The 56,928-nt window shown below is 37.4% G+C and overlaps 3 protein-coding genes, 2 long non-coding RNA genes and 1 pseudogene across 6 annotated transcripts; 3 read left to right on the forward strand and 3 right to left on the reverse strand.

The window, feature by feature from the left end:
- Positions 1-318: 318 nt before the first annotated feature.
- Positions 319-5,201, forward strand: LOC113463570 (uncharacterized). Its single transcript, XR_015975820.2, has 2 exons — positions 319-2,179; positions 4,253-5,201. It is a non-coding gene; the product is annotated as an uncharacterized LOC113463570 (long non-coding RNA).
- Positions 5,202-6,593: 1,392 nt separating this feature from the next.
- Positions 6,594-13,122, reverse strand: LOC103719723 (NADH dehydrogenase [ubiquinone] iron-sulfur protein 5-B). 2 transcript variants are annotated; one of them, XR_015975818.2, is made up of 3 exons: positions 12,939-13,073; positions 9,478-9,602; positions 6,594-6,917 (listed from the first exon to the last, which is right to left on the reverse strand). XR_015975818.2 is itself a non-coding variant. In XM_008809099.5 (2 exons), the coding sequence occupies exons 1-2, from the start codon at positions 13,086-13,088 to the stop codon at positions 6,810-6,812; spliced, it is 258 nt and encodes an 85-aa protein (XP_008807321.2). In that variant the 5' UTR covers positions 13,089-13,122; the 3' UTR covers positions 6,594-6,809. The 2 variants fall into 2 exon arrangements, 1 of the variants encoding a protein (XP_008807321.2); XM_008809099.5 differs by lacking the exon at positions 9,478-9,602 and having other exon boundaries at positions 12,939-13,122.
- LOC148714908 (uncharacterized) lies at positions 10,150-12,932 on the reverse strand. The gene is made up of 2 exons (XR_015975819.2): positions 10,450-12,932; positions 10,150-10,320 (listed from the first exon to the last, which is right to left on the reverse strand). It is a non-coding gene; the product is annotated as an uncharacterized LOC148714908 (long non-coding RNA).
- Positions 13,123-16,071: 2,949 nt separating the features above from the next.
- Positions 16,072-22,826, forward strand: LOC103719721 (uncharacterized). Its single transcript, XM_008809095.5, has 3 exons — positions 16,072-16,254; positions 16,388-16,478; positions 22,382-22,826. Exons 1-3 carry the CDS (start codon positions 16,185-16,187, stop codon positions 22,509-22,511), a joined length of 291 nt encoding a protein of 96 aa, XP_008807317.1. The 5' UTR covers positions 16,072-16,184; the 3' UTR covers positions 22,512-22,826.
- A 3,018-nt stretch (positions 22,827-25,844) lies between these two features.
- LOC103719720 (large ribosomal subunit protein eL22z-like) lies at positions 25,845-28,144 on the forward strand. The gene is made up of 2 exons (XM_008809094.5): positions 25,845-26,176; positions 27,819-28,144. Exons 1-2 carry the CDS (start codon positions 25,938-25,940, stop codon positions 27,961-27,963), a joined length of 384 nt encoding a protein of 127 aa, XP_008807316.1. The 5' UTR covers positions 25,845-25,937; the 3' UTR covers positions 27,964-28,144.
- A 10,649-nt stretch (positions 28,145-38,793) lies between these two features.
- On the reverse strand, positions 38,794-43,912 carry LOC148714909 (uncharacterized; annotated as a pseudogene).
- Positions 43,913-56,928: the final 13,016 nt, after the last annotated feature.

Below are 56,928 nucleotides of genomic sequence, written 5' to 3' on the forward strand. Positions count from 1 at the left end.
ATGCACAATACAAACACACAAGAAGTATAGTGGTTCGGTGCTCTCCTAAGCACCTACGTCCACTCCCCAAGCGACCCCTTGGGAATTCACTATAATCTCGCGGATTACAGTTGGATTGTTTTCCGGGCTCACAATCCAAAAACCTTTACACTTTGATTTTCCGGGATCACCAAGAACCTATGTTGGTTTTACGGGCTCACCAACGAACCTTCACAATTGGTTTTACGGGTTCACCAATAAACCTACACCGTTGGTTTTGCGGGCTCACCAACAAACCTTTACAAGGTGATTAATAAAAAGAAAGAAGAAAGTTGAAGCTCCTAGATGAGCAAATATAACATATAAGCTACAAAGCAGAGTTTAGAGAATAGTTATCGCTTGATGAGACTTCTCTCTTCTTTGTCAAGAATGCTTCACTCTTCAAGGGTGGATGGAGCTCTTAATATCTCTTGGAATCTGCTCAACCACTTTCTTTTGACTCTTGAATGAAGCACTTGGATGAAGAAGATTAGGGCACTTGTCTTTCTTGTGTAAGCTTTGATATTTTTGCAAAAGGATGTTTCCTCTGATAAATAGTGTCACTTTAAATAGTTTCCTTCATCCATTGGACAAGCCCCAATGGTTAGAATTCAAAAACTAACCGTTACTCACTGTTGGGAGGTCTGAAAGTACTTCTGCAGAACTAGCCGTTATGCTTCTGCCCGTGCTTGGGTCGACTCAACTTTTACTGGGGTCGACCCAACTTTCACTTGGGATGCTTGAGTCGACCCTCTCAGAAACCATAGAACCTTGTATTTCAGCCTTCCTTCACTTGGGTCGACTCAAGGTTCAATTGGGTCGACTCAACTTCCACTTGGGTCGACCCTCTCAGGGTTTCCAGAGAACCTATTTTTGAATGTCATTGCCTTTGGGTCGACTCATGTTAACTTGGGGTCGACTCAAGTTTGGGTCGACTCAAGTTTCATTTGGGTCGACCCTCTCAGGGTTTCCATAGAACTATTTTCTTGAGGCTTGAGGATTGGGTCGACTCATCCTTTGCTTGGGTCGACCCAAGTACTGTTCATCCGTGCCATTTTTGCAGAAGTGTGCCAGATGGTTTCTTGATGTGCCGGGGTCGACTCAATCAATCTTGGGGTCGACTCAATCTACACTTTGCTGCAACTTAAGGTTAGATTCATCCATATAATCAATGAAATAACCTTTAAACAATTTTGAATATATGTCATGGTAGTGCTACATACTCCAAACAATGAAAATTACTATTGTCCACTTAAGAGTATGTTTCACTTGAAACTTTGCCGAATTAGAATTTAGAATTCACTATCCCTTTCCTATCACAAATTTTATCTCATTAATAATCATTGAAATACATCTTAATCTCATTATACTAATGTATCGAGAGTGACAGACTTATTAATGATGTATCGAATTAACTTGTAACATACTCTTAATCATTGTATTAATCATCAAAATACCACTATCATCCTCAGTTAAAAATCATGTCCTTTGTAATCTAGAAGGTTTGTTGTTATGCAGGCTACTGCAGCCTACTGGAGATCGCATAAGCTTTCTAGTAACTGGGACCAAATAAGCCTTTCCTCATATTCAAGCTCCAGATGCCATTTCTTTTTCTGCTTTCCTAGTTTGTTTTGTTTGTTAAATATTATAAGTTATTCTTTTATCAACAACTTATGAATTTTAATGTCAAGGGCATTTTCTCAGAAACTTCTAGAAGTATCTGTTTTTTGACGTTCATCATGGTAATCATGTGAAAGTCTGCCCCCTCTCCTAAAACAGTGATTCTCTTATTACTACATATGGCTTCTTCTTGTTGGTTGAGTTGGAGGTGGTATGTATATCCTAATTTTCTTTTCTTGTTTCTAATCAAAAATCAGGGATGACTTACCCAGGAGGGGTTAGTCCTCTTGTGGTTCTGTTATGATCTGTGATGCGTAATCAGTTCTGTTATCATTCTTTCCCTCATATTGCAATTACTTCTCATCATCACCAAAACTTAAGCACTAAGGTTAGAGGTGTCGAGCTGGTGAGGAAGGTTCAGAGTTTGGAGAGCAGTGAGTGTTTCGAAATCCTTCTTCCCACATCAAAAAGAGTATTAGAGGATTATGTTGGATAGTGCATTGGAGTATTACAGGTGCAGATCTCTGCTTTCTTGGACAAGGTATTATCAAATTTTTTTTTTTTTTTGTTGCTATTTCCAAATTTGACAAATTTTCCTAGATTTGTATTTGAATTTCTAGTATTGGTTGAATAATGACTTATTCCAGTGGATTTTTTCCTGGTTATTTCCAAGCACTGATAAGTTTCTCTAGATATACTAATTTATTAACTAGTCTTGGCACGTATCATATTTAGTTAATTTATTTTTTATTTAGTTTGCTGAATGAATGCTTGAATCCTAATAAGCTGTAAATGCAATTGCAAAATATTCAGATCTATGACTGGACCAAGGGGGTTATATAATATATATGGATCTTATAACGCATGAACAAACATTATGTCGGTTCACTATTATACGCCATGAAATTACCTGTTTTGATATGCCATTCTGAAATTCAACTTGAATTGCAAAAGTTATTTAAGAACTGCATGAATACCATTGATATGTTTGTATATTAGGGATTAGACTTACTTTATTATGCCATTCTGGTTTCAGTTCTCATGTAGACTCTTCATAATGAAAAGCTTAGTAGCATAATTGTCATCCAGGTCTTTTACATCAAATGAGTGGTCAGATAGAGAAGAACTTTAAGTTGAAAACTTAGTACAGGAATCAGTGTTCAGCTTAGTGAAATCATTTTTCCAAAGTGTAAATTCAGGACACTTTAAATCTGATTTTCCTTTTTCTTCATGTGGAACTCAATTTGATATTCACTGCACTGCCTTGGGCTGATACCTTAAATCAAAAATTGTAAAAATTTCCTCGAAGCGGCAAAAGAAACGAGAAATCTATCTATCAATATCTATCTAATTATCTATCTATCTATATATATATAAATATAATCAACCTTTTTTTAACCTTTTGTTACTGCTTTCGTCGTCTTAGGTTAGGATTTAACCTCCTGCAACTACCTGCAGAATCACTGTTATAGACAATCCTGATTTATTGACCTTTTGTTCTTCTGATTCTTTTCTAATGTACCACGGGGAAAAAAATCTGCATAAAAATACTAAAACAAGTTATTTTGGTTATTTTGTTACAGTAAGACAATTTTATATGAATATACTAGAATGATCTATATTCTTGTATTCTTCAATATCCCTATGTTTGTATTATTACTTGAGAAAGAATAATTGAACTAACAGAGCAAAATATTAAAGAGAGCAGTGATGCATTGAGATGTAGAACAAATGAAGCTTCCTATTTTGGCAGCAAGCCTTCCAACTCTTTTCGGCAATTTTATGATCTCAAATGGTGTCTACATATTTTTTAAGATATGCCAGAAATGATGAGTAGTTTTGGATGAATCCAACAATTCTCATCTGACTTATCAATATCTCTCTGGGCAGTGTGTGAGTAGTTTGCTTATGCAATAAAATGAGGGTAAAATGAACACTGCATGGGTGTTGCTAGGACTCAATGGGGTGATTTATTTAGCAAGAGATTGGACCTTTTGGCATTCTCAGCTCTGGAATGGAGACATCCTGATCTAACAACAAACAGGGGTAGCTTTTATGTCGAACATTGTACATTCCTATGATGCGTAGCTGCACATGGTATACCTTCAAAGTTCAAAGTTGAAATACAGAGTAGGTGCTGCATGTACTCTGTATGGTTCTTTTTAATCATGGTCATATGCAAGGATACAAGATTAGCTTGCCTTGGCAAATTTTATAATTTTGCATAAACTTGGGAAATCATTTAAGATCAGAAATTTAGGGAGAGAAAAATGGGCTGTGATTATTGCTAATGGGCAACTTGAATTTATAATAAGTTTTTTTTTTTTTTTTGAGAGAGAGAGGGAAGTCATAAAAAATTAAGAATTGTATATGGAAAATCAGGAAGTATTTGTTTCTGTATTGTCTTGAAAGAAGTATATGTTTTAAGTGAAGCTGGAATTAAATAGATGGATAAATGAAAGAATCTCTAATTGAACAATGATCATGCATTTTCTAATAATATGGATAATTTTTTTATTGTGGCTGTAGTATGGTGGGGGGATTGAGGTAGGTTTTTTACTAGCTACTTTGCTGTATTTCTTTCTCCTGTATCAATGCATTGTGGTGGTCGCAGGTAAGAAATGGTTTCGGGCAGACTTAGTTATTTACGCTGAAAAAATGTAGCACAAAGCTTTGCTGGTGCCAGATAAAATGGGGGGAAGTGTTATACTTTATGCTGGCATCTTGGCAGCTGACAGGTACTCCTCCAAGGTGGTATTGGCTCCAAAATAGCATTTCAGTTTTCAAACATGCCTACCTTGTTTGTTCTATTGCTCATGCTGCACATTCTAACAACTCAGGCTTCTTACTTGAAGCAGCTCATCTCCTTCTTCTGCTTCCTACCTTTTTCCCCCTTTGTGGGCAGCTGCAGGGTCAAACCCTATTTTGAGGGGATGCTCCAGGAAACAGCAACCTGTGCTTAACTGACTTGCCGAGGCCCGATACCTCTGATTCATGGCTTATAGGGGGCATGACAGGTTTTGTGAGGCAATCCATCTTTTATCCATTGCAGGTTCGTTGGATGCCCTGTGATATAGTGGAGATCAACTTTGATGACTCACATAAGGTTGGCCAAGCTGGTATTGGTTTTACTATTAGGGATCGCCTTGAGCGTCTCATTTATGCTGGATCTAGAATTTTACATGGTACTTATTTCATTGGTTGAACTGAGGGCAGCTTGGGAAGCAATCAATGTGGCTATTTGAATAGATTATGGTTGGAGGGTGACTCCAATAGAGTGATAAAATGGATCAGTGCCCCTCATGATTGCTCAGCTTCTTGCCATCCTTTGTTGCTAGACATTATTCCTTTCAAGGATCAGCTTCTGTATTCCAAAGTATCTCACTCCCATCTGTTGTGAAGCTAATCAACCAGCAGATTGGCTAGCAGGGAGATATTCGATTTCGAGTTTCCTACTGACCTCTTACCTTCACCGCCCCCAACCTATGGCAGATTTCTCCAAATATATTTTTCGAAGATATGAATCTCTTGAGACCTTAGTTTCCCACTGAAAAAAAGAGAGAGAGGTTCATGATGAGAACATGTTCCCTTGTATTTAAACTGTTTCCTTTGCACCCTTCAGATGGCAAAGCCATGGAGGGTTACCTCAGCAAAGAAAAAGCCATGGAGGGTTTCTACCAAAGAAATTTCACTATTCCATGGAATTACCATGGTTGGTTTGTGATGTGGAAGGTGGTGAACAGAGATTTGAGGGTTAAAAGGAGTTGATGCTCTTAGTGTGACAGTTCCACCTTCTCAGTTCACGAGCGACCAATCATCAGCTCATCCATATGATGCTTGGCAGGTAATCTAGAAATGATACACTAGCAGTGAAGGCAAGCTAAGTTGTGTGTGTGTGTTCTTATATAGATTTTGGAAAAACTGAGAGGGAAATATTTGGCCGCCAAGTAACATGAAGAATATATCCACATACATCTCTCTCTGTATAATGTATATATATATACATGTATACATGTGTGTATACACACATGAATGTACTTATGTACAGTTTTCTCTATATATATAAATCTAATTTTCTGGGATATCTCAGTACCAACTGCTTTAAGGAGTTGGTTTTCTTTGACGCTGGAATCAAGTTCGATCGAACACAGTTTGCTGGACTGTCATGGCAAGCATCTAAAAGCTATGCATGGATCACAATGAGAAACCAGCTATGATCACATGATGTTGAATAAAAGAGTTCTTGTGAGAACCGCTGTTACGCTTTGTCCCACACCACAAACGGTTCACCGGTTGGGAAGCTGTCATACTTGGGAGCCAAGAGTTTAACACCAGCCATTTGGGCTTTAATTGGAGTTTGGACTGTTTTTTTGGCATTGGTACTGTGACATGCAGCCACTTATATTTTCACAGATTATCGCGATCAAGATGACACGCATACAAAGTCAAAACATTAAAGAGCTTGCAGGAGTCCATCACCCAAAAAAAGAGCTTTGCAGGAGTGTGCCAGGCGAGCTCAGGAATCATTATGTTACATGCTAACAATGACAACATAATAATATTCGGGTTGCCGTGATTAGGTTACCAAAGCCAGCACAAAATATTAATTGACCTAATGACCAAATTAACAAATGAGCAAAAACATGTTATGAAGTAATGGAAGTGATGAAAACAAATTAACAAAACATGTTTCTTTGTCCTCACAGAGAAAATCATTGAGCTTTGGGTCCACTCTTAACATAAATCAACCAATGCCCCCTTGAAAGGTTCCCTTTATCCATAAGAAGAATTCGGATCGAGCAGTGCAATAGAAAGTATTATGGATGAAAAGGCATAAAATCAAATATCCTGTTATTCATCGATATATACCTCACAAATCTAGAAACCTGGCAACACATGCAACCATTATCATTCTGATGTTCAGCATGTCAAATATGATGAACCAAAAGAAAATCAGCAATCAAACGAAATATTTTTCTTAATCCTCACTGAAAATCAGACCAAATTTTAAACAAAATGGTAACCTTGTTCAGGTTATTATGGTTCTTAGCTTGGCCTTGGAATTGGCCAAGCATATGACACGAACACTGAATTAAAAACAGTCAATGTGAAACACAAGCATCCGCTCAACAATTAGTCCTCGGCATGGTAGTAGATACTTGTGATGACTGCTAATGATGACTGTTCGTACCACCCTCTTCAGCTTCCTCCTCAGCCTTCCTTGCAGCTGCTCTGATTTGACGTTGCTCCTCTTTATAAATTCTGTTTCTTCGTTGGAACTGCAACAAATTTCACTTAGTTAAGGCAGGAATTGTATCTAGAACTTTTATTATCTTCATAATATCGTCCATAAGTAAAAGCATGCAGCTTTCATGCTTGTATTTCATCAAGGATCTTTACAGTATATCGGAGCTGATATTATTACCCCTAGAAACACAGATAGGTGCAAGCTTCTAATGTCTAAGACCCTAATCCCCTTCTGTTAGTTTTAACCATGCGGAAAATTGAAAGGTAGAGCAGTGAGTTCTAACATTACAACTGTCAGAAAATTAGCACCTGGTTTTCAGATGTGGACATGACTATTCATCGAAAATGTTATTAACAAAAAAACATTTTTTTCAATACTCGTGCAATTTTTTTAATCATGAAATGTAATTTATTTGGTAGCTCCATCATGTCAAGTTTCCCAGCATTTACCAACTGATGTCATTAAACTTGTCTTGGGTTTTAGGTACGCATATTAAATGACTCAGAGTTTCCAGTACCATATTGTTCCAAGGAAGACCATAGATAAGACATTATGGAAATAGACATGCAATCAGAATTCTCATTTCAGGCAATTATTATTTGAAAAATCAGACTCAAGGTACATAAACTATCAAACACATTCAAAGCTCTCAAAATTTCTCATCCCACTCAAAGATTTTACAGAGATGACATCTGCATGTTTTGACATCTATGCTTTCTAGTTCTTGTTTGTAATTTAAATATCAATAGTAAAAAGAAAAGATGCAGCTAAGCAAGCAGCTCATGTGAATGTTACTTTGCAGGTAGTACTGAGAGCCACAGGAAGCCTCTTTTTATGCAATTGGGATCTTGGATCCATTTGTAGCTAAGGGCTCGTTTGGTTCGCGGGAAAAAAAGGGAGGAAAGTGTGGTCAACGGGAAAGTAATGAAATGCCTCTTGTTTGGTTGGAGTTTTCAAAGGAGAGAGATGGGAAAGTTGTATTTCCATTGGAATATGATTCCCACATTTCATGGAAAAGTCTTTCCCATGAGGCAGGAATCACTTTATTTTTATTTTTTTCCAAAAAGGCCCTTCAGCATTAAAGAAGCATTAAAGAGACATTAAATACCTAATTTTTATTAAGGGCATAATAGAAATTATACATAACTTTCCCAGTCCAACCAAACATAAGCACTTTGAAAATTTGTCACTTTCTCATGGTCAACCAAATATGCCAAAAGTACTTTCCTATGCATCCTCTTCCTAGGAATTTGTTTTCCAGGAATTATATTCCTAGGAGGAAAAATACTTTCCGCGAACCAAACGAGCCCTAAATGATTTCTATGTTGTATAGAGCCACAGACATACAGTCATACAGACATAGACATATACATGTGCCTACTTTACTAATTTCAGTTCTTATACATCTCTTCGTCATACATGTTTCTCTTTATATATGAAGACATGTGCTTATTTCTTATACCTACCCGCCATGCAAGCTGATTCAGGAATTGCAGTTAAATGAAAGCCCCATAACGTAGAAGGGATTAGCATGGTTTGACAACTTTGTCAATCCATCATGAACCAACTAGTAGTTTTAATCAAATGATGCAGAACACAAAGTTTAATGTGCTAGTAAGTCTACTCAGATGACCATCGATATCCATGCATGGGGCTCTTACTAAAATGCCTATTTTCTGTACTTCCATGCCTCAATTGAAATTTCCATCATTCATTGCTTGTTCCTTATAAAAAAACATAACTTTAGGTGAGTGGAATATATTATGGCATAGTAACCTTTCAAATGAAACAATACGCTGTCATTGGATCATACACTCTCACTGGATCATGTTTTATTAACTCCTCTTCAATTAGGTGGTAGTAGTCGAAGACTGTAAATTTAAGTTGTTTGTTACCCCAGATCAAGATCTGATCTTAAGGAAGAGCTTGGAGGGGAACAGCAACATGTAGCTTTATGCTGCTACAACTGCATTGTCCTCTTCAATTGAAAAGCTAAACATTCAGAAATCTGTTGACTGATACATCAGGAGAAAAAAAGCGCATTTTGAAATCTTGCACTAATGAAGTTGTATACGAGGGTCAAAGAAAAAAATGGATAACACAAAATAATACAATCAAGATTGGAGATCATGTGTTAATGGTGAGACAAAACAGAAATTTGGGAACAAAAAGGATTACATCATTAAATCAATTTGCTGCAATTTTAATTTATTTTGCTCTCTTTTTCAGTTAGTGCAGGTCTTCAATCTGATCAAGGTAAGAAAATTGTCTCCATTTTGGTCAAGCTTGTCAAGTTTCAACTTGCATTCAGAGTTGCAGTCAAAATTAAGAAATATGATGAATTAGGTTAGAAAAAATAAGAGAAAAACAAAATAAGCGAAGGAAACATATATTAAAACATATTGTATCGTTTGCATTAATACTAATTCTTGGATACTTGATAGTCTAAATATCTATAGCGGTAAAATATACTAACATAGAACTACATATGAATATGAAACTTGATATAATCATTACCATTGTTTAAGCAGCAAGTCTCAACATAAAAATTATAGTATACTAAGTATGAAAAAGACCATGATTAGATGTACCTCATTTAAATGTCTTGAGGATTTAAGCTAAGATTAACAAATCCAAGCTCAAATATTTGCATAGACTCCTTTTCTCCTGCTTCTTTTTGAAGATACGCTTATGAATCCAAAATTATTCTCTATGTCTGGAAAAAGCAACCTTTTACTTAAACTTCTTGAAGTCAAACACTCAAATGTTTATAATCTTTAAAATCCCACAAAATATATGGTCAATATCAAGAAATTACTTATTTTAGATAGGTTAGATTTATCATTAATAAGTATTTTCCCTTTAACTAAAAACCCAAAGTTGATGCCATTAAGTCAATTTTACTTATAGAAATGGAGAAATGGCAAAAAAATGTAAAAACAATTCCAAAAATGATATTAAATACCCATATTATGAATAAAAGCAGCAATATATAATCAGTTTCAGCCTGAAAATAGCAGAAACCACCAAAAGAGGATCAAACTTGGTCAATCTTGCTGAATTAAATCTAAACCAGCTCAGTTTGCTCAGTTTTGAATTGTTTCGAGCTGAAACCGGCCTGTTTTTGGCTGAAACATATCAGTTTCAGCCAAAATTTCAATCCTCGGATCTAATTTTATGTGTCTAGGCACATCATTTACATATTTTAGGCATCTAGTTTTTTGAATAACAGAGATTATATCACACCCTAGTCATTTTTAAGCTTTTATTTGTTTTTGTTTTACCAGGCAGCACCAGCTTACCTAAGACATCAGTAAAGGGAAGCGAGGTGTATTGGGGCCCACATCCCTTTAGGAGAGATGATAGAAGAACATCTACCCATTCTCTTCTCATGTAATAAAAGGAGCATCCATTTCTCCTTGCTCCTTGGGCACCTAAACAGTAGAAGAGACTCAAAGAATTGAAGAGAATCACGTGTGCGTGCAAACAAAAAAAAAGAAAAGAAAGAAAAGTAAAGGAACAGAGGTAATTGTCCTCCCAAGCTTGTCATCCACTTGTCTCACATCAGGATATCAAAGAAGATTTAAGGCAGACAGCCCTCCCAAGTCCCAACTCCCAAGTCATCTGTCCACTCCTACCATATCCGGGTATGCAAGAAATTTTCTTATTCCTCTAAGCTCCACTGTAGGATTTTTGCAGAATCCTATTATCCTTAGGATTAGTTCTCCTCGATCCTTTTTCCTTCAACTTCTGGCTGATTATCGTCAGCCCAAGGTTTGTCCGCTGCCTTTGGAGGGCCTCCACATTCCTCACATGCAGATCTTCTTCACTTTGTCCAGAAATTTTCAGTTCTCAAGTCTAAAGTCAGGTCTCGACTCAGCCCAAGGCTTGTCCTCTGCCTTTGGAGGGTCTCCACGTTCCTCACTTGCAGAACTTCTGACTCTGTCCACAAAGTATTGGTGTTCTCAAGTCTAACATTCAAGTCTTATAAACATTGTAAATCGGCCATCAGAGAACTAGTCTAGACCACAAAAAGAAACACATATGGACAAGAATTTAAACATGGCATCCTTCATATTCTTATTAATAATTAAAAAGAAAACTGAAGGGAATGGATTATATAGCTGGAACAAATTTATCCCCTCGCCCCTTCATCTATGGATAGTTTTTGGGGATTGCCCCTTGGTCGTATGAGCTTAATATCTTTAAGCAATAAAGTAGATCTTCCTACAAGCAACTAACCATATAGGTTTCACGGCAGGCCCCCATCTTGCCTAAACCTGGTTGCTGCATCAATTTCTAGAGGGCTAACATCATGTTGACAACTGGTTCTAAAATCTTCTCAATTCTTAGTGGAGTCTTCTCAACTATGAATTCTGCTGCCATATTTTACAAGGAAAAGGGCTCAGCGATGATGATGGTTACTAGCTAGAATAAAGAAATTTCAAAGGAAAAGACATTGTAAATATGCTTTAACTTCTGTTGTTGCACACTTCTAAAGGAAAAATATACAGACAATTAGAATTTGTTTGGCCCTAGTCTACATATAATGCCCATAGCTACCATAACAACCATTGTTGATACATTTTCTTCATAATAGGTTAGAATTTCTTTTAAAAAAGGAATAGTGTAATGCAAGCAAAAAGTTTATGATTTCTAGCAAAGTGATTAAACCAAATTGGAATGAACTGAAGGAAGAAGCTGACATATCCCATAGGTAAGAGAAGCAGAATAAATAAGAGCAGCCATGTCATTTTCAAAGATTATTAACAAGATATATTCTTACTAAACCATAACCATAGCCATCTAGCCTTTTCCCACCTATCTAGGGCGAGCTTTATGGATCCTCATTTGCCAATCATTCATCAAGAAATATTCTCACTATCAACATCTAACAGCCAATATATAGAACAAACCAAGTACCCATTATCATTTTATAACAATAACATTACCAACATAGGTAACATCAGAATTGACATAATCATAACCATTCCTTATTATCCGCATAAGCTCAGAATACATATCTAAAGAAAAAAGATATAAGATTAAAATGTATCATTCATATACAACAACAGTCCATATTAATTTGCTCAAATCTCAACCACACGTCTGTCAAATCAAAAGGGAATATTCCATAGTCAACAGTTAGTCTTCCTTTTCAATTGTCATTTGTAGTTCATGTTTGCGTGCAATAAAAATCCTTCTCCTGGCAACATTCCCACAAAGGAAGTCATGTCTTCATAAGGATCCATGTCAACTTTAACCCGTCATTTTCTCTCAACCAATTCTCTCATTTTTGTTTTAATTAACAGAAAAAGAATGAAACAGTTGTCATTTTTTGTTCCCTAAGAGTATTCCCCTACCTCAAGCAATAGTGCCTGCAATCACCAATGATGTCAAGAGATAAGATATCTATGCATCCATATACACCTAGGAACATATAACTATCAACATATACATGTGGAGAGAGAGAGAGAGAGAAAGAGAGAGATGGAGCCAGTTCGAGCTCTTTAAACTAACCCTCAGTATCTACTTTAACTTCAGAAACTAAAGGGACAGCAACAAATTCTCTTTTTTATTTCTTTTTTCCTGTTGTGGAAAAATGGAGAGAGAAACTCTCTTTCTCTCTCTAGTTAGGTTTTCTCTGAATCTTTCGCTAAATAATACAGATTGATAGGAGAACTACCTTGTTCCAGTTTTTACCCACTGCAACATCTATGTTAGTCTTGACTGACCAAAATCTCATCAATTACACTACCTATCACATCTCAGGAAGCGGCTTCCAGAAATAATGTTTCAGATCCTTCTCTATTCGAAGAAATGGGGTCCCAATAGTACCTTGCATCAGATTTTCGTGAAATCAATACGAATGGAACAATTAAACAAATCTCCTAGCTAATAGCCAAAACCTTTTCAACACCAGCATCCAAAAATTAAGCCATGATTTGTCGATGGATGATATGATCAAGCGACATATGAAGAATTTGTTGAAATTAAAAGTAGATGAGGAATAAAATTTATTTATTTTTTTTGTTTTCGGATTAGAAAAGACCTCTTTGGCGTGGTGGATGCACTCGAGGTAGTCCTCGCGGAGGAGGGCGCAGTCCCTGGGCTCGCGGCAGCCGGATATGCACTCGCTGAAGTCCGCCCAGAAGTCGTAGCACCGCCCCTTGTTCCCCGTTATCCCCCACCCCGACGCCATCCCTCTCTGTCTCGTTCCGGCCCTCTACGGATCCAGTGGAGCGAGGAAGACTAAATGATGGGAAGCAAGCAATCGAAACCGTTGCTATGTGCCTGATATCTCGGCCTTTTTTTTTCTTTCTTTTTTTTCTTTTTTGCATGAGCGTACTCGCAGCTGAAAGCGTCTCACTGTATTCAACCATGAGTACGCCCAAAATAATCAAAGTATAAAATATGTTCTAGTACCACCAGCACATACTCCAAAAAACCCCATAAGACGACTCTAAAATAATATGCAGCAAAAAAAACGATCCAGTCTGCCGCACTGTTCGTCTCCATTCATTGCCATCTGATCTGGTGAACCAATATTAACTTGGCTAAGACACTATAAATTAGAATAAATTATTAAAAAATTCAAAATTTATATTTATTATACTTATACTCATAATTTATAAAATCTACGCTTACATTCAATTAAATTAACAGCAACAACGGTAATCTCATATAAAAAAACAAAATTATTTTTGAATGAGAAAGAGGATATATACATTTTCTTATAATCTTAGGTGGTTGGTATATCATGTAAGGTTATTTTGATCAATTTTAATTTTTTTACATAATATTTGAATTTTATTTAAAATTAATAGTTTGACTAACATACTACTAAGTCATACATTAAAGTATTGGATATAAATAAATCTCAAAAGAATGGATATAGATTTTTCATATTATTGAATATAAGTATAATTTATTTTTAATTTAAAAAAATATAATTTATTTTATGATTTATAGTTTATTTTTTATTTTATATACAAATTTATTTGAATTACAAAATTAATTTATAATAATGTGGTTTTGAGCTGGGTGGTGTGAAAACTACTGATGGAATGCGAAAGATCTAAGGGCTCGTTTGGTTTGCGGGAAGCTTTTCCCTTCCTAGGAATATGATATCTGGAAAACAAATTTCTAGGAAGAGGATGCCTAGGAAAGTACTTTTGGCATGTTTGGTTGACCATGGGAAAATGACAAATTTCCAAAATGCTTATGTTTGGTTGGCCATCCACTTTCCTAAGAAAGTTATGTATAATTATTATGCCCTTAATAAAAATTAGGTCTTTAATGTCTCTTTAATGCTTCTTTAATGTTGAAGGGCCTTATTGGGAAAAAATAAAAATAAAGTAATTTCCGCCTCATGGGAAAGTAACTTTCCCATGTTTCTCATGGGAAAGACTTTTTCATGAAATGTGGGAATCATATTCCCATGGGAATACAACTTTTCCATCTCTCTCCTTTAAAAACTCCAACCAAACAAGAGGCATCTCATTATTTTTCCGTTGACCACATTTTTTCTCCTTCTTTTCTCGCAAACCAAACGAGCCCTAAGTTGTTGTTCATCTGATAGGACAAGCTCCTGTAGGCATTTTATGTGGCTGGCCATTTTTTTGTGATAAATCTGATGGCCCGAGTGAGATTGCATGATTAGCCAGCTCACGTGGAGGACTAGCATGAGGCATGTGTGGGAGAAGAATTGAGAGACTGTGGACGTATGAGAGGAATTGACTACTATCTGATGATCGTGACTTCCATTCTTAATTGAGAGACTAGGTGGCTGTGTACCCCTTCTAAGGTGGGTCATGCGTGGACATCTCTGAGCAAGTTCTTTAACATGGGGACCAAGCACTGAATCATGGACTAAATTCTTGTTGGATTTTGGACTCTCTTTTTAGTGCTTTGGGCTGGCTGTGATGTTCTCGAGTATCTCCTCCTCCGTTGTAACATGAATTCACAATCCAATTGATCTGAATAGAAGGCCACTTATTGCTTTATTCATGTGTAAGCGTGGGATGGGGGTGGTATCTTTGGCATGAAAGAAGAATTTTTTTTTTCTCACGAATTTATCATTGAATCACGAAGCAGTCACTTCGATATCTACTTAGATAGATACGGAGTTTGGAGTGCTTCGAGATACGTAGCGTTCCTTTTTTTTTTTTTGCTTGTTAGGGCTATCTATGTTGTGAGCACTATCACAATGTAGCTCCATGGTTATATATATATATACTTTTCTTTTAGCGGCTAGAATATCATAAATTCTGTCCAAAATTAGGGTGAGGGAGGGATGTTGAATCAACATCTTGACACCAATGCAACCATACTAGTTTACATCTTGTATTCCGATTTCTTCCTATTAGAAACATGAAGGGGAACAAGAGATGATAACAATGACGACCTATGATGCATGTTTTGCATCGCAAAAAAGCTCTCCAACTTTTAATAGCCACCATATCATCCAATCATGAGGAAGGGCAACTGTTAAACAATCAAATATAGTAAGCCATATATTGTATATGTTGCTTCTTTTTTTTTTGCGCTGAAGCGGATGATTCATACAATTCGAGTATGGATACATCCAATAAAATCAGAAAATAACAAAACTCGGAGTGTCCTAGTCAGTTTCCCTTTTTCTGTCCATAAAATATCTCTAAAATGACTGGCCAAATAAGAGGCCACCTAATTTGCAACTTCGTTAGCTTTTCTAATAACACACCATCACTTAGCATAGTCTAAATATTTTGAAGTAGGGATGCCCTCGACGGCCGCTGCCAGAGCCACCTCCATCCAAAACTACGTGCTGGAAATAGAAAATTGAATTATCAGCAGACCGCCCCGTGCCCGTCGCAAAGGCAAGCATGCGAACGCCAGACGCGACTTCTGCGGATGGATGTTGATGGGGCCGACGGATACGCTGCATTACCAACCATACGGATTGTCCACAACTAGACCACTCACTACAGCCCACGTGTCTCTCTCTTATTTACACGGAACCGTGTCATCTAGGCACTGGAATTCTAAGTCCAAAGCCGAGCCCTTCCAATGTTCTACCCGCCCACGTTTTTCTTTTTTTTTGAAACACGCCGTCGGTCCAGGTTAACCGCATCACCACCGTCAAATCCACGCGGTTGGGAGACGCGCACGTTAGCCACCATCGCTCCAAACTATAAATAGCTCGCCGAGCTTTCTTTTCCCTTGCCGTATCTCTCTCTCTCTCTCTCTCTCTTCTTTTCGTGTTTGGGCGAAAAAACAGAAAAGAAAAGGGAAACGACGCGAACCGGAACCAGCAATGGCGGAGAGTCCGAGCACGTTGGAGTCCATGAGGAAGTGGGTCGTGGAGCACAAGCTGCGCACTGTAGGTAATTCTTCGGATCTCTCCCTTCCCCTTTTTCGGATTTCTTTTCGTTTAGTTTTTCGGAATTTGGTTGATCAGGGTTTCTGATTTGATTTCCTTTCTTTGGTGTTATGTGGGTCTTGTTTTGGGGGAAAAAGGATGCCTTTGGCTCAGCGGAATCGGGAGTTCGATCGCCTACAACTGGTCTCAACCTAACATGAAAACCAGCGTCAAGATCATCCACGCGAGGTTCGTCTTGGAAAAAAAACCCTTTTCCCCAAGGGAAACTATTTGTTATTCAATTTTTTAAAAATTTGTCCTGCTATGATCTAATGGCGATTATATTGTTGTTTTCTAGCGTGAAATATACGAAAAATTGTTGGGTTTCTGATGTCGAGGTCTGACGGGATCGCTAGATGCATTTCTGATTTGTTTTTCTAGGATTATTTTTATTAAGAAAATGGTTTTTGTTTTTTTTTTGTGTGTGTGTGTGTGTGTGGTTCGAAGGTGGAGTTTTTTTTTGGGTCAGGGGTGGGGTGACGAGATCAGATTTTTGAGTATTGATCGAATGATTAAATTTCAGAGTTATGTAGATGGTAGTTCAGCGCTTAGGTTAGTTCTTCTAAGATTAGATTATAATTTCCTTCGTGAAGCTTTCTAGTTAGAAGCAGTTTTCATACTTTGATGTTTAAGGGTTCCGGGATTAGTAACTCTTGGTTGCATCATTATAATTTAGCACAGGAAGGAGTTTTTAGTTATGGAGGATGATGTAAAATACCTGCAGTCATGTTATGATGTGATGCTTGCAGTGAACTTGCAAGAAAAATAAGAAATTGATCACTACAAATAGAATTCTGTGCTTCAATTGACATTCTTAATTATAAAGGAAAAGAATTGATTCTAGGAGAACCGATGCTCTTTGGTTGTTACTTTTTTTAATAACATTTTTATGTTCTTCTCCAGTGCACTAACATTTGTTAGTGATAGTATTTGTAACTTTGGTCCATTTAGTCTTACAAGTCATTTGAACAATAGGGGTATCTTGGAGATACAAATAGCCCAATTATTATTCAGTTTCATTACTGTGTTGCATGCTGCGTGTGTCTGTCCATCTTTTTAGTTGGTACCTTCATCCTTTGCACTGTGGGAAATCATCTGAACGATGGGGCATAACTCATGTTTGTCTTCCTACTTCTTTTCTGTGTTAATTACCACTTTAATAAGCAACAATATTAATTTTATCATTCCTTACTTTTTTGCATGTGTCCTCTATCATTCCTTACTATGGTGCACGTGTCCTCTATCATTCCTTACTTTTTTTTTGCATTGGTGCCTCTCCTTTAAATATTGGTATAGGTTATAGCATTATGTTTCTAATTTGAACCTAAAAGCAACTAAATGCTAGATCAAAAGGATGCTATTATGGATGTAGCATCATTTACCACCAATGGATCTGCTAAACTTTTCTAAACCATGCCTTTGGTAATCTGAGCTATATCATAGCAATGCAAATGAGGAAGTTATCACTTGTTTTAACACTTCTAATATGATGGTAAAACCTTCCTTTCCTGTTGTGCATGAGTCCAATCAATGTTTTAGGATTAATAATGCCCATGCTGTATGCCAAAGTATGAAGATTTAGGAATGCAAATGTTAAATGGTCATATGAAATTAAAGCACTGGGTATCGAGTGCAAAGTCTTGCATATGTGGAAAAGTAGTGAAATCCTACAATCATTTGTCACGAGATATCCCCTATTATGATTGAATATGCTTTTACTATAGGATCATGTATGTGACAAAATGATTTGGCCAAAAAGAATCTGTGAGGATATTACTGCATATTGTGAGATGAAAACAGAGTTAGAGGTTTTTTTCATAGGGTTCATGAGCAACCACTTCGCCTCGGTTTGCAAGTGTATCTGAAAAGAGTAGACTATGTAGGTGTACATGAAATAATGCTATAGTGATTATTTAAGTTGTCTAAAAACAGTCCATTTTGAGTGGAATGGATCAAAATTAACCAGTATCTAATATTGACCACAGTTTCAAAGTTTCTTCATTTTCAGCTAATATTTGCCATTTTGGGTGAAATGGAACAACTTTATCCCAAAAGCAATTCAAACTGTCCATAGTTCAGGAATTTCATCAGTTGTTTTGAACCATGTTTCTGATGTTAAAATCATATTCTAATATATCTAAAAGCACTTTAATGTTGGGATTCCAGGCATTTAAGAAACACATAGATCTATGGAGAAATTGCTATCAGTATTGCAACTGTATGGAAGCTAAGAAAGATGTTGTAGACCTTAGAATTTGTGCAAGATCCCTTCAATATGTAAGGAATATATTTTGTAACAAGTAGGATGCTTTTGCTATTATTTGTTAAGATTCTCATCAAAGAATGATCATCTTTATTTTTTCTGTTTTTCTAATCATTTTGCATTTTTATTTTTGAAACCATTTTGATAAGTTGACTGGTAATGACCACCAAAATTATGTGACACACCCAAAAGTTCCATGCAATTCTATGTATTCTAAAATAATGTTATATATGTTTTCTCTTGAATTATTCTTTTTTTTTAATGAAACTATTGAGACTAGAATTGAAAATGCTGTAGTTAAATGTCTGAGATGAAACCTCATGCAGACGTTTGGAACTTTGCATATGAGTTGTGAGGTTAGACTGCTGGAGTTTTACCAAATGTTTGCACCAAGATAATAAATTAGAGAACAATCCTGTACCAAAATCAACAAGGAAAGGCCCAGTCATGCACTTTTAATCTGTGTATGTACCATGAAAGCGCAAGCACAGCTAAAGTTTTGTTGCAGATATTCCTTAGTCCTTACTACAAGTGCTGATTTTTCAATTTTTACCTGTTTCATAGCAAGCAAAGATGCTTAAAGGGAGGAAGATAAATTAAAGCTAACTTGTTTTGATGTGAGGAATTCGTGTTATTATATGGCTGATTAGGGCTATAGATGAGATCATTGAGGAAGAGAACAACTAAGAAGTCCAAGAAATAAAACATGGATGGAAGGAATTATTAGATGCAGAAGCATTATTCATTTGACTTGTTATGAAAGGAGAGCAAGCACAGTAGAGGCTGGGAGTGTAATTTGAACTAGGTTTTATTGAGTGGCAGACTTTACGCATTGGTGATATAATGTAGTATTGAAAACCTTGTCCCTGTGGAGCTGGTTGAGAAGGCAAATTGAACATGATGAAAAGAGAGCATTTTGTGTTCTAAAGGATTTTCATTTTCAGTTTGCTGCTTGTTTTCAAGAAGATGTGTCAGTTTTTACGTTTATGCTTTACAGTGGATTCATAACAATGGGTACAGCTATATTGTTTCTTTGTATTGCCTAGTTTCATAATTTGGTACTAGAAAAGAAAAAGATCTTTCATTGTAGGTTTTCTACTAAATTTAATCTTCCATTCATGGCCATGTGTTTTTGCTTTGAAGCTAAAGTCTGCACTTGTGCCTGCCTGCCCTTCAGACTAAGCAGGTTGAGCAAAGTTGGCTGTGCAAGCATGTTAGATCTAGGTCTAAGCTAGGCCTACCATCGGACTATCTGTTTTCTTCTTTACCTTTCCATCCTATGGTATGAAATGTATCGCTCACACAGATTTGCTTCTCATTGGAAGCTAGATAGGAACCTTATGGCCTTTTGTATTAGTTGGTGTGTCTATGCACCTTTCTGTCTTCTAGAAAAAAATCCATTTAGGGGAACTATTTCTCGAAATCACCTATCTATACATCCAAGAGCACCCAAGAAGCCCATAATCATGCAACTAATTTCCTATTTAGTTTTTTAAATTTTTATTGAAAAACACAAAACAATCTTAACACTTTGTCTTTTATTTTTTCCTATTAATCCTTATAGGGCTACAAAGATGACCATTATTTTCGGCCTTTATACCATTTACCATTGCATCATTGATCTCATGCTGAAATGGGCCAGGGTTGGCTTGGCTTTGGTCAAACCTTGGGCCGGTTTCAAGACTATTCTGGTCGGGCTTGAGCCTAAAAATAGCCCTTGGATAAATTTTGAGCCGGGCTCAGGTTAATGCTTGGCCCAACCTGAGTACGGAACTGGGCCGAGCCTGACCCAAATTCATTATTAGGATCTTTTTCCAATAGTCAGTTGGGTCAGGCCTAGGCATGTTGGACTAATCAAGCCAAAAATTTCGGGTCAATTAGGCTAATTCGGATTGGGCCTAGCCTTTCGGCCCAAATAGACCTATTTGAGCTGAGCCTGACTGGGCTTCATGTTGGGTTTGCTCTTGGGCCGGTATTTAAAAAAAAAATTAGGACTAAGCCCAGCACGGAGCTTGAAAAATTTTTCAGGGCAGCTCAGGCAGGTGTGTGGCCTAGCCTGGCTTGGCTCAATTCCAATCCTAGTCAAATTTAGAGAGGCAATTTCGATTAGGCATGTGAGTGGACTACACAATTTCTAGGCTAGCAAATATCCTTTCGGTCGTTTTTAGTTTTTTTGTTTAATTGTCTGATGGAATTAATCTATACAAAATTTGGTTTGAATCTTCTAGGCCAGATTCATTGACAAATAAGGTGACAAACTGAGTTCAATTAGATTGGTTATACAGGTCATTGATGCATGATACAAAAGTCAGTGGGTTTATCTATACATGAAGCTCTGTGATATGTTTTCCACTGTATATAGTTTATTTTCTTTCAAGACGTCTCTGGCTTTGTGATGGGGTTATGGTTTGCAAACTCCAACCAATACTTAAAATCTTTTGTGGACATAGACTTTGAAGCTAATATCATGACCTATGGACCTGATGAGATGACAATGGTAGTTACATTGCTTTTAGGATGTGCAAGAATTACATTAATGCATAGTTTGGCATCCAGGAAAGATATCATGGGCCATATTCTGGTCTATTTGAGGCAAGAAGAATATTGTCATACTTGAATTCCAGTTCTGCACAATATGCTTGATGCATCTAAATGCCTATGGTTCTGTTTTCAGATTAACGTTTTGGACTGGGCCTTGTGGAGAGTGAAACAGCTCAACTGTCCAGCATATAAGTTTGTTCTTTGGTATTATCACAGGCATGATATTTTAAGGGTTCCTCCCATTATTCCTTGCTTTGACATAGAAATCTCATGGGGAGGATCAAGGTCATATGATTAGTTATGATCCCTAAACAGTTTCGAGTGAGTGGTAGCTGGATTTGAGCAATAGATTTTTTGGTCTCTTTTTTCTTTTTTCGCATTTAATAAAAGTGATAAGGGGATTCCAATACTCAAATGAGTTCATCAACCTCCCGTGGGCTGCTAAGTCATGGAGGCTGATTTTATTTGGAGAAATGAAACATATAGTCAGCATCCTAAGGCTGTAAATTTGGCCACAAACGCCCTATATTTGCTATTGCAACGGAAGCCCATCTTTATATGCGCCTTTTAATCTCATATTAAGAAAATAAATTATTATGCAAATGATTGAATGATTATAGCGTCTTCAACACATGATACATGTTATTCATTGAGCATTATCATTTGTTCAGCAAAGCTTTCTAAGATACAAGCTATGCATCAGAGCCAATTCATTTCATTCAATTGTTGAGTCTGTGTACACCCACTGCTTTATAGCTGATTTCTATCGGCACTTGGGACTTACGGCTATTTAAGGTTCTTGATATCAATGGGAATGGAATGGTACAAGAAGATTTATGGTGCTCAAAGTTCAGTTTGTTCACATTGTTACTTGTAACCTTCAGCCCATGGGATTCATCCCATTAAAAGTATGATAAGTACTTGATTTTATTTTTCACCGAGTAAATTAGTATTCTCCCAGATGCGGGCTTCAGATGACATCACACGTTGGTTTCTTAAGGGGCCAGTGACATTTTGATCTGATTTCTCTTTCTGTGATTATTTTACTCTCTCTCTCTCTAACTGTAGCAAGTATGGAAGCTATGCTATTCTAAACTGAACATGTAATTATAAAGCTTGAAAGCTGCATGATAAATTCTCAATTCTCAATTCTCAAATTAGGTAAAATATTCTGTCTGTTGAATCATATAAATTCTATTAAGATCTTGTCAAGGTCTTCTAGCATGTGTACCAATAATAAACTTTGGCCTCAACCTTCAGACTGACACCTGATAAATTTGTCTTGCAGGCTGCATGCTCAGGCTCTTACCCTGGCTGCCTTGGCTGGAGCTGCAGTGGTTGAGTACTATGACCATTCAAAAGAATCGAAGGTGGATAAATATGCAAATCAATTCTTAGCACACCCGCAAAAAGATTGAAGATACTTGGCTGCCACTTTCTTCCTTGCTTCATGCATTGAATCTACCATCCAATTTCATGGGACATGGACACCATTGATGTAGTTTTTTCAGTTAGAATGAGCAGGCCTGCCATGAGTGACTTGTGTCGTGGATATCCTTAGACTAATGACTATGGCTTTAAAATCATTTAGTATTCAATGCATAAATATAATTTTTGTCAAAATCAAAAAGTGCGATTATGTGGGATGCACTAAACACAAGGGATATATTGTTTGTTGATGGAAACAATTGATAATTATTATATGTTGAATTATGAACATGGTGCTATCTTTACCCTGATGTCTAAGAGATGGATTTGTATGGATTTTCTTTTTTGCTTTTGAGTGGATTGCAGAACCGCTTGTGCTTTAATGAAGTGCTTACATAGATACACATGCTGTGTGGGTAACTGTTGGAGATTAAAGGCAACATTATTCACAGAATGGATGTAAGAAGGACAACAAAGACATGGAGATTAAGCCATCGAGATTTTGCAAATCTTACTCAAGCTACTGACAACTAATCAGAAAACCTTTTGCAATCTAGTTTGTTTCTTTGAGGCCTGCTCCAATAGGCTAGCCAATGCAGTGATATTTTAGCTTGCAGCATATTAGAAACTTAATGGTGTACTGGAGCCGAATGTTATACCACAGGATGAACCCTTTATACTTGCAATAACTCATCCTGCAAGCCATGTCTTCTAATTTGTTGTGTTTTTTTTTTTTTCTGAGAGCTCGACAACATAGAAGGCGCTCCCTCCACCAGATCATACAAGCATGGGCAAATCTATCGGCTCCACAGCTTTGCTGGACTCCCTTGTTCCATTGGTATGACATAGAAGATACCTCTCCTTGTCTACCGACGAAATTTTTTTGTATGGGGTACGAACTTGGATCCTCTCTCCAAACTTGGAAGCTTCGGCCAATCTATCTTAGATGCTTAAAGCCCACAGAAACTTGGTCATGCCATAGTCTTCATCTCAAATTCCTTTTCCTATTGTATTGAAGGAAAGATTTTTTATTCATTTCAACATGCCAGGAATTTTTCATTTAACATGTGGAGGGGGAACCATTGGTGATGCTTCCTACTGAATGTACACTTCTATTTGTAGATTCCTACTAGTAAACTAAAGCATCTGGTAAGTCCCAAAGATGAAGTTTCCTAAGATGCAAAAGCGTGCAGAAAAAAAAAAACAGAAATGTAGCATACCTGGAACTTGAGCGTCGGGCCATCTAGATACTGAACCTGAATCAAATTAGCTCCTAATCTAAGATTCAGACTTAAATCTGACTTATCCTCTTGGTGGATTTGAAAATTTGGATTAAGTCCAGATTTAAGGGGGTAAGTTTTGCATTGTCTTCAGACTAATTGTTGCAGGTAATGAATAGATCAGCTGAAGTCTGATAAAATGGATGCATTCTTGCAAAATTCGATCTTAACTCGATTGGAGTTCAGGCTTCAAAACATACTCCTTGCAGAATAGTTGGAGAGAAACAGAAACACGGGATTTTTGCTTGGAAGCACTCATCCCACAAGCAAATCCTCAAAATCTTCTTCCTAGTACAGACTGCATCAATCAGACTCAACCTTCTCCTCTTGCCTTCAAACATGGGATATTATCAAGTTGGCGACACTTCTGTTCTTCTCTCTCCAACAATCTTATTCTTATAACTCACCTCTTTTGTTTGTTTTTTTTTTTTTTAAATTTTTACATCCGTATGATGTAAATATGTTTTCTCTTCATGAATCGATAATTATTTTTGGGTTGGAGGAACCTTTCTTCCTTGTGTGTGTGCAGTGTGCGCGTGTGATATAGAGAGAGAACAGAATGTAGCATTTAAGACTTAGATAAAACATGGGCCAAGTCAAATTAATGTGATTATAGATCTTATCATCTTTGGGATTGTTTCTTAGCCTTGCTGTGCTAAGGCAGTATATCATTTCTTGACAAGGTTTATCTCTTTCATATCAAAACAAGTTTCTTCTCTTTGAATCGTCATTCTTTCTTTTTCCTCTTTTTATTTTGTGTGTGTGTGTGTGTGTGTTGTTATAATTGAGCCATGAAATCTGAACAAAGAACATCCATATGCAGAGTAGAAGGCTTGATTCGAACTTGGGATAACACAGAGGATGGCACTTTTATACTCTTAGTTAAGGCACAACAAAGCTGTTTTGATTTTTTTTCAAAAATATTGGTCTTTTCCTCCTTTAATTCAAACGTCAGAAAGTAAATGTTCTTTTCCTCATTTCTTTTCGCCTTGTGTCTTGGTTAACCTTCAAATGTTGTTCTGATTGCATGAATCGCTTCTCTAATAGATTGAGCTCCTTTTGTGGCTGAAAAGATCTTCTAGTAAAAATCAATACTGGTTTATAAAAAATCTGATGGCAAGTTAGGCCTGCTCTAACTCTGCTCTCAATACTTTGTAAATGATACATTATTTTTGCAAAAGGCCAAGATCTTGTGAAGTTTTTGTGATTTGGGGTTGCAAACCATGGGCTCAAGCCCATGATTACTAGTCTGCTGCTTATTGGTTGGCTAAATCATAAATAAGTTGCATAATGATATATAGTTGAATTCATTCTCAACGCAATTTATTCGAGAACTAAAAATAAGCAAACTAGAGATGTCGTACCGATGAATATCTAATTAATCTCGACATGCGCTCAATCTCTTTTCTTCACCTTTTGTACCTTTTAAGATGGGTATCTTGATGTGAACAAAGACTCTCCCTTGCGGATTTATTTTTCACTCATGCCAGAGATTCTGGGTTCAATTTTTTAAAAATGTATTCCTAATTATTCTAGATAAAATTGTGTGAATATTCAAAGCATGTTTGAATATTCTTATAGGATTAGACTAAAAATTCTATAGAAATCGAATATGTTGATTCATCTACCTTGCATTTTCTAAGAACTGTCTGAACGCAACCTAGATTTTAGCTTTTGGGCTGCAGAAAGGAAAAAAAAAGACCTATTTTTTCTTCTTCCTACGAGATTTAGGCTGAATGGAGTTTGGTTGATACGCTTAAATGGATAGCTCAATCTATAAATTCGATAGAATTTTCAGCTTAATTATGTAGAAATTGCCAAATAGATCCTAAATAGTATTGCAATTACTAGGAGAAAAATAACTTATGAGTTGCAAATCCAAATGGCAGGCAAATTAGGCCTGCTCAACCTCCACTTGATGTATGAAACCCAACGAGTTAGGCTAGACCGGTCCAAAGGGAGTTGGACGGAGCATAAACGCATCTGATCTCCCAGTTCCTGCGGGACATCCTATCATTCTATGGTTTAAATAGGAGCCGCCACTGGGATTCCGTTTTCTTTTCTGAAAACCCTAGCCCTAACCCTTACTCTGAACGTAGCGCCGCCGAGGTCCGGAGAGGAAGAGAAGGGGAGAAGATGAGTCGCGGGGCGAGCGGGGCGGCGGCGAAGGGAGGGAAGAAGAAGGGGTCGACGTTCACGATTGACTGCTCGAAGCCGGTGGAGGACAAGATCATGGATATCGCCTCCCTCGAGAAGTTCCTTCAGGAGCGCATCAAGGTTGCCGGAGGCAAGGCCGGCGTCCTAGGAGACCAGGTCACCGTTACCGGCGACAAATCCAAGATCACCGTTACCTCCGAGGGCCCCTTCTCCAAGCGGTAATCCCCCCCTTCAAATGTCTCCTCTCCCTCTCGATCTCGATCTCGATCTCGATCTCGATCTCGATCGCGCTCTCTTTTCTAGAACATCTTTTTGTTTTGGATCGGTTTAACTTAGTGTAAAGCTTATCGGCTTTAGGGTTTACCTTAGATTCGTTCTTTCTACGTAAATATTAATGTTTTAACCTTTTGGTGGATCTACCTTTGTTTGACAGGATTGATATTTGTTTCTGATTTGGGTTATTTTGGGGTGATTTGCAAGTGCTTATAGAGATCCCAAAATCCTACTTTGTTTCTGTTATTATTATTGTTGTTGTTATTCTCTAAATTGGCCACAGTATTGTTCTAACTCTCTGTTGTTTGAGGGTTTTTTTTGTTTTGCATGAATTACATTCCACTGGAAGTTACGAATTTCAGCACGCTTTGCTGAATAAACCTGTTGACACGGGTAATTTCAATCATGAAAGTGATGGATATATGTAATTGGAAATTATGAGCTGAAAATTTTCGGTCGCATAACGACAGTATAATTAAAAATTCTGTCATTGTGTTATTGGTCATCATGTGTAGCTAATATGATCTAAGCTTGTGTTTTTGTATTTTTAAAGTTTTTGGTTGGAACCTACTTCCTAATAGGATGGCAGTTGATATGGTTGAGAAATTCTGAAGGAGCAGGTTCTTTCGGGTTGAGGTTGTCCTGTTAATTAGATAAAATCTTACATGAATTGGATGGAAAAGGTTTGGATCATTTCTATCTGATTCCTTTGGAATCATGTGATTTTTTTTGGTATTTCTGAGACTGATGATATGGCACATTGATCTGTGAGTGGGCTGCATGAATAAATGAATACTTTATTCATGTATTTTTTCCTTGTTCTTAGAGAGGCCATGTCTAACTATGAGTTATATAGCTTTATATTCATCTTTCTAGCCTGCTATTGTAAGAAAAGGAGGTTGAGGAAGATATCGTCATCATCATATGAAATTATCAATATTCTGTGATAAAATGATATGCAGCTAATGCGGAGAGAGTGTCAGAATCCAGAGTCCTTGTTTCAAAAGTAGATCAGATTTTGCATAAGGGGAGAGTTGAGACTGGGACTTTGGGCAAAATGATGTATCGGAGAAAAGAGTGGGTTTCTGTGCTTCGAGGTTGAACTTAAATCAGTTTTCATTCTTCAAGGTTGAACTTAAACCAGTTTTCATCCTTCAAGGTTGAACTTAAACCAGTTTTCAGCCTTCAAGGTTGAACTTGTAATAGTTGAGTTGGCAAATTTGACACTAAAGTATCCAAAGACATAATCTACTCGAGAATTGAAGGTGATGCTAAATCCTCCTAAAGGCTTGAAGCTTTCAGGTATTGCTACAGAATGGTAACAAACTACCATTTCTTTTTAGACCCATAACATACTATTTTGCCTTTATTAATATATTTTGAAGGAGAATAGACATATTTAAGTCAAGAATTACTGTTAGTTATCCCTTGTTTTTGAAAATCTTGTATAATTTCGTTTATCTGCTATAGTACTTTGCTCAGTACTTTTCCAAAGTTTCATTTTGTTTTAGTAAACTAGAATTTATCAATAAAGTTCTCGAGTCTTCATAATCCTTGTGTCTGATTCAGCATTTTTTCTCCACAAAGGTATTTGAAGTACTTGACGAAGAAATACCTGAAGAAGCACAATGTGCGGGATTGGCTTCGAGTGATTGCATCCAACAAGGATCGCAATATTTATGAACTGCGATACTTCAATATCGCGGAGAATGAGGGGGAGGAGGAAGATTAATTGTTCTTAGCAGATCTATATTCTATGCTTGTTTTAGTTAAATTTTGAGGTTTTAGAAGGTTTCTTTTTTATCTGAGGCTGCCATATTTGGACTCTATATTCCTGTCTTTGCATTTATAAGAGGACTAGAATTTGTAAACTTCTAATTACCAGGTATCAAATTGTGTTGGTATTGCCTTTATATGTTTGATCTGTATTTTCATTTATGCATGAAAGAATGTTTGAGGTTCATTTCTTTTCCAATAGCAAGTTCGTTGTGGATGTCTTTTTTGATTTCAAATCAGTTGGCTGCTGACTGGAAGGAGACCCCAAATCTCTTGATAGCTGGAGTGGCCTCTTGGTGTGTGTGTTCTGGTATGCTTCAAATCCAAATCTGTTCGTTTTTGTATTTCTATATATTGATCCAAGCAGTGAATCCTTGTTGATAGATTTAATCTTGGTTTAAGTACTGGTTTTAAGCAGTATATTATATTGTCTGGTATGATGCACTTAAAATATGTTGGCTATTATTATCTCAATCAAGGCATTTACAGTGGCGTAGTTTTGTTTTTGTTTTTTTGAGAAAACAGAGAGCAGATCTATTATTTGTTCATGATTGTGGGATGCATTGTCCAAAAATCTAATTCAGAACCGCCAGTTACTAAATAGATGGATGCGACTGGAGTATTCTTAATTTTTTCTTTTATTATCTTAAAAGCAATTCTTTAATTATTAAGTATAAAATCAATAGCTAAATTGATGCTTAATCTTGTTTCCGCTACGTTGGTCCTTTTTTTTTGGTAAGAGAGGAGTTTTACAAAAACTCTATCAAACACACGGCCACCCCCCTTAGCAAAAAAAAAAAAGAGAAAAACCACGGCCACCCTTATCTGCCTATACCAACAACATAAAGGGGGTCAGAAAGGAAGATCATGCGTCCAGGAAAGAGAAAAAGAGGCAAAATGACCAGATATCCATGAGAAAGAAGTGGGTTATGCGTGTGTACGAAGAGCTGCAGGTATCCAAGAAACTAAGGTAGAAAGAGTGCCTACTTGTATAGGAGGTCTGTAACTCATCAAGAACTTAGCACAAGTCTACTTATTGTCATAGTCCGACAATCCAAAAACTTAAGCTCTTGAAAAGAGTAGGATTCATATAAACTTATGTGACATTTTTTTTATTAGTCAATGTGAGGTTATGACAATTTTAAAGTCCTCCTCATGGTTGACTTCTACTTGAGAGAGAAGAGACATTCATGGCCTAGATCTTAGGCAACCTACTGGATCCTCCACGACCTCGGTAACTCAGTGAGGGACTTCTATGACTACTAAACATTGTGACGGCTCTGATACTATTTACCATGGATTCAACAATACAAAAACTTAAGCTATTGGAAGAAGGGATGGCTCGGGCTAATAAACCTATGTGGTACCTTTTTTTATTCGTCAATGTGAGACTATGAGACTATGCTGTCTAACTCGGTCTCTAACACTGCAGTGATATAGAACAGTCATATGTCCAGCAAAAGAGTCTACTACTTATTTGCTCAAAACTTTAGGATCCAAGCCAAATCCACCAGAATAAAAAAATGTCTCGTGTAACAGTGACTTTATCAGTCACTCTTTAAGTCATAAAGGGGATGATAAAGGAAGAAAAAGGAAACGGGCAACAACCCCACATAAATTTAGATACACTTCATACATAAAGCACACTCAAGGCAAGAAGACAAACACACACCTCCATTTGTACTCACCACAGATCACCTCAGATAGACCTTTTCTCACGGACACACGGAACAAGACCACCTTAGAGCAGCTCAACTTATTCCACACGCATTATTACATGTCACTTGGTGCATGATAAAACCTGGACAAGCTTAGCTGCTGTGCTAAATTACAGAGACAAAATACTCGTCTGAAATTTGTGCTCGGAGGGACCCTTAGCTCCTTCTGCCTCTGGCTTCTCGCCAGCCGAACTCTCCTCTTCTGGTGTCTGAGTTTTTGGTGGAGCCGCGACCTCCTCCACTTTGTTCTTCACGTCACCGGCCTCTTGGTTTGCAAGGTTGGTGGGCTTGGTTTGCCCTTCAGCCATGGAAGAGGTTGAACTAAATATAATGCTTACTGCTAATGATTATGGTGTGAAGAAGTCTCGTTGATTTCTCGGCAAATCAATGGCTATTTATGGGCATTATCCCAAACAAAATAATTGAGTGCAGAGTTGATATCCTGGTCCCTTCCTCAGCTGTCCCATTATGCAAGAGAAGGAAGACTCAAAAGTGGAATATATTTCGGAATATAACCCATTATTCGAGAAATGCTATGAGGCCGAATAGCATGGTCCCGAAAAGCTCCATGCCATATGGCATGACCAAGTTGGTGTAATTCATGTGGTAGGTAATGCACATTGATTGGTGGCCACGCATGACATGTAGATGTTACATGGCCACGTCTATGTATAAGATGCATGATTGTGGTGCCATCTGATAAAGTTTTCCTTAGAAAAAAAATACCCCAACCAATAGTTGCATTCTTACTATGGAGCTTCTTGCGGACTCTATTATTGGTAGTTACGGAGTGAAGTTTGCACTGTAATTATCACTACTAGGTAGTTTAATCCATATGTGAGCTCGTAATTAGTTACTGTCTGTGATCCCATCTTTGTAAATATATTAAGAGTCTGTTTAGATAATTAGACAGTACTGCCTGTGGATTGAGACAGTAAAATCAGCAAAATCGCAAAATTATACAATGTGTTAGGTATATATTTATAAAATATCTAGGAATAACTTTGGAGTGGGTTAAGCCCGAATTCTGTGCAGATAAAATAAAATAAAGACTTGTTGAGTTTAGAAGGAAAATCCAAACAGGCTCTAAATGATTCAGAAGGAGGAAAATCATTGGCTGCCGATTTTTTTTTTGAATAGAAAAAGACAGGGAAACCCACTAATTTTATTGAGGATATTTGTTGTTGAGAGTACTAAGAATTCAATCGGCCATAAACATTTGTTAACAAGTGTTCAATTAATGTTTTGGTTAAAGAATTGCATCTCTCCATTGTCCTTTTAGTTTTACGACAATTAGGTTAGAATGCTATGCCGAAATAACACTGGCTTCCTGGCGTTCAATTTATCTTCTAATTCCAGTAATTAATTCTAAAGACTACTACTCCATGTGCATGGGCAATGCTTCCTTATTTAGAAAACAGAAGAAAGGCTTAGTTTTGGCATGGCTATACCTGGCTCCCTTGAGGGAGACTATAGGGAGAATGCAATCAAATTATTTATACTTGGACAAAAACAGGCATGGTGGGCCACCCATCCCAAGTTGGCTGCATGCATGCAAGGGCCCAACCCCAAGTATTGACCAACGCAGGGCCATCGGCCGAGGTGTATAATTTTTCTTGGATCTTGCATACCGATGGCATTCGGGTGCAAAAGAAGACACAGAAACCATCAATGACCGCCCAAACAATTGGCATCGTGATAGTAGAGGAGAGAGAGAGAGAGAGAGAGAGGTGATGTTTTTATTTGAAACATAATTTTATTAGAAAAGATGCATTTTGACACGAGAAGTGATCAAGTGGGTTCGGGTCGGAGATGTGCTACTAGTGGAAGGCTGCTGCTCCACGATATCTGTAGACTTCTGAAAGAGTGTGGCTCCTATCAGATCACACATGTCTATAGAGAGGTGAATAGTGTTGTTGATTAGTTGTCTTCTTTGCGGTTCATCACTCCAGCAGCTTTATTTGGGTTGCATATGAGCCGCTGTTGTACCAAAAAAAAAAAAAATCATGCTGTCCCCTGGCTACCAGGCATTTCCAAAAGCGTCGTCTACATCTATGAGCTAATACAGGGGTGGAGAAAATGCAGACTTTTCGCTAGATGATTAGATAAATAAAGCACCCCAACCACTTCTAATCTCACGTACGTGTCTCCTCCAAGACCATTCCTATATATGATCCCTATATATTATACTCATAAATAACTCCAATTAATTCTGTAGTTCTTGAACAATTGTATCGCATGAGTCAAAATGATGGATTGTCTATACTTCATTTGTGGGACATGAGATATGGGCTCTTGGACTGCCAAATACCAGATATAATATCCATCTGACAGAAGTGGTAAGAGCCTGCGGATGAGGAGCTTGTGTCCAATAAACTATGGTAGAATATATAGTTTTTCTCTCAAAAATTTACCGTCTTGGTATCGGACTTAGCCGTACCCTACACTAGCACAATATCGATATGATATAGTACATAAATTTTTTTACGTACCGAATGACGGTATGCCATTCATATCAAATACTAGTATCGAATCAATATGGTATGATACGGCTTGTCGTCTGGTTTGGGATAGTATGGTGTACCATAGTAGCATGAGCCCGCCCATTTGGCTATCAAATCGGCCTCCAATACTGCGGGACGTGGTAAAGCTTTAGCTGCCACTACGTAGGCTTCATACTCCTCATTTATCTTCATGGGCACCACCGGGAGGGATTGACATATGTCGGCATCCAGTTTTTTTTTTTTTTTTTGTATATCCATAAAACATGTTTCTCTAGAATACATTTAAAAAATAAAAATAAAATAAACTCTTTTTTAAAAGAACTTATTCTTTATATTTTACGAAATATAAACATCAGTTAGATAATTATTTTTCATGTGAAACTCATTTATCTTGAGGAGTTTTTTTTTCTTTTTCGTATATGTATTTTAGTAAACTTATCTCTGTTGTTTTAAAAGTCTTCTAGCCTCAAAGATTATGTCAAGATCCGAATTTTGCGGCTGACACTAACACAAACTCCAGTGGCCATATCTAACACTTCTACCTTCCACTAAAGATAAACAAGGCAATGTTCTGTTTTTTTTTTTTTAAGGAAACATGCCAATGTTCACTTATCAAGTTTTATAACCAATGGAAAGAAGAATTTCTGGCTAAATGGTACATTACAATCTTCCATGCATGCTTCCTTTCATGCGTACTAAAAAAAAGCCTGCCAAACAGTAGCTCAACCCAAATTCTCCTGCAACTTTCACACATATTTTTATCATAAGTTCTCCGAAGGTAGTTCTTTTGGAAAATTACCTTTCCATCCCTCTAAAGACCCCACTATAACAAAAGTCCTGTTGATCAAAAAAAAACTTTCGCTGCATGGATCTTTAATTTTCGGTCCCTAAGTTACTGTTTCCTTTAGTCCGCTAAGCAACTTCCCCTAGTTCTTTTGGGCATTTCTCTTTGCCTACTTGCAAGTATAGTGTGTTCAAAATCTTATGATCGTCAAAATCTTATGATTGTAGACAGCAAACGGTAGTCACCTGATCAGCGAGAGAGTTTTACTATTTTGCCTAAAACTTTAGGAACCAAGCCAAACCACCAGAATAATATCACTGCGAGTCGTGTAACAGCGACTCTGTCTCTCACTTTTTTAAGTCACAAAGGGGAGGATAAATTAAGAAAGAAAAAGGAACCTAGAGGCAACCCAAGATGAATTTATACTCACGTAGTCACAAAAACAAAATTAGATATACTTCATACATAAAAAGCACACTCGAGTCAAGAAGACAAGCACAACTCCATCTGGACTCACCACAGATCACCTTAGATAGACCTTTCTCACAGACACAGAACAAGACCACCTTAAAGCAGCTCAACTTATTCCACGCACATTATTATATATATATATATCACTTGGTGCATCATAAGAAAGTGGCAGGCTTAGCTGCTAGGCTAGATTACACAGACACACTGGTCGCCTGAAATGTCTGCTTGGAGGTAGCCTTTGCTTCTGCAGCCTCCTGTTCCTCGCCAGTGGAACTCTTCTCTTCTTCTTCCTGAGTTTTTGTTGGAGCAGCAACCTCCTCCACTTCGTTCTTCACCTCACTGGTCTCTTGGTTGGCAAGGTTGGTGGTCTTGGTTTGCTCTTCAGCCATGGGAGAGGTTGAACCAAATGCTAACTGCTGCTGATATGTTCTGAAGAAGTCCTGGGCATTTCTCGGCAAATCAATGGCCATTTATAGAGCTAGGGGTGGTGTGAGGGGAAACGAAAATGATTGTAGGCCGGGGAAAAAAGTTGACAGAACCAAAATTATTGCAGATTTCATATCGTGGTCCCTTCCCCAGCTGCCACACAATCAAAACAACGAGACAAATACGATTTTTTCTTTTTTTTTTTGCAAAAAAAAAAATTTCTCACATGCAACGTATGTGAAATTATTCAGCAGATACTGAATGAGTGGTTGACGGCAAGCAGCGTCGAAAGATCAGGGTTTTTCTTCTTTATCTTCTCTTTTTCTTTCTGAAAAATACTGTCTTAACTTTTGGAAATGATTTGTTCAGAAGGCAATTTGATTGTGAACGATAATGCAAGTGCAGCCAGACGAAATATATTTTGGCATATAACCGATTATTCTAACCGGAGCAATCCTATCCATGAGCAAGCTGGTGTATAGTAGGCCATGCATATTGATTGGTGGCCATGCATGACATGTGGATGTTACATATGGCCACGTGTATGTATAGGATGCATGATTGTGATGTCACTGACAATGCCTTCTTTAGAAAAATTACACCAATCAATAGTTGCATTCTTACTGTCACTACAAAAGAAGGAATAACTTCCGGCGATTTTTTTTGTCTCTACCGACGCTTATAAGCGTCGGCGAATTCCCAGCCCACGCTTCACAAAGCGTGGGTCAGACGTCGGGCAGGTGGGCATGGGTCGGGTTTAACCCGACGCGTCAAAAAAGCGTCGTCGGTCTATGCCGACGCTTTTAAGCGTCGTTCCTTTTATAATACTCCGACGCTTAAAAGCGTCGGCGTACCTCAATCGACGCTTCACACCGTAGTTTCCGTTGGGCTATGCCGACGCTTAAAAGCGTCGGCCTAATCTGCTTTACCGACGCAATAAAGCGTCGCTAATGGCGTTTCACATTCCGTGCCAGTTCGTATTTCCGACGCTAAATAGCGTCGGCAATGGCATTTTTAAAAAAAAAAATTTTGTAAATGCAATTTTTAATGCTCTGTATACATTAATTTCTAACAAAACACATATACTAAATCACATAGATAACAAAATACACAACACAGACAAGAACTTTTCATTCAAAATCTCAATATTATCACATTTGATTACATTGTACTTCAAAAAACATCCATCTCAAATTCCTAAGTACACAATCTACGATGTGTCAAGAGTCGACGGCATCATCTCTACGAGTAGATGAAGTATCAGCAACCTACAAGAAAAAAATACTTTAGAAACTAAAAATACGAAAGTCATCACGCTAATACAAGAATACATTATAATTATATAAAATATTCAAATATATTTAGTTATGTACCGGAGGAGCAAATCTCTACAAAAAAGATAAAATATGGTCAAGCTGATCCTGCAAAGATTGTATCTTCAACTCTTGGCTCTGCTTCAACTCCGCCATATCAGTCATATGACTCTGCCTCATCTCCTCTATCCTTGTCTCATATGACTGCTTTATCTGTGCCATCTCTATCTTCAAACTACAAACCTCTGCAGTGCTAGTACCTTGTCTGGCATCTTGGGTATATCGGCTCACTGCAGACAGCTGAGTGGGGGTAACTCCGATACCATAACCCCTCACGCGACCATAACATTCTGGGCCCATCAATTCGGCATAGACCTGAGCCTCGACGCGACTGGCCGCGTCGGATGATGATGACTCCCCGACGCGCTCTGAAATAAGATTTGTAGCTCTTTCCTATATCTCTCTCAAAAAAACAAACAGTCACATTAATAATTTAAAAGAAGTAAAATTAATTAAAAAATTATGATAAAATAAAAAATGAATACATACAACTATATCTCTCGACTCGTCCCGGACAAAGCTGCCATCTCGGTGAGTGTGGGTCATCTTATAAAACTCTATCTCACCAGGCTCCCTTCCATGCTCTACTATCTACACATACGGAAAGTATATGGGCAAACTATATATCATGATACGTGCTATATGTTAGTAGAGTTTCAAATAGTTTCAAAAGAACTTACGAATTCATTTCTACGTCTCGCATAACTCTTCGAGCCTGAAGTATGAGGAACTGCTTGAGATGCTCGTGCAGCTCTACCAATATTAGATTATTTCTGCCAAAATAAAAGCACACAGTATAATATGATTCAATGTATATATTTGCAATCTATATTAATAATAAAGATAATAGAAGATATTGAAATAATATACGCGACCTGTCCTCTTTCAGAAAACCAGTAATGAACAAGCTCCCTCCACTGCTGAGGGTATACATCAGGAGGAGTCACACGAGCAACCTCCTCCTCTGTCATACCCTCGCGCTTGAAGTCCGTCTTCAATTTTGCTTTATATTCTTTCCATTTGCGATTGAGGGACTTTAGCACCCAATCATGGCTCTCTGGAGGGAGTACAAACTTACCCTACAACAAGATTCAGAATGTTATAATAATATTAAACATCTAAAATAAAATTATGATACTAAGCAAATTAATATACAGGAGGTGTCGAATTAAAAAGAATAAATTCAATTCATTACCTGTATAAGTCTAAGAAGCTCAACCTTATACGAAGGAAGCATGTCATTCCACTTCGTATAGTTGAGTGGACACAGCTGACCCTTGCGTGCAACCGATCCTAAAAAGCTTGATAGTAGACTTCCAGCTCTATTGATGGGCTGCCCCAATTCGTTGCATCGGATGATGATCTTCTCATCCGGAGGAAGCTTCCACACATCCTTTGCTTGAGTGGGTCCTCGTCTCGTCCTCACTGTCCCTTGTCCATCTATTCAAATTAAATAAAATGTCTTAAAAAGTTGAAGACAAATATGAACATAAAATATGAACTTTAAATCGAATTACCCTGGATCCGGAGCTCATCCTCCGGACAATTAGCATGAGGCTCGCGCTGAGATCCTGACTCGTGCTGCTGGTGATCACATGGCTGCTGGGACTGCAGGGACTGCTCAGAAGTAGATCCCACCTGAGAATGCTGGAACTCCACATCTCTAAATCGTCTCCCTCGGGGCATATTGTTACCTGGTATGCATAAAAAAGAATCAATATTTGGTTAAATGATAAATTTATACTAAATAAAGGGCTTATAAAAGAGAAGATCAATTTTTTCTCTAGAAGATCGCCAGAGATATCTTTCTTAGGACAATATGACACCAACCAGCCATATCAAGCTGATCATCGCAATCATTCTGGTTTTTTAGGTATTTAGAACATGGATCATCATACAACTATATCATCTTCAAACTTCATATGCATATCAGTCTACATGTTCAAACTTCAAAGTATATGCATATCAGTCTACATGTTCAAACTTCAAAGTATATTCATATCAGTCTACATGTTCAAACTTCAAAGACTACTAAATCAGAAATTAGAAGTTTTAAGAGACAAGACAATAGATGTTCTTAAAGTACCAGCTTACTAAGTATGATTTGTGTTACTATTTCTGAACCATTTTATATGCAAAGATCAGCATGATCAGGGAACCAGCATGTTAAATTATTCGAGATTTATAAAAAAATTCTGGTATTTGTGATTCTGCAGAGACTCTATATGACATTATGATCAAAAGCTTTCAAAACCAGGTTGTGTTCCAAATCAGGTTAGCTAGGTGCCTAGGTCCTTTTACATGAGACTAGAATGCCTATATAAAGAGAAGAAATTTGGACATTACCTAACTCTGAAGGCAGCATCCCAGGAATCCTATGAAATAGAGGAGGGGCACCCCATTGCAATGATTCTAAACATTTAAAAGCGGACGGTTTCAGTTTGGTTCACATCTGTGAACCCAATACTGTACAGGCTTGCAGCATTTCAATACTTAGCAAAGTTGAAAGGAAAAGAAAAAAGCTTATAAAATGAGAGATAGCACTTGAGTAATTGACTTGGTATCATATGGAGAAACTTAACTTAGTTCTGTCCTACGAACTCTCTTAAGCTGTTCAGTTCAGAAAACCACCACTTATATGGGTTTTCAATGACGAAGCCTGAAAGCCTTCTAAACTTCCTGCCTTGATGAATTTGTATCAATATGCCCTACATGACGATGAGAAGGAATGCCAATTACCATGGCAAGGCTTAGCTCACTGGTTTGAGTCCAAGCAGGTAGAATGACATTTCTAGATCCATGTAATGTTTTGAGGATGAGAGGGTGAACCTTATCAAAATATGTCTGAACCCTAATAAATCAAGATCCGACCTAAACAAACTATAAGAAGTATCTAATCCAACAAAAGACCTAAATTAAGTAAAAGGTCAAACTTTAATTACATGGCCGGAAACATAAATTGGTTTAAGGAAATTGCACCAGACTGGGGTAAGCTTAAAACTAAAATCAAATTATAAAAGATCAGACCAATCAGGAAGGGCACACGCTCAACTCAAAGCAAAAACCCACAATCTTTCAGGTTCCAACCTTATGAACTAGAAGATAAATCAATTCTATTCAACAAAAAACATTTCTCCAGGATAACAGATAACAAAATTTCAGGTCCTTTCGATTAACATAAACTTGCAGATGGAACCAAACCAGAAATACAAGCATCGCAAATTAAACAAAGAAATTACGGGAAAAAAACTCAGGAAAATCAATAATATTCACCGGAACCCTATCTGAATACTTCTGCCTGATCCTCGTTGCCTCAGCCTTTCTCTTAGCTGCAAACAGAAACCAGAGAATCCAGAGAAAAAACACATGCAATTATGCGTCATATAAAGCAAATTTATAAAGCATTTTTTTATAAGTTTTTTCTTTATAACACAAATAGTAAGCTGAGCAATATAAAGGAAAAAACAAAAACTTCTAACAATCAAACACATACTGAGATCAGAAGATCTTGTACACGGGATTCCTTCATTGCATCAAACTCGTTGGCGCATTTACTTCATCAGTTGGCACAACATTATAAGGCATACACTGAGTATAAGTGTCATCGTCCTCCTCTTCCAACTTCTTTCCCATATCATACAAGTCCCTAGGTTTCGTTTTAATAACAAGAGACCAATTTTTATCTTTTGAGTCTTGCACAAAAAATACTTGTCGAGCTTGAGATGAAAAAACAAATGGATCATCTTTCAATAACACACCAGTATGTATCAACCTTGAAAAATTTACAAGTGTGAATCCATTTATGTCTTGCCTCAAACCTCTAGGTGAGTTTATATCCACCCAATCACATCGAAACAATACTACCTTAAAATTTTCATAATAATCCAGCTCATAAATATCTGTTAGAGCACCATAATAATTTTTTCCGTCCGCCTCAACTATAACTCCACTATTTTGGGTTTTTCTAAATTTCTCACGCTCTTTAGTATGAAATTTAAAACTATTTATAATGAACCCAATATATCTGTTAACAATATTATTCGAACCTCGAGCAATGACTATTAACTCATCAGAACAATGCTTCTCCATCATCACTGGTACCTAAAAAAAATTATGGAAGTAATGATTAATTTCTCTCTATAAAATTTTAAAAAAAAGCTTAATATATTAGACATCTAAGCTGTTTGGAAAGCCATTCTGGAAATAATTCAACCAACCATCGTTGCTCAATCCTTGGTGTAGGACGAATGTTATGGTTGAGACTTCACTGAGCTATTAAAAATTCTCTGCACGATCAAGGTTATCTTTAATTAAATACCAATATTACATTCTCCTGACATGACAGTAAATTTAGATTTCAATTAACCGTACTAACATGCGAGATTCGGATATTATATCACTATAAAGTAAGACATAGCGATGTGCCTGTGCCAACGATTTCTGGTCAAGAACAATACTTTCAACTTTTCCCAAAACTCTTCCGCCAGATGAGAACTTGTAAACATCTGCATTCTCTATGATATCACAATTCCTTTGAGGTCGATTGAAAACCGTTTCAACACCTTCAAGATATCTCGAACAAAATGTCAAACACTCCTCAGCAATATATCCTTCAGCAATCGAGCCCTCGGGATAGGCTCGATTGCGTACATAATCTTTTAAGCGCATAAGAAACTTTCAACAATAAATTTTTAAAATAAATATCAAAATCAAACCGATTATTAAATAATTATATTAGAGTTTAGAAAAATCACCTCTCAATAGGATACATCCATCGGTAGTGAACCGGGCCACCAAGTTTAGCTTCCGCCGCTAAGTGAATGAGTAGATGAACCATAATAGTAAAAAACCCAGGAGGAAAGATTTTTTCCATATTGCATAGTGTAAGTGCAATATTAGACTCCAATTGATCAAGCTCCTTAGGATCAAGAACTTTGGAACATAATGCCTTAAAGAATGATGATAATTGAGAAACAATTGCAAAAACTTGTTTCAGTGTTGACGATCTTAAAGCCAATGGAAAGATATCTTGCATCAAAATGTGACAATAGTGACTTTTAAGATTTGAAAGTTTTCGCTCTTTGAGATTTACGCATCGTGAAATATTCGATGAGTACCCATCAGGAACCTTCAAATTTTTCAGAACTGTTAGAAAAAGATCTTTCTCTTGAGTAGACATTGTATAACATGCAGGAGGTGTATAAAATTTATCATTGGCAAGCTCTGTCGGATGAAGCTCTTGTCTTATGCCCATATCTTTCAAATCAAGATGCGCTTTCAAGTTATCTTTGGTCTTCCCATCAAGATTTAACAATGTTCCAATCAGGTTATCACAAACGTTCTTCTCTATATGCATCACATCAAAGTTATGTCGAAGAAGATTATACTCCCAATAGGGTAAATCAAAGAAAATGCTCTTTTTTTTCCATAGTTGTTTCTGTGTAGATGCTGCCATTGAGTCATCATCATTTCTCTGACCATATATGTTGTCTTCATTCTCAAAAAAGTTGTCAACATCCTCAGCAACCTCTGCTATTAATCCTTCATTCATTGTGCTGCCAACATGCTCCCTCCCCCTCTTCTTTGAACATTTGGCGACCTTACCCGGTATATAATTGGTGTCATGCATTTGTCTAAAGACTTCAGTTCCAGTTGGTGGAACAGGGGAATATCGCAACTCTATGGTACAATCAAACAAGTCTTTCTGAAATCGAAATGGATGGTTTGCTTCTAACCACCGACGATGGCCCATATAACAGAACTTTCCTCCATGTTTTAACCAATACGAATGGGTTGAATCTCCACAAGAAGGACATGCAATACGCCCCTTAGTGCTCCAACCAGATAAATTAGCATATGCAGGAAAATCATTGATAGTCCAAATAAGAGCTGCACGCAATTTAAAATTTTGTCCAGCAAAAACATCAAATGCATCAATACCCTCCCATATTTGTTTCAATTCCTCTATTAGAGGTTATAGAAAAACATCAATATCATTACCTGGGCCCTTGTCACCTGGAATAACCATTGATAGAATTACTGAAGACTGTTTCATACACATCCATAGTGGCAAATTATATGGAATCAAAACAACCGGCCAAGTGCTGTATGTTGAGCTCATCGTTCGGAATGGATTAAACCCATCAGTAGCTAAACCTAGCCTAACACTGCGAACATCAGAAGCAAATTCGGGATGCCTATCATCAAATGCTTTCCATGCGGGACTATCCGCTGGGTGTCGTAACATTCCATCCTTTGTACGGCCTTCGTCATGCCATCTCATCGAGGAAGCCATCTTCGGTGATGCAAACATCCTTTTCAATCTTGGTATAAGAGGAAAATACCTCAAAATTTTAGCCGGTTTTTTCTTAGTTGGTGCAGCATCCTTTTCAGTCAACGAATCATTCTCGTCTTCTTTATGTTTTTTCCATCGTGAAGTTCCACTTATTCGGCACGACTCTTGGTTCTTATTTTCACCACGATATAAAATGCAGTCATTCGGACAACTGTGTATCTTCTTATATCCAAGATCCAACTCTTTTATCAGTTTTTTGGCTTCATATGAAGATGATGGCAAAGTAACACCTTCCGAAAATGCATCCTTTAATAATTGAAGAAGCATGGTAAAAGACTTGCTGGACTACTGATAGTCAACTTTAAAGACCACGCAATAGCACGTATCTAGTAGGATAGTGATTACGGGTATCGATCCACAGGGATTGGGGTATAGTTATTTTTCTTAAAAATAAAAATATTTGAAAGGAAGAGAATTTTTGAAGACTATTAAACTAAGCAATTGAATAAAAAATGTAATTAAAATGATATCAATTTGGGAGAACCTAGGGCAAGGAATTCACCACTAACATCGAGACAAGGGTTATTTATATTTCAATTTATTCTTGGATAAACATGCAAATTGGCTACAAGCCTAATAAGCATTTAAATAAAAATTCACAAAAGTAATTTAGGCATAATCCATCTTTAGTTATCATGAAATGTCTACCCTAATCTAAGGTGGCAGCACATCGCATCTTCCTTTAGCATGGACTATCTTATATTTACTTAGTGATCATGAAGAGCAATTGTATAAACATCATATTTAAAATCACAGAATTCAAATATGGAATTAAAGAAATATTCATTAAGATCAAAGAAGTTTATACAATTCCAAGAACATAAATCAAAAATACAAAACCCTTGGCCCTTTGTTAGGGCTGCATCCGGCCCTAGAGAGAAGATCAGCCCTGCATGGAGTTGGAGACGGCAGCAGCAGCACAGCAGCGGGCTCCCATCTCTCCCTCTTGCGATTCCCTTGAGAACGGCTCCTTCTTAGCTCTTAGGGGAAGTTATTCCCAAAATAACCAAGAAATCTTCTCTCTCTTTCCTTTCTCTCATTTTTTTATTCTCTCATGGGATTCGGCTCACTCCCTCCCCTGTTTCCTCTTCTTCCCGTGGGAAGTCACCTTGAGAAGAACTGTGGGGAGATTTGTGGAACCCCTCCCGGTGGGGAATTTGGCCTCTGAGGAGAGATGATCCGAAGAAGAGAAGACTCCTCCTTTTATAGCTTCATCTGAATGGGAGGATAAGGTTGATTGAACTGCTCCGCCGTTGGGAAGAGGTTGATGATCCGTGATCCATGGGAGGTTGCTTGATCTTCAACTGCAGGGGATGGCGAGAATGTGGACCAAGATGCAAGGGATGCTGAGATTATTCTGTGGATAAGAATGCATTCAGGTACTTGGAACGGTTGGAAGGTTAATCGCAAAGGGAAGATTGGCCTGTTCTGTTTCCGAAACAGGGGAGATTCATTTGGTTGCCGTGAAGCTCGGGATGGTTGTTGTAGAGCTGGGAAGAACGCGTGGACTCATCCGTTGATAGGTTGGGAGATGATCCGAAACGAGAGGATCTGGATTCGGCTGGTGTTTGAATATTTGATTTCCTTTGGCTTGGATGCGGAACAGGGGATTCGGAGGTTGGTTGGTTCTTATCCGAAAGATAAGAGACACGTAGAACTGGGGAGAGGGTGCTGGGAGAAATCCGTGGATGAAGGATTGGTTTTGCTCATTGGATACGGGAGGAAACTTGGTTTGGAAGTGATCCTTTGATGCTCATGGGATGGGGAGGTGAGTTAGGAGTTTAAACTTGGATTGCGGATCAGAGAAGCTGGAACGGATGGATGCTTGGGAATTGTTGTGAAGTGATCCGGAAGCTGTTGGGATTTGAGTTTATCCTACAGGCGAAGAGGAGGGTGATGATGCCGTTGGGATGAAGCTTGGGAACAGTGGATGTGGGATCTAGCGGAAGAATTGGAAGGTGATCGACGTGGATGTGATTCCGAGGGAAGTTGGGCTGGTTCGGAAGAAGAGGGTGGTTGCTGGGACGTTGGGAGATTCGGGAAGATGAAGCTAAGGAGGGATTTGCGGATGGTGTTGGAAGAAATCTGGGAATGATATTGTTTTGCTGGGAAGGATGACGTGGGTGCGAGATAAATGGTTGAAATAACTTGCGGTTGGAGTTGTGGTACATGGAGCATGGGAGAAGAACGTGAACTAGGGATAGCCATGTGTTGAAGAGGAAATTGAGAAGATCTGATTCACGGGGTGCGTGTCATTCGGGTTCAGGGGTCATCCCAGATGAATTTGATTTGACCTGCATACATTAGATGGACCAATATAATCAAGCAAAAATCGAATTATTTTTAATAATGCAATGATGAAGATAATTCAATTTTTAGTTGAATTTACAAAAATATGTGAATTAAAATAATGATAAGTGCTATGAACAAGATATTAATTTATGCATTATTTAGCACTTATCAACCACCCATTCAAATATTTCAAATGTAATAAATGCAGAAGAAAAGAAATCTTCGTAAAATTCTTACAACCCGGATACAGTTCTTGATCACAATCTTTCACCAAGTTATCATAATGAGCTGTGTCATCAGAATGTATAGGTTCCTCAACATGCATGAACTGATCAATAACTGCATGCTCATCTTCTGCTACAGTTCTGATACTATGTCCAAGAGCATCTCTAAGTAGGCTCCTTATATCATCTTCTTCTACAGAATTTTGTTCTGTGTCACTACATCCAAAATTGAAGGTGTCTTCTAGATCGGATGGTTGGTTACATGAAGGTATGAACTCTCCATGGGGTATCCATTCAGTATAACCCTTTAGAAAACCATTCCATACCAAATGTTCTTCAACAATTTTTGGATCAAGAGCAGAACCGTTTACACATTTTTGACATGGACATAAAATCTTTCCGTTCATATTAGATTTCTCAAAGGCAAACTTAATGAAATTCCGAACTCCATCCAAATATTCAGCACTAGATCTTAACTTATTTATCCAACTTTTGTCCATTCTATTAGAATACCGATTGAACTGTAGTTTTTAAAAAAAAGACAAACAAAATTAAGTATAATGCAAAGTAATTAATGTAATTAATGTTCATGTGCTGCACCCTACCCATCGTGCGGATTTATTTCCCACAATGGGGTCCACTTGTAATTAAAGGTCCACATATAATTAAGGCCCGAAACCAAATGCAACAGAAGAAGTATATTATGCAGCTGAATGGAATGAGAATGAGAAAGAGAAAGGTTACCACTCAGCAAGCTTAAAGTTTGCAGATAACAGTGTCGGTGAAAGGGGTGAAAGAGAGGGCTCTTCACCTACAGTCCCTGTGGATGTACCAACACAAGCATGAACACATGAAATTTATTTAAGAATGTCAACAACAACCAGTTCGAGAAACATCAACTCACCTACTATTTGATTTCTTATCCTTGCAAGTTGTTGATATGTTTAAATGTCCGAATATGTTGTCTGGAATGAAGATAATGCTTCTCAGAAGAGCATGTATTTTCGTATTTCATGATGCTCTAAAGTCTCATTATTTGAGATGCCAATGTTGTAGCTCTTAAAAAAAACTCATAGCTGGTATCCTAAACTACTGGGATACCAGCTATGATAGTTAAAGCAGAGATAGTAGCTAGACAGGTAGGAAAAGTTCTGCCAGAATATTTAATTCAAAATCATGTTCTCAAGAAGAAAGCAACATTAAATATCATATAAATGACTCCACCACCAGCTAGTTGAAAAGAAACTACAAGGAGCAAGTACAAATTAGATATATTCATAAAGTTACTTTCTTTAACTACATCAGTTTTCAGCTTGCAACACTCATGAATGCTCTAAAATGAGAGAGAATGAAAACAAGGAAAAGCTATCAAAAGAAACTTCACACACAATGTAAATGTATTTACAGTTCCTTCTATCTCCTAACGGTAACGGAATTGAAGATCTGGTCAAGTTTCTTGTACTGATTTCTTGCAATGTGTAGTAAAATAAATTTGCAATGTTTTCTTTCGATAATTTTAATCAAATGTTGACGAAGTCAATTAGGCTTTTTTTTATAGACTTAGTTATGGTAACAAGCACGTATCCACATTAACAGGAGAATGCCACAATGATCAATTTGGATTCAGGGGCGGCCCAATACATTTGGGGGCCTAAGGCAAATCCAATGAATGAGGCCTCTTTTTTTAATAATATATTTTTTAATAAATATAAAATATTTAAAAAAATGATATAGAAATAGATAGCTATCAAGTATACTATTTCAATAAAGATATATAAATTTAATAAAAATAGGTAAAAAACTTTTTTAATTTAATATAATTTTTAAATGAAAGTAAATAAAAGTAATTGCTCGAAAAGAAGGGCCATGAAACTGATTAATTAATTAAGATAATGCTTGACAATAGTGTTTACCATGTCAAGCAAAAGCCGAATAGGAAATGGTTATCTCATGCCACTTCATTGTCAAGGTAATAAAAAAATTGCACCTAGAAAGTAGGGGCATTATGGGAAATTCACTCCATCCAATAAATAAAAGTCCCATCCCACCGTCTCCCCTTCAAGTGAGTACCCAAGTAGCAACTGCAACATCACAGCACAGCAACCATTCAACTCCCTCTAGCTCCTTTTCTCTCTCTACCACTCAAGAGGGGAGAAGAAACCGAGAGGAGAAAATTAAAAGAATCTCCACCCTCCAAGAAGTCCATCTCCGATCCCCCTATCTTTCTTCCCGATGGCCCAGCTGGATCAGGAGTAATGTGAGGGAAGGAAAACCAAGATCAAAACCAAAAAAGAGAAGGGATGAAAGATAAGAGTGGAAGACGAAGGGGGGAAGACGAGAATGGAAGGAATGAGTATTTGTATAGTTGCAGCATCTTCCGGTGGGGGCCTTCCCTGGGCCGGGGGCCTTAGGCGACCGCCTCAGTCGCCTAAGGCTCGAGCCGGCACTGTCTGGATTCAGCTGGACTTCTCCTTTAATTGCTCGAAAACAAAATAATCTTCTCTATGGTGGTTGTTTGATCCAAGCTTCCCAAGTAACCTGCAGTTGGAAAGGCATCATGGGCTCTTGACTGCAAAAGTTTGTTCAACATTAACATTAGATCTAATAAGTTTTTTGCGCATTATTCAACTAGGTTAAACTCATAACCTTGCTTTGATTTTCTACTAGGATGTATTCACTACTAATTATTATCATAGCAATATTCTTTTGTGCTAGAATGCCTGTACAGATCTTGAGTATTATTGCTTTTATGTTTTCTCTGTTGATCCTCAGAGACATCAACTGTGAGAAAATATGATGCCTAGTCTCATTTAACCGGAGAGCAGAACGTGTAAGAAATGATCAAAGTCATTTCTACTAAATCAAGAATCTCACCTAACTTTGACAATCCGTAGTTTTAATTGTTTAGAATAGTTTAGCAGGTTTGATGCAATGTATTACAGCCGATGATTACATGAATAACAGAACATTTAATCAAACAAAAATAAATAGAAAGATCCAAGATGTAATCAGAGAGAAGGGACACATGAAGTGCTATAGAACCTTAAATTGCAATAGAAACATGACAGACTAGTTTTAGAAAATACCTCGGCGGAGGCGGGGCGGAGGCGGGCCTGGATCGATCGGGACTACCTCGAACAAATTAAAGAAGGAGAAAAACCCACGAACACCCGAACAACAGGAGGAGGAGAAGGAGGAGAACAAGCGAGACGAAATGAGAGGAGGGAGGAGGAGAAAACTACCTCGAGCGGAGCGGCTTGGGGTCGGTCAGTCGACACCGGAGAGGAGGGAGGTAGAAGTCGGACGGTCCGCGCCGGAGAGGAGGAAGATGGGGGCTAAGGCAGCGCCGGAGAGGAGGAAGATGGGGGCTAAGGCAGTGCCGGAGACGAGGAAGACGAAGGCTATAGGGCAGCACCGGAGAGGAGAATGGGGGGCTCGGGAGAAGCTAGGGCAAGTATGCGGGCTCGGGTTCGGCCGCTGGGTTTTAAGGAGGCGTCGGCGACGCTTATAAGCGTCGTATTAGCGTTTCAATTCACCACGGTTATAAACGTCGTCTTAGGTCAAAAGAACGACGCTTTAAAGCGTTGTTTGGTGTTTGGTCTACGACGACGCTTATAAGCGTCGTTCACAGCTTCTACCTACCAACACTCATAAAACGCGTCGGAAAAAGTTGGCGCGGGAGCAGATATTGCCGATGCTTTCCCCTAGCGTCGGCAGTTAAGCGTCGTCCTTTTCCTCTTTTACTGTAGTGTATATATATATGGAGCTTCTCGGTTCTATCAATATTGGTAGTTTTTTTTCTTTTTTGGTACAACATACAGTAACTCACGTCAATCTAGCATGAGTGCTACCAGTAGAGTCAAGAGACATAAGATGACATAAAGGTGGGGAGCAATGTCAGACCATATCCACAGAACCTCTTCTGAATGTAAGCAGCAAAGGAAGTAACTCAATCTGCCGTCATATTCGCCTTCCAGTATATATGAGCAGCCTGAATAAAGTGGCAGCCTGTCACCAACCTCTGGATGTCCATGAGTAGTGGGTGGCAATCACCTTATCGCTCTACATTCTGAATCCACTCGATCATCATGACAGAGTCTCCTTCTAGGATGATATAGTTACGGAGTGAAGTTTGCACTGTAATCATCATTACTAGGTAGTTTAATCCATTTGCGTGCTTGTAATTAGTTGATGTTTGTGATCCAATCTTTTTAAATATATTGAGTGAAAGAATCAAATCAACTTGTCATGTATGCAAAATAAAAGAAAGATATCATGGCAGGCCAACCATCCCAAGTTGGCTGCATGCATGCAAGGGCCCAAACCCAAGTATGGATGTAGGGTTATCAGCCAAGATGCATTTATTTTTCTTGGATCTTGCATGCTGATAGCATTTCGGTATAAAAGAAGACTCAGAAACCATCAACGACCACACAAATAATTTGCATTGTGATAGCAGGAGAGAGAGAAAGAAGAATTAAGTCTTATTTGACACATAATTTTGAACAATTACTCCAAAACCATCGGGTATTTTACTCAAAGTACTCCAATTAATTGAACAATTGTTTCCCGAGTCAAATGATGGACACCAAGTTGGATTGTCCATACTTCATTTGTGGGAGATATATGGGGTCAGAGCCCACCGAATCCTAAAAGATTGCAATATCTAATTTTTGTCTGGTAAAATCCTTTTATATTCGTCCTGATCCCTTACACGTGTTAAAAGTACAGTCAGCACGTTCGACACGTAGCACTGCCCCTCGCCACTGACTCAACTACGACATGTTGCTTGAAATTCTACATGAAGTCATCTCCACCTCCACGCCACTGCCTCCTTTAGTTTGCTTAGTTGCTTGGTAGCATCGATCTGATTCATCAAGAACGTCCTCATGGCTCATCAAGAACGTCCTCAGCCCATCAAACTCAAGGTTGGAAAAATTCATCAGCTGGAACTGAAGTTCACTGATACAAAAATACCTCAGTTAAATCGGCAAGTCAAATATATATTTCTTATTTTGTACTTTTTTTTTCTTGAGTTTTTTTTAATGCTCTCTCCTAAATATTGAAATTTATATGAATATCCTTCAAAAATTGATATTTACATATATATATATATATATATATATATATATATATATATATATATATATATATATATATATATATATATATATATATATATATCCTCATAATTTTATATTTGCTCTAGTGGATTGTCACAACAAATTTAAATCATCCACTTGTCTGCACATGAGAATTTTGAATCTTGTCACAGCGATTTTAAATTAGCCACTTGTCATACATTAAAACAAGTATTTTACAAAGATATACATACAATATTATTTTTGGAAGAATATACATATAAATTCTAATATATAGGAGGGCATGCATACAAAAAAAAAAATTCTTTTTTTTTAAAATAGAAACAATAAAATTTGATGCAGGAAACATGCTTGGTTATCCCGTTTCTGTTTCTATTTTTTAAGATAACTTACATTATTTTTGAACACTTTCGGTTTCTTTAAAGATGGATTTTTCCTCTTCTCCTCTCAACCCTTCTTTTTCTGCTCAATCTCACATTTAGTTCCATCCCCCTGCCCAACCGCTCTTTGAGCCTCACAAGCCATCAATCTGCCTAATATCGAGCTATCCATCATTTCAGCCATGTCGCTAGCCTCAACTCATTTTTTTCTTTTGCCATCTCCTCGACTTCCTCTTCGCTTGATGTCGAGTTCTTCCTTATCCTCAACCATATCACCAACCCTATTCCCCCCTCTATCCCTCATTTCTGACCACATATCAGCCCTCGTTGTAAAAAAAAAAGAAAAAAAAAGAGTAAACCAAACATATTTTTTTAATCAGAAATCAAAAAAATTAAAAATACAAATTCAGTTTTTAGATTTTTTTTTAAAAAAATGACGGCGATACCAAATGTAGCCTTAATTTTCTTTCTCTAATATCTTAACTAAAGTATTTCAAGACCTTAGAAACAAAAAAAAAAATTAAGTATTTCAATCTCCAAGGCCTTAAAAAAAGTATAAGAATAAATCTGCACAAGAAATTAGAAATATATGAAGCGCAAAAAAAGGAAGCAGGAATACAAAAATTCCATCCAAGCATTCACTTCCATCCAAGCATTCAAACTCCTTGGTGTACGGAATAAGACCCTGTTTGGGGCAGCTTTTGGAGGGCCAAAAAGCACTTTCTGGCCCTTCAAAAGTATTTTAGATAAAAAATGGTGTTAGGTAAAATTTTTGGGAAGCTGTTTCAGCTTTTTCGGAAAGCTGAAAACAACTTTTTGGCATAAGCTCCATTTTGGAACTTTTCGAAAACGTTATTTTGAGCTTTGTCGGAAAGCTCTATTTTTGACCAAAATATTTCCATTTTTTTTAAAAAATTCCTCCCCAAAATCTCATCTCACCGCCTGTTCCTCTCCCCCGCCGCTGCACCCCCTTCCTCTCCCCCGCTGCTGCACCCCCTCCCTCTCCCTCGCCGCTGCAGTGCCGCCGCAGTGTCGCACCCCCTCCCTCTCCCGCTTCCCCAGTGGGGAGGTGACGAAGAAGAGGAAGACAGGTCGGTCTTTTTCTTCCCGCGGTGGCCACTGGCCACGATGTCCCCGTCACATACGGATGGGGAGGTGCCGAAGAAGGAATTCCCTACTGTGGGGAGGTGTCGAAGAAGAGGAAGAAGAAGGGGGCGTCCTCCCCCTTCTTGCGGCCACCGCCAGTCACGACCCGCCCCCCTCCCGCGTCCGCCACGGCTCGGCCCCTTTCCGATGCCGTCGGCCTCGCGGGAGAAGAACCCTTTCCATGGGGCCAGCCGCGGCCGTCGAGATGCCGCAAGCCACGGCCGTCGAGACTGCCGCAGGCCACCGCCCGGCCCCCTCCCACGGCCGCCGCGGCCTGGCCCCCTTTCGGCACTGTCGACTGCGCAGGAGGAGAAGAAAGGAGAAGGAGGGAGAGGAAGGAAGGAGAAGAAGAGAAAAAAAAAGAAAAGGAAAAAAGAAGAAAAGGAAAAAAAAGAAAAGAAAAGAAAAGAATAAATAAATAAATGCATAAATAAATATTTATATAAATGAATGAATGAATAAATAAATAAGATAATAAATAAATGCATTTCAATGAATAAATAAATAAATAAATGTATAAATAAATATATATACGAATGAACGTATAAATAAATAAATAAAAAGAAAAATAATGAGTGAGTGGCAAATAATCTGATCGTGAATTTGTTGTTATTGCAAATAGTTAAGTAAAGAGATAATCTGTTAAACAGATAAATGATCATTTATTGTTGTATTATACTATAAATATATTATTATATTACATTATACCATAATACATTAATATGTTATATTAAATAATTTAATATTATATTATATTATGAAAAATTAATTTATACTAATAATTATATTATTTTATATCTTTATTATTTTTAATACTATACATATTATATTATATTACATTATATTATAATACATTAATATGTTATTTTAAATAATTTAATATTATGTTATACTATGAAAAATTAATTAATACTAATAATTATAATATTTTATACCTTAATTATTGTATTATACTCGAAACCCCTTAGCGCCCCGGGACGGGAGTGGGGGACCCCTCTTTTGCCTGCCTCTATCTCGATGAGAGGAAACCAAAGCTCTCATTTTCTGTTGAAATATAATATATATTAGATTATATCATAATACATTAATATGTTATGTTAAAAAATTTAATATTATGTTATATTATAAAAAATTAATTTACTCTAATAATTATATTACTATTATGTTATGCTATGCAATGTCATATTACTATATTATAATAACATTATTTTATATTACAATAATATTATACGATATTATATATTATGTATTAATATATATTATGTTTTATTATGCTCTATTGTATAATACTATGCAATATTTTTTATGATAATTTTGTCATATAAAAGTATCTTCTCAATTTGTTTACCAAACATATGTTAAAGTGTCATAGCACTTTAAAAATGTAGTTGCCAAATAACAAACAGCATTTTATAACAGCTTTACTTCAGATAGCTCTACTTCCAACAGCTTTCCGAAACAGGGTACGAGTCATCCCAACTTTGAAATCACTGACAAAGAGGGAGGGAGATGCAAGAGAGTAAGAACTACGAGATCATCCACCAATGACCGACCAACCACCAGAGCAGGGCAGTAGCCAAAGTAGGGAAGACTGGGCTCCGTACGAGCCAAAATCGGCAGCAAAATTTCAGATCAAGCTGTAGAAGTACAACAAAATACCCAAGGAGATTGCTATGTGGGACATCTCAAGAATCATTTAGATCAGAAGTATTTCTTCATGAAGATCACCAGAAAACAAAGCTTATACAGATAGATCTATCATAGGATGACAACAAAATAATTACAATTTCGTCAAGATATTACAAGAAATAAAAGAAAGGAACAATTTTCTATAACCAAAACAGCAGCAGTGCTGAAGTTTACTCTAGTTGCACACCTCACCTTTTCAAGACATGAAATAATAAAGAGTAGGAGACACTAAAAAGATATCAAATTATCAAAATCTACTGGCAATTCGGATTATACATATCCAACAAAAGGATCAGAACAGATTACATTTTCACCTGAAATTATCCTTCCATTAATTTAACCATCTCTGCGTCCTGCAATTGTTGGGTCAACAGAGCTCCCTACTTAGTTAAAGATTTTCCGCCATATTGGAATTGAATCGAAAATATTTAAAATAAAAGTAACAGAGAAATAAGAACCAAATATGGTTCAAAGGTACCGCGATCGAGATCCTCTCCTCAACATTGGGCTCGATGCGAATCAAGAAATAAAAGAATTAAACCTGTAGTCGGTCAAAAAGCCAAGAAAGAACAAGAATTGGATAGTTTCCACCAAGATTACAAGAAGTGAGACAAGAAACCCTCGAGCATTTGATCGAAACCCTAGCTAGCTAGACCAAGAAGAGAGAAGAAAAGAGAGAGACTGAATGAAGAAGGAGAAGAAAGAGAGGAGAAAGACGAGACAACTGGAGCACCGAAACCCATTCGAAGCTCGAGCTTGCTCTCTTCCACCGTTCGGCGGTGCGAGGGCTCCTTGGTTCCTTCTTTCTCTCACTTCCTCTCTCTCTCTCTCTCTCTCGCTCCAGCACCAATGCGCCGTCCGAGCTTCGAAGCAATGGTACGGGCCCACTTCTTGGTCATATTTATAGGCGGCGGATGGCGGTGCGTCCTTTCGAATTATGTCATGACAGCTGGCATAATGAGATACGATGCTTCGTAAGCATGCGTGGGGTTTTGGTGGGGCCCTGGGCCATCCCTGTTGCCCAGTTCCACAATCACGTTCGTCCGTCCGTCCGTTTACGCAATCGGAGCGTCGCTGTCTCTTAGCATGCTGTGGTATACGAACGCACAAAATTTCAGACGCCCCAGCTGCGTTTTTTTACGAATATCTCTCTAAAAATTTAAATTTATATAAATATCTTCTTAAAATTTATATTTATTTCTATACATTTAAAAAATATTATTTTTACATAAATATTTAAATAAATATTTCTTCCAACATCATTAATAAAAACTATATTTATTTTAATTAAAAATAAAATAAAATTTTAAAATTGCTTTTTTGTATTTTATTGTAATCGTCTTATAATTATTTTTTTTGCACATCTATTCATCAAAAATATGTTAGTCATTTTAATTTGAAACCGTTAATTTTTTAACGGCGTCAGATAGCATGGATACATATGCAAAAATAAGGATAAAAAATTATAGAATAGCAAAATAAGTATTTTATGAGGGTATACATGTAAATATTAATTTTAAGAAGATATTCATACAAAATTTGATATTTAGAAGAATATTTATGCAAAAAAAATTAAAATTAATTTATGGTGACTAACAATGGAATGTATCTGAATTTGAAATAATGGAGACAATTTCACGGGCAGAGGAAGAGCCCTTCCTCGGCTTTTTCTTCTTTCTCACGACCCCTCCCATCTCTCCCTCTCTCTCTCATCTCTTTTTTTCCAAAACTATAAAACACAGTTTTAACGACACCCTTCTTTGTTATTACTTTTCTTTCTCTAAAATAAATTGCTATGAAAAATAATAATAGTGATACTTAAATTATATCACGAATATATTTATCAAAATCAATATAAACCACTTTAGCTCATTGGATCTCTATCAGATGCACCTTTTTTTTCCAACAATTCTTTCTCCCTGTCGCGTATCACTTACAAATTAAAAAAATACCAGAAACTTATAATAAAGAGAGGAAAAAAAGTACAGAGAAAGAAAGAAGAAAAGGCGTGCACTTTTCTCCTGTTCCCTTTTTTTCCCATCAACATTGGGAAGGTCTAAAACTAAAGGTAGCAAATCTACTCATTTTCTCCCTCCAATTAACATAGTATCGTAATATTTTGGATGTTATGTTTTTCACTAATGTCGCAGAGATCAAAAATAATATCATAGATATCAAAATCTTATATATTTTACAAGTCAATTATGTCTTAAGTGAAAGATGGGTATTTGATGAGCTTAGTGGCTATTAATATATTTAGATCATTGAGATGATTCAAATATGTATGTTATACGAATGAATTATCAAAGTTAAAAATATGTTCTTTGATTAGTCTAAGGTGAATAATAACTTTGTACTAGACATATTAATTTAGTGGCACTAGGGCTGTAAACGAGTCACCATGCACTCATTTGAGCATCACTTAACCACACCTACTCCTGGACAACTTATTTTATTCAAACGTTTCAGAAAGCGGCCAAAATCGCCAATTCACTATATTCATCTAGACACTCACAGGACCTCGGATTGGGCTTTGGCTCGTGTAACATTCTGGAGTGATATGGTTTCATTAGGATTCCATGCATGGCTTACTCTCAAGGGCTGGGAAAGCTAAACCTTGCAACTATGGGACTTGGTCCCTCTAATATAGGATCGCATGACCAACTACCGGGTCTACATTATAGGTTTTTTTTTTTCGCTTTAAAAAAGGGGAAGGGGGGAGAAAGGGACAATCCCACTCCCGCGTAGCAGCTCCCCTGGGCTCCAATCCTACCAGGAGAATGTTCGATGCGGGCAGAAATGACCGTGTGTTGGGCACCCCAGCCGGTTTTATTCCTACCCTCCCCACCCGTGGGCCCAGCTCGTTACCCCTCTGGGCTCCGGCACGGTACCTTTCGTATGAGTACGTCACACCTGATACCACCGAGGCTATCAGCCGACCAGTAGCGCTTCTAGACCCCGTGTCTAGACATGGGACATCCGGTTTCCGAATTTAATCAACGTCCGCACGTTTCGAACCTGGAACCACTTGGTTAGAAACAAACGCCCCGTTCCAACTGAGCTACCATCTTGATGGTTACATTATAGGATTTTTCGATGAACATTCCAATTCAATTGTTAAATATTTTATTTTTTAATTTTTACTAATGTATTTATTTTTGAATGATTTAATTTATCCAATTTATCAAAAAATATAATGATAGATATTTACATACTTTGGATTTGAACGTCCCATTGAGATTGAGACCAGTGCAGTAGTTGAATCTTGAACTACTTCCATTGGCTCAGTGTTGAGACAGGTTGAAACCCGAATCAGCTCCACATAGATCTCTTATGGGAAATGGATATTTAGTGACTATTTTTGGTAGCAAACGTTTCCAAATAAAGATAATCAAGTTGACTAGAAAGATTTTGGAGCGTTATTCAGAAACTTACAATTGAGGTGGATTATTATCTATGAGTTTTGATTGCCATGATGTGAAGGGTTGACAAGACGTTTCCAACGACGAGAGGCCCGAAAGTCCGGAGAAGGTCCCTCCACGTTTTTATTCCGGTCCCACCCTCGTTGAGAGAAAGCTCAGCATCCACGTTTTTTGTTAAAGGCTTAAAATAACCCGAGGTTGTACACCGTCTATTCCGTTGGACGCGGAATTAAACACGCATCCGCATGCGTTCTCACATATAAATTGCTCCAATTTTTGAGTTGATAAAAAAAATTTACAGACATGTTCTTGTCCCGTTTAAATCCTAACGTCTTTATCAGACTAAAAGTTCAAATTCATTTAAATCTAATTACAAGCACTATGATCGACTCGTGGTCAGCTCCAATAAATTGATACTGAGTGTTTCTTAGTCCCCATAAGTTATAGGCTGGGTGCGCTCTGATACTATTTATAACAATTCAAAACCTCATCCAAAATGATTAGTCGAAAGATATTATTTAAATTTTTTAATCCTATATAAATATGTAGAAACTATGCAGCGAATAATCGATATGAGACTAAATATATATTTGTATGGTTTCTCAGAGTCTTTTGTACCATAGCCTTAAACCTATTAATTTTATCAACATGATCATCCATATGACATTGAGCATTTTCTTAGCTACGTAGTTGGGCCGAAACATTTTCAAATGCCTCTCGCTCATTGGGTGGTATATAATAGAATAGCAACCATTAATTCATCATTTTTTTTGATATAACAATTAAAACATAGCAGCTATGATTATTTTATATTTTATATATTCATTTCAATTTGTATACTAGTTGAAAAATTAATGTATAATAAAATTAATAGTTGGCTAGTTGTGGCTCCATCTTGTAAGTAAATAATTTTTATTATTGCATCTTGCATCACGCATCATGTTAATTATAGAATGAGATTTACAAAAACAAATAGCTTGATTGGTATGCTACAACATAAAATATGATGCACGTGGTGCAAAATATAATTTCATT

Source organism: Phoenix dactylifera, chromosome 2, assembly GCF_051530095.1.
Source record: "Phoenix dactylifera cultivar Ajwa chromosome 2, Ajwa_hap1_PhDact_Kaust_v1.1, whole genome shotgun sequence".
Classification (NCBI taxonomy): Eukaryota; Viridiplantae; Streptophyta; class Magnoliopsida; order Arecales; family Arecaceae; genus Phoenix; species Phoenix dactylifera.

Bases quoted from the DNA above. Each gene is read 5' to 3' on its own strand.
- LOC103719720 (XM_008809094.5), top strand. From the start codon at position 25,938: ATGAGTCGCGGGGCGAGCGGGGCGGCGGCGAAGGGAGGGAAGAAGAAG. The intron at 26,177-27,818 runs GTAATCCCCCCC...TTCTCCACAAAG, and splicing joins GAGGGCCCCTTCTCCAAGCG to GTATTTGAAGTACTTGACGA.
- LOC103719721 (XM_008809095.5), top strand. From the start codon at position 16,185: ATGGCGGAGAGTCCGAGCACGTTGGAGTCCATGAGGAAGTGGGTCGTG. The intron at 16,255-16,387 runs GTAATTCTTCGG...TGGGGGAAAAAG, and splicing joins GCACAAGCTGCGCACTGTAG to GATGCCTTTGGCTCAGCGGA. The intron at 16,479-22,381 runs GTTCGTCTTGGA...TTTGTCTTGCAG, and splicing joins GTCAAGATCATCCACGCGAG to GCTGCATGCTCAGGCTCTTA.
- LOC103719723 (XM_008809099.5), bottom strand. From the start codon at position 13,088: ATGGCGTCGGGGTGGGGGATAACGGGGAACAAGGGGCGGTGCTACGAC. The intron at 6,918-12,938 runs GTCTTTTCTAAT...AATTTGTTGCAG, and splicing joins GCATCCACCACGCCAAAGAG to TTCCAACGAAGAAACAGAAT.